The sequence below is a fragment of the Culex quinquefasciatus genome, chromosome 3 (assembly GCF_015732765.1).
Source record: "Culex quinquefasciatus strain JHB chromosome 3, VPISU_Cqui_1.0_pri_paternal, whole genome shotgun sequence".
NCBI classification, from domain to species: domain Eukaryota; kingdom Metazoa; phylum Arthropoda; class Insecta; order Diptera; family Culicidae; genus Culex; species Culex quinquefasciatus.
Genome location: NC_051863.1, coordinates 127,937,731 through 128,009,513, shown reverse-complemented (window position 1 = coordinate 128,009,513; position 71,783 = coordinate 127,937,731). Strand labels below are relative to the sequence as shown.

The following is a 71,783-nucleotide window of genomic DNA, read 5'->3' as shown; positions in this document are numbered from 1 at the left end:
ATCAATTTTCTTATACTATTTGATCTGTACAGGAAAAGGCCGCAGGTTTTTTGACCTCAAACATAGTTTTCTATACGTAAAAAAGCCTGATGAATCGAATGGTGATGACCCCATCCACCGGAGACCACGGGAACAGGTCCATTTTGCCCCTTTTCCCTAAAAATCAATTTTCTTATACTATTTGATCTGTACAGAAAAAGGCCGCAGGTTTTGACCTCAAAATAGTGTTCTATACGTAAAAAAGCCTGATGAATCGAATGGTGATGACCCCATCAACCGGAGACCACGGGAACAGGTCCATTTTGCCCCTTTTCCCCTAAAAATCAATTTTCTTATACTATTTGATCTGTACAGGAAAAGGCCGCAGGTTTTTTGACCTCAAACATAGTTTTCTATACGTAAAAAAGCCTGATGAATCGAATGGTGATGACCCCATCCACCGGAGACCACGGGAACAGGTCCATTTTGCCCCTTTTCCCCTAAAATCAATTTTCTTATACTATTTGATCTGCAGGTTTTTGACCTCAAAATAGTGTTCTATACGTAAAAAGCCTGATGAATCGAATGGTGATGACCCCATCCACCGGAGACCACGGTAACAGGTCCATTTTGCCCCTTTTCCCCTAAAATCAATTTTCTTATACTATTTGATCTGTACAGAAAAAGCCGCAGGTTTTGACCTCAAAATAGTGTTCTATACGTAAAGCCTGATGAATCGAATGGTGATGACCCCATCAACCGGAGACCAGGGAACAGGTTTTTCCTTAAAATCAATTTTCTTATACTATTTGATCTGTACAGAAAAGGCCGCAGGTTTTGACCTCAAACATGTTTTCTATACGTAAAAGCCTGATGAATCGAATGATGACCCCATCCACCGGAGACCACGGGAACAGGTCCATTTTGCCCCTTTTCCCTAAAATCAATTTTCTTATACTATTTGATCTGTACAGGCCGCGTTTTTGACCTCAAAAAAATACGTAGCCTGATGAATCGAATGGTGATGACCCCATCCACCGGAGACCACGGTAACAGGTCATTTTGCCCCTTTTCCCTAAAAATCAATTTTCTTATACTATTTGATCTGTACAGAAAAAGGCCGCAGGTTTTGACCTCAAAAATAGTGTTCTATACGTAAAAAGCCTGATAAATCGAATGGTGATGACCCCATCCACCGGAGAACGGGAACAGGTCCATTTTGCCCCTTTTCCCTAAAATCAATTTTCTTATACTATTTGATCTGTACAGGCCGCAGGTTTTGACCTCAAACATAGTTTTCTATACGTAAAAAGCCTGATGAATCGAATGGTGATGACCCCATCCACCGGAGACCACGGGAACAGGTCCATTTTGCCCCTTTTCCCCTCAATTTTCTTATACTATTTGATCTGTACAGAAAAAGGCCGCAGGTTTTGACCTCAAAATAGTGTTCATATAAAAGCCTGATGAATCGAATGGTGATGACCCCATCCACCGGAGACCACGGTAACAGGTCCATTTTGCCCCTTTTCCCCTAAAAATCAATTTTCTTATACTATTTGATCTGTACAGAAAAAGGCCGCAGGTTTTTGACCTCAAAAATAGTGTTCTATACGTAAAAAAGCCTGATAAATCGAATGGTGATGACCCCATCCACCGGAGACCACGGGAACAGGTTTTTGCCCCTTTTCCCTAAAATCAATTTTCTTATACTATTTGATCTGTACAGGAAAAATTGGTTTTTGACCTCAAAATAGTGTTCTATACGTAAAAGCCTGATGAATCGAATGGCGATGACCCCATCCACCGGAGACCACGGGAACAGGTCCTTTGCCCCTTTTCCCCTAAAATCAATTTTCTTATACTATTTGATCTGTACAGGAAAAGGCCGCAGGTTTTTGACCTCAAACATAGTGTTCTATACGTAAAGCCTGATGAATCGAATGGTGATGACCCATCCACCGGAGACCACGGGAACAGGTCCATTTTACCCCTTTTCCCCTAAAAATCAATTTTCTTATACTATTTGATCTGTACAGAAAACTTAAATTCTTAAATTCTTAAATTCTTAAATTCTTAAATTCTTAAATTCTTAAATTCTTAAATTCTTAAATTCTTAAATTCTTAAATTCTTAAATTCTAAATTCTTAAATTCTTAAATTCTTAAATTCTTAAATTCTTAAATTCTTAAATTCTTAAATTCTTAAATTCTTAAATTTAAATTCTTAAATTCTTAAATTCTTAAATTTAAATTCTTAAATTCTTAAATTCTTAAATTTTAAATTCTTAAATCTTAAATTCTTAAATTCTTAAATTCTTAATTCTTAAATTCTTAAATCTTAAATTTTAAATTCTTAAATTCTTAAATTCTTAAATTCTTAAATTTAAATTCTTAAATTCTTAAATTCTTAAATTCTTAAATTCTTAAATTCTTAAATTCTTAAATTCTTAAATTCTTAAATTCTTAAATTCTTAAATTCTTAAATCTTAAATTTAAATTCTTAAATTCTTAAATTCTTAAATTCTTAAATTCTTAAATTCTCAAATTCTTAAATTCTTAAATCTTAAATTCTTAAATTCTTAAATTTATTTTAGGCTGGTACAAATATTATTCGATTTATAAGGCTTTTTAACGTATAGAACACTATTTTGAGGTCAAAAACCTGCGGCCTTTTTCTGTACAGATCAAATAGTATAAGAAAATTGATTTTTAGGGAAAAGGGCAAAATGGACCTGTTCCCGTGGTCTCTGGTGGATGGGGTCATCACCATTCGATTCATCAGGCTTTTTACGTATAGAAAACTATTTTTGAGGTCAAAAACCTGCGGCCTTTTCTGTACAGATCAAATAGTATAAGAAAATTGATTTTTAGGAAAAGGGGCAAAATGAACCTGTTCACGTGGTCTCCGGTGGATGGGGTCATCACCATTCGATTCATCAGGCTTTTTTACGTATAGAAAACTATTTTTGAGGTCAAAAACCTGCGGCCTTTTTCTGTACAGATCAAATAGTATAAGAAAATTGATTTTTAGGGAAAAGGGGCAAAATGAACCTGTTCACGTGGTCTCCGGTGGATGGGGTCATCACCATTCGATTTATCAGGCTTTTTACGTATAGAACACTATTTTTGAGGTCAAAACCTGCGGCCTTTTCTGTACAGATCAAATAGTATAAGAAAATTGATTTTTAGGGGAAAAGGGGCAAAATGGACCTGTTCCCGTGGTCTCCGGTGGATGGGGTCATCGCCATTCGATTCATCAGGCTTTTTTACGTATAGAACACTATTTTTGAGGTCAAAAAACCTGCGGCCTTTTTATGTACAGATCAAATAGTATAAGAAAATTGATTTTTAGGGGAAAAGGGGCAAAATGGACCTGTTCCCGTGGTCTCCAGTGGATGGGGTCATCGCCATTCGATTCATCAGGCTTTTTACGTATAGAACACTATTTTTGAGGTCAAAACCTGCGGCCTTTTCTGTACAGATCAAATAGTATAAGAAAATTGATTTTTAGGGAAATTCAGACGGGGCAAAATGGACCTGTTCCCGTGGTCTCCGGTGGATGGGGTCATCGCCATTCGATTCATCAGGCTTTTTTACGTATAGAACACTATTTTTGAGGTCAAAAAACCTGCGGCCTTTTTATGTACAGATCAAATAGTATAAGAAAATTGATTTTTAGGGGAAAAGGGGCAAAATGGACCTGTTCCCGTGGTCTCCGGTGGATGGGGTCATCGCCATTCGATTCATCAGGCTTTTTTACGTATAGAACACTATTTTTGAGGTCAAAAAACCTGCGGCCTTTTTATGTACAGATCAAATAGTATAAGAAAATTGATTTTTAGGGGAAAAGGGGCAAAATGGACCTGTTCCCGTGGTCTCCGGTGGATGGGGTCATCACCATTCGATTCATCAGGCTTTTTACGTATAGAACACTATTTTGAGGTCAAAAAACCTGCGGCCTTTTCTGTACAGATCAAATAGTATAAGAAAATTGATTTTTAGGGGAAAAGGGGCAAAATGGACCTGTTCCCGTGGTCTCCGGTGGATGGGGTCATCGCCATTCGATTCATCAGGCTTTTTTACGTATAGAACACTATTTTTGGGATCTAAAAACCTGCGGCCTTTTTCTGTACAGATCAAATAGTATAAGAAAATTGATTTTTAGGGGAAAAGGGGCAAAATGGACCTGTTCCCGTGGTCTCCGGTGGATGGGGTCATCGCCATTCGATTCATCAGGCTTTTTACGTATAGAACACTATTTTGAGGTCAAAACCTGCGGCCTTTTTATGTACAGATCAAATAGTATAAGAAAATTGATTTTAGGGAAAAGGGGCAAAATGGACCTGTTCCCGTGGTCTCAGTGGATGGGGTCATCACCATTCGATTCATCAGGCTTTTACGTATAGAACACTATTTTTGAGGTCAAAAACCTGCGGCCTTTTCTGTACAGATCAAATAGTATAAGAAAATTGATTTTTAGGGGAAAAGGGGCAAAATGGACCTGTTCCCGTGGTCTCCGGTGGATGGGGTCATCGCCATTCGATTCATCAGGCTTTTTTACGTATAGAACACTATTTTTGGGATCTAAAAACCTGCGGCCTTTCTCGTAATCAATTTCATGGGATTAGCAGCGGGTTTGGCCCCACTGTGCACTGTTTAGAGCAAGCATTTTCCGAACTGGTTGCGGCCGCGACCAGCGTGTAATCGTGAGAGAAAGAGGTCCACTTCGTGAGGCTCGAAGCACGGCGACTAACAACAGTTTCACGATACATTACCAACGGCATCAGCGCAGCAGAAACACACACAAACACACGTACACACACACACACAGATACACCCAAAACATGTGAAACGACAGGTCAAACAGTGGAGAGAGAAAGTGAAAGAATGCAGTGATCCTATTTGATCTTATTTTTTATACACATACACCTACAAAGAAGCAAAGAGGATGAAGAAGGGAAGAAGCGGAGAAACACAAAGTGGGAGAGAAAAAATCACGTTGCATAGCGATACAAAGTGAGGAAGGAGAAATGGGGGAAGGAAAAGTGAATCATTGTGAAAAGTCGATATTTACACGTAATATATTATATAAAAAGAGAGAAAACAAAAACAAAAAAACATTGCAAAATAGTGCAAGTGTGGAGGAAGACGATGAAAACAAAACAGAAACATCAGCAAAGATGAGCGGCTATGGAACTCTACGAACGAAATGTGAATTGTACAGGTGCGTAAAAGTGAGAACAAATTGTGAATGGATCTATCTCTGTGTTTTTTTTCTGTTCTGTTATTTATAAAAAAAAAAAAACAATGTGGTTAGGTTGAGTGCGATCGTGGAAAAATAAAAAAAATGAGATAAAAATAAACGGGTGAGAGCCAAACTCGTTGGACATTAAAAAAAGTATTCGAAAACAGACAAAAACACACCGAAAAACAAAACTTAAAAAAGAAGCATGTGATTGTTAGAAATTGAAAAAACGCAACAAATAAGTATGTTTAGTTAAGCAGACAGCTACATTGGCATAATCCGTTTATTAAATTTATGGTCACAATTAATTTTTTCCTCAAAACTAAATTCTTTTATCAGTTTACGAGAAAATAATTTTAATTTAAAGAAAGAACTTGCAGTTTTGGTTAACTTTGTTGAATAACATAATTGGATGATTTATTTTTTCTATATCTAGGTTGGTTGCTAGGTCTATTGATTACTTTTAAATATTTAATTGTTGTGAATTTTTATCTTTTAACCTGCGAGAAGTCAAACATTCTTACAAACGGTGCACTAAATCCGTAAGCTGAAATTCCGAATAGTTAAAGAAGATGTTTATGAATTATGTTTATGAATTACAAAACCAACCCCATGCTTTACAAAGTACATTATTCAACATTCCTAGAAAGCTTGTTTGGATTCGTTTAAACTCATTTTTCCAATTCCATCGTGAAACTTCTGACTTTTCCTGTCATTTTTGAACGACGAAACGGCCTACTTTTCTCTACCAAAAATAACAGCATCGAAAGGTAATAATTTTCAATTCAAGGGCTGAAAAGTTTTACTTTTCAGCACTTAAATGGGTGCTGAAAAGACGAACTTTCGAAAACAACAAAGTTGTAAAGAAGATATTTTTAGCATGAGTTGTGCTGAAAAATTCAAGTTTTGCAACGAGATAAATACAAAAAAAAATTGTTTTTTGGCTGTCTTCTAAGAGAGTGTCCATAAAATGTCATTTCATTTTTAGATCCTTTCTACAATTATCTGAAAGTGTCCCCAAGCGACCACCAATAACCGGGTTTGGAGTGGACTGGACCTGGGTGCAGAATAGTTGTCCGCAAAGCGGCCTCAATTTAGAACTGTCAAAGCGGAACCAATTTACTGTTTGAAAAATGATGCCAAGAATTGGCAAGTATTGTAATCGATCTATAATTTATTTTGTCAGGAATAAAAAAGTCGAGGGCGTCGAGCTTTTTTATCAGCATTAAGAAAAGGGTTGAAATCGAGATTGTCTTAATTCGTTGCTAACATTTCCATAAGCGCTAAGTCTCACTCAAAACCTATTTTTTACTAATTGTTTAAGACGAATTATCAGTAACTGTGAATGACACCTGCCAAATAACATTGAATAATCTTACTCCTGTATTATCACTGCACTTTAAAGATACATATTCTCGTAATTTCCATCCCGTTGCTTTTCTGATTTACAAAATTCCCCCACTTCTGACGTAATATTTCATCACGTTGAAAACAAAGAAGGACTCTTTTAACCGCCCATCGTTTAGTTTACGAACAAAAAAAAACTCGAAGAATCATCATTTAATTTAATATCATCAGATCCAAAATGTTTCAAAACGAGTCACTTCAGCAGCAAAAAATATGTCACGCTTGAGCTTGAACAAAGCCTTCTACTTTGTTTATGTTTACAGCTGTAGTGCAGTTGTATTAGTGAGGAGCATTGGGGATCATTCTGAAATCACGTTACGCATTCTGTCTTTTCAGCACCCAGGACTGGACGAGTCAGAAATCAATGGCTTTACAGTAAATTGTCATTTCTCACAATTTCATGAAGTTTGATAACAGTCAAGTTGATCGTTATGTCAGTTATGGTCAAGGTTTGTTGCATTTTAATGGTATTAAACTCGAGCATACATTATTCTAATTCTAGATTAAATTTTTAGAAGGTCCTATCTGCATAGAAACCCATGACTCATTGGTTGTTTTGAAAATTTAGGTACTCTAGAATTTATTACACAAAATATCTAAAGGGGTTGAATCAATACATTTCAGTACACTCAAACGCCAACTGTCGTCAAAGGAACGGGGTCACTTTTAGTTTGACACCCCTTTTACACGGAGTTCACACACACTACCAAACGTTTGTTTTGATAGTGTAGTGTGCGTGAGCGCCATGTAAAAAGTGACAGTTCGTCACTTTTTAGTTTGACTTTGACCAACCAACGGGGTACAAACTAAAAAAGTGTCAAACGAAAAAGTGCCACCGGGGGTTGAGTGTAAACAGATTGATGTTGACATCAATAAATCTATCAACTTACAACAAAAGCTGAAAAAAGGAAATAAAAGGCTAATAATTAGAAAATCCGGCATACCGTGAGTTTTTAGAGCATTGAAACGCTGTGGCAGTTTTGACAGATCGAGCTGGTGTGAAAACAACGACAGATCTCGGCCCACACCGGTTATACCAGGAACTGGCCAACAAGACTCCAAAGTGGTTCTGTCAATCGTGGATTTCTGGATTAACGTCGACTAGGAAAATATACCCCTTCTCGGTCTATTTCTATGATCGGCTTATCAGAATTTTGATTATGCTATCATAAAGCGATTTTGACTAAATCTGTCAACTTACAACTTGTAAGGTGACCGAGGTTTGACAGTATTAGACTACGACAAACGAACAAAAAAACTCGCAAACAATCTTTTTGACAGTTTTCCCGTCATCTTTGTTTGCCTGCATTTCTTTGCAGAAACGTCAGCCGGCATACATTTGGCTTTGTTTGCAAGCTGTCAAACACGAAAACGTGCGAGTTTGCTTGTTTGTTTGTTTTAGTCTAATACGACTGCAAAAGTGACGAAAATAGGTCGAATAGCTCAGAGTGGATGGATAATTTTCCCCAATCATAAGCGAAATTTTGTCTTTGGTGAAATGGACTATTCGTGAACAACAGTAAAAGATCAGCTGTTCTGACGTTTCAGAACCGTTAGGTCACAAGACCCTGTCATTTAAATTTATATGGAACGACCTGATCGGTTGAAATGTAAAGGTCGTCAAATTTGGGGTCTAAAAATTACTATTGTTTTTATTTTAGCAGGTGAAGGAAAGAAAATATCCTTAGCATGTGATTGCAACCATAAGGTCAAGATATGGACAGTTGTGCTAGACGTAAATGTCAAATTAACTAAGAAAATATAAGTTCGTACTGACTGAAATCCTAAGCAACACCATAACTGCAAGTATTATTTTTAATAAATTTATTTTGATAATCGAAAATATAATCTTTCCAAAAACACAAATTCTGGCTGCTGCTTCGAAGAAGAAATCACCCATACCTTTCGCTGATTTGGTTTCAAAAACACATTCACACTGATTTACACATCAACATACAACATACACAGAGCGAGGTCGAGCGAGATTTAAATAAAAATCATGCTATCGCGACGTAGAGATGAACCGAAACCCCTACAATTAAGAGGTACGAAACACACGTAAAAGTTAAAAAAAAAAAAACACAATACTATTATTTCGCTTTAAGAAAGGTAAAATGTAAACTGAGAAAATTGTTTGTGATGTTATTTTTTATTGCCTATACATTTTTTTTTAATTATTTAGAGCGAAAAAGGTCCATTTTGAGCGCGTCTTTATTCCTGATTATTATATTCTGTAATAATACTATTTTGCGCCTAGCTTAGTGGGTAAGAGACTGCGAGAAAAGGTGTTACTTGGCTTAAGTGTCGAAAGATAAAGAACGATTACTTACCTCTTGTTTCTCAGAACAGCAAAGTCGATGATCGAGTTTTTCCGATCATTTTTTTTTCTGGTTTTCATTTTCGATTTACAACTCAGCAAAATTCCGGCCACAAATTACACGTACTAAAAACCATTTTGCGAACTTTCTCCATGCATTTCGGTTCCAATTTTGTTACTTTTACTCTATTTAGAAGAAGAATACAATGGAAGTATGAGCTTCTTTTTAATCGGTAACAAATGTGTAGTTGCTATCAAGCATATAACATGTTAGTGGAAAATTTTAAAAAAGGAAGGAAAAAGTAGTGTTAAACAATCTCGCTAACTAGTGAAGAAGAAGAAAGTGTGGTGGGAGAAAGTAGTGGAAGGACACACACACGTGGAACAGAACGCAACATAGATGTATATGAAACTTTATTGTATTACACACAGACAGGGAAGCAAAGGAGGGATTACATATTTCTACAAGAGATAGAGAGAAGAACACTCAAACGAAAGAGAAAAGGGCAATGTTTTGAGAACCGAGCGCAACAGAAATACAACAAAAACAAATTCATATTCTTCCTGGAGCAAAAAGAAAGCGAAAGAGAGCAAAATGAGTTGAAGAAAGAAAGAAGGAAAAAAAAGAGAAATGGCGAAAGACTTTTTACTGTGACAAATAATATTTAAAAACAGAGAGGAAGGGAGCAGAGGTAAAACAAAGGAAAATACTAAATGAAAAAAATACACTTATAGGAAAGAGATATATTTGTAATAAAATGGAAAAACAAAAAGCACAAAAAAATTACGTAAAACACACACACTCAAACAAATTTACCAGGGATTCGATTTGTTGATTTGAGCAGTTCTCTTTTTTGTTACAACTGGCAACTCTATTGCATATCTTACACAAGAGCAACTAAAAACGTGATCCTATTTCTCATTCGATGGTAAATCTGGCATGCTGGTAGTGAAATTCTCAACACCCTTTCAGCTCAACTCGGATTAGTTGGTACTGATGATTTTGTTTTTTACTGTTTCTTCAGAATACTTTAACACAGATGTACTATTTTTTTTAACAAATCGTTTATTTTTACAGCTTATTCCATAGATTTTGTGCAAATGCTAATAGTTTAAACCAAAAGTTTGAAGAGAATTTTCGCCGAAACTAAAATTAACAGATCCGACTCCAAAAATCTCATTTTTGTAACTCTTTAAATCAATCTTCCTCGCGAAGGTGAAATTGATCTCACTTGCAATCAACCATCAAAAAAAAGCATTGGCAAATCATCATCAACGTTTTCGCGCTAAAATTCTCTTCCAGCCGAACCTCTGCCACCATCAAAACAAAATCGCATGATTATTTTGTAATGCAACCATCAACCAAACTCACAACTGCAAGAAAAAAGAAGAAAAACTGCGGAAAAGGAAACCATCAACAAATCAACTGATTAAGAGAAGTAAGGTGAGAAGGACAGAGAGTGTGGACTCTATACGGATGAAATTATTGTATAGGAAAAAATGTGCTGAAAAGTGCACGAGAAAATTGCAAGAAAAAAGTTATAAAATTTAAAATGTCAAATGCCTCGAGCAGCTTGCGAAGGAATTTGAGGAACAAAAAAACTAATAAAAGAGAGAAAAAATATGTTTCATAAAAAACTGGTTGTGTTTGATGATTGATCCGAAATTCAAAACTATCTATACTGCCCACAATGTTTAATATATATTTTCATCTTGTTAATATTTATTACCCTGCTCGACATTTTTTGAGTTGATGTCTTCATTTTCGTCAAGTCGCTCCAATCGATATAACTTTAAGTGGAACCCCTGCCTATAAATGTTTTTTTAAATTTCGTTTAAGGAATAAGGCAACCATGCGCACCCTTGTTTATCTATGGAGGTAGCAAAAAATAAGTGGATGCGCATGATTTCTTAACGTGATTCCTGTAACTTTTGACCCTTAAGTCCAAATTGACTTGTCAAAAAAATTTAAAAAAATGTGTGTTTTCTAGAGCTCTAAAAGCCTCCCCGAACATCACTATTCTTTAAAACTTTACCCTGAATTGCTACGTTCGAAAACCGATTTTTGAAGGTTTACTCAGATGCTTTCTCTAAATTTGGTCATAGAAGGCGTAGATTACGAGATACAATTTTGGTGTTTTCGACAAAGTTGCGTGGATTGGCAAGTCCAACAACTTTCTACATGACAAAAAATCATGAAAAGTTACATTTTCAAAATAATTCTGATCGTAAACCACCCTAATTTTCAACCAAACCAAAAGTTGCCCCTTTCCATTTGCAACAACGCTTCGGAAGACACCAATGCTCCAAAACTTCACAATTTTTCGGAAAATCAATTTTCCACTTAATTTTGCGATCTCGACCATTGTGTATTGAAAGGGTGGATTTTGTTATTTTGAATAAAGTGACTACCGTCAGTGGGGGTGACTGTGGGTCAAAAAATGATATACATTTCGCAAATTTCTAAATAATAAAAATCAATCAAATGATACCGATACACTTTTAGCGTAAGATTGTTCTTAGATAGCTTATCAATATTTTCTCAAAATAGGACCAAATTGATGAAGTCTACTTTAAATGCCAATCGTTTGAAAATTGAACCAATCTCACCCTTTAAAGGGGGTAACATTGGATCAAATGAAACTAAAATGATAGTCAAACACACAGATAGGGTAAACACAAGTCATCCAACAGTGTTATTTGTTCTGGGTAATCGTATTGACACGCTACAATGTTGTTATCAGAAATTTTTGAACTTGTAGGTAAATACTTTTCGAGCAAGTTAACATATATTTCAGGAAGGTTGATTTTTTGTGAGGTCAATTTTGACCAAAATTGTACCTCATCTTTAGCCATCTGTTAAAATGTTAGGCTTTGTTCTAGAAACGAGTTTTTTTTAGCAAAGTTTACTTAAGAAAATCCTTAAAAAATCAGTTTGACTCATTCTCACTCCGCAAACTCTATGATACTCTCACTGGTTGTATCCAGATTTTCAAGCGAAGATGGCGTTACGAATGCTGCAGCCCTGAAATATCAAAATAGGGCAGTGGTACTGTTGCCGCGGAAATTGCCGATGTGCTTACGAACTCGAAGATCTTAGCGAAGGGTTAGGCGATGGTGTGCGGTCTATATCTAGGTGAGCGATAGCGAATAAGAAGAGTTAACGCACAAGATTAGTAGGCGAGTAATTTGATATTCGGTTTAATCTCAGTTAAAGCAGACTTATTCTGAGATGTCCAATCAGGATAGTGCGTTTGAATTGTAGAAAAGTCAGTGAAAAGAATTCATGAGTAAGTTGGTGGGTGTAAACCGAAGGAGGAAAAATTAAAAATTACTTGTTACAGTTTCCGCAACGCAACAAATTGCTGCTCTAAGTTGTGAATGAAGTTGGGTTAGGAAACCTATTTCGTGAGTAAAATTATATCTAGTTTAGCCAAATTACTAATGTTTAAAAATTAATTAATTAAATTAAGATCACTAAAATGAGCAATGTTTCTTGTTCGCTAAAAAAACGGCAAATCCAACCCTCCCCCAACGTCAACAGGTACCAACATCATAAAAATGTGCCATGGCATGACAGTCACACTTTTATCTAATGATCAGTTCTCTACGAAACCGGTCATTTTTAAATTTTAATTTTTGTATTTTTTAATCCGACTGAAACATTTCTGATGTCTTCGGTATTCCCAAAGAAGCCATTTTCCATCATTAGTCTGTCAATATAATTTTCCGTTTAAATTTGGCAGCTGTCCATAAAAAAAGATACCGTAAAACGGGGTGACTTTGATAGGTTTGCAATTTTTCCGCAAAATAAAGAGTACAATTAAAATACGTACGGAATGCTTTAGAATCATACTGACCGTTGCAGAGAAGTGTTCAAAGTACATCAAAAAGAACTTTTCATAAAATTTTTAAAAGTTTAAAAAGTTAGTTTACCATAGTTAAGAAAATGTTGATGAAAGTCATTATTTTAAGCTTCTCAAAGTGTCATAATTTTCTCAATGAACATGATTTTGAATCGGAAAGCGGAATGGATTCTCGGATTCTTTGAAAAATTTTCCACTAGAAGAAAGTTAAATAAGTTTGTAAATAACAAATAATATGTGTTTTTGAAAAATTATTTAAAAAAAATCTCCAGATTTATAGGCATTTTCAGTAGAACAAATTTTATACAAAATGAGAAAACATGTGATTCGTGCTTCGAATTCAGTATAAAATGCAATATAAATCGATAATTTTATAAACAAAACTAGTTTTAACAAATTATAGACAAAATTCCGACTTTTTAACAATTTTACCTAAAATTTATGTATATTTTGTTACAAAGCTTATAAACTTAGTTAACTAATCATAAACATTGATTTTTTTCTTAAAAATATATCAGCTACTTTAGTGATGGTACATCTAACGTACAAATAAAGTTTGAACATCTTAAATATGATTTCAACAAGAAAAACTATGACTATCAAAGTCACCCCGGAATTTAAACTAAGAATTTTTAACGTAACTGGGTAATTCTCCGCCAACTCACACAGCAGTTGCCCCGACCCCTCTTCGATTTTCGTGAAACTTTGTCCTAAGGGGTAACTTTTGTCCCTGATCACGAATCCGAGGTCCGTTTTTGATATCTCGTGACGGAGGGCGGTACGACCTTCCATTTTGAACATGTGAAAAAAGATGTTTTTCAATAATTTGCAGCCTGAAACGGTGATGAGATAGAAATTTGATGTCAAAGGGACTTTTGTGTAAAATTAGACGCCCGATTTGATGGCGTACTCAGAATTCCGAATAAACGTATTTTTCATCGAAAAAAACACTAAAAAAGTTTTAAAAATTCTCCCATTTTCCGTTACTCGACTGTAAAAAATTTTGGAACATGTCATTTTATGGGAAATTTAATGTACTTTTCGAATCTACATTGTCCCAGAAGGGTCATTTTTTCATTTAGAACAAAATGTTTCATTTTAAAATTTCGTGTTTTTTCTAACTTTGCAAGGTTATTTTTTAGAGTGTAACAATGTTCTACAAAGTTGTAGAGCAGACAATTACAAAAATTTTAATATACAGACATAAGGGGTTTGCTTATAAACATCACGAGTTATCGCGATTTTACGAAAAAAAGTTTTGAAAAAGTTGGTCGTCATCGATCATGGCCATTCATGGTCAACCCGCGACAGACACGGACGACGAAACAAAGAGAAACGCAAAAAGTAACTTTTTCAAAACTTTTTTTTCGTAAAATCGCGATAACTCGTGATGTTTATAAGCAAACCCCTTATGTCTATATATCAAAATTTTTGTAATTGTCTGCTCTACAACTTGTTTACACTCTAATTGTTACACTCTAAAAAATAACCTTGCAAAGTTAGAAAAAAACACGAAACTTTAAAATGAAAAATTTTGTTCTAAATGAAAAAAAGACCCTTCTGGGACAATGTAGATTCGAAAAGTACATTAAATTTCCCATAAAATGACATGTTCCAATTTTTTTTTTTTACAGTCGAGTAACGGAAAATGGGAGAATTTTTAAAACTTTTTTAGTGTTTTTTTTTCGATAAAAAATACGTTTATTCAGAATTCTGAGTACGCCATCAAATCGGGCGTCTAATTTTACATAAAAGTCCCTTTGACTCCAAATTTCTATCTCATCACCGTTTCAGGCTGCAAATTGTTGAAAAACACCTCTTTTATCGCATGTTCAAAAATGGAAGGGGTCGTACCGCCCCTCCGTCACGAGATATCAAAAAACGGACCTCGGTTTCGTGATCAAGGACAAAAGTTACCCCTTAGGACAAAGTTTCACGAAAATCGAAGAGGGGTCGGGGCAACTTTTCCCGATTGCGTGTGAGTTGGTAGAGAATTACCCAACTCTTTTTCTAAACACTATTGAAACAACTTTTTTTCCAAAATAGTGCATGGACTTTGTGTGGCCTACCCCAGTACATGTTTTAAAAATAATAATCTTGAGAAAAACCTTACCTGTTGGAAAATATTCCAAAAACAAATTGAAATCCTATCAATGTCACCCCGGTTTACGGTATATGAACATTAAAAAAAATTTTTTTTGAAGGAATTTTTTGATCGATTTGGTGTCGTCGGCAAAGTTGTAGGTATGGATAAGGACTACACTGAAAAACGTTACTTAATCCACCCTAAGGGAGTTGGTGCCTTCCTCACATTTAGATCCGGACAACGTTCTCATCAAAATATGTGAGATCCGGCCTCTAAAAAGTTCATAAATAACACTTAAGTGCTTATAACTTTTGATAGGGTTGTCAGATTTGCAATCTATTGAACTCGTTGGATTGGTCTTTTGATTACCTATCCAACGACAAGTCGCATGATAGATCCGGACAACGTTTTCATCGAAATTTATTAGATCCGGCCTCTAAAAAGTTCATAAATAACTATTAAGTGCTTATAACTTTTGATAGGGTCATCAGATCTTCAATCTTTTGAACTTGTAAGAAAGGTCTTATGAATACCTTTCTACAAATGTGTAACATGACGAGGTTTCTTACAAAAACCACCCTCTTTACAATCTTCCGGACTTTCGTTAAAATCGTTTTTAGCATAACTTTTGAAGTACTGAACTAAACGTTATAACTTTCAATAGCGACTTATGGGACCCCAAGACGGATCAAATGAGACTAAAATGGTCCAAATCGGTTCAGCCAGTGCAGAAATAATCCAGTGCAAATTTTTTGATCAACATCCCACCACCCACACAGACATTTGCTCAGAATTTGATTCTGAGTCGATATGTATATTGTATACATGAATGTGGGTCTAGGAGGTCAAATTAAGAATTTCGTATTTCGAGTGATTTTATAGCCTTTCCTCAGTAAGGAGAGGAAGGCAGAAATGATACACGGTAAAACAAAATTTGGTGATTTTTAATTCCACTTTTTGTCACTATAACTTGATTTGCAAAAAATCGCTATTTTTATTTTTTTATTTTCTGATATGTTTTAGGGTACATCAAATTCCAACTTTTCAGAAATTTCCAGAACGGGCAAAAAATCATTGACCGAGTTTTGATTTTTTGAAAAAATCTGTTTTTTTATTTCAAAAAATCGAAACAATGGTCGCTGCACAAAATGGCGTTTTTAACTCAATTTGGCCCAAAATGCACGTACGACAAGTTAGCACGATGGCGACGAAATGTTTGATGCCATTTTAACTTACCTTTCCCGTTTATGTCATTGTTTATGTCATCGTTTATGTCATTCATCATAGTTGAAACAACACAGCACACCTGACACCATTTAAATTGATTTTTATTGCATGTCATCGCTAGGGTCAGTTCAATTGACGCCTTGTTTTTTATGACTTCCGGGCCACAATTGGGCTGTTGGGCTGGGACCAATTCAAACGTCGTTTCGAAGCGCAAACAAATCATTAAAACGAAACGCACTCATTAAGGTTATTGCATTTTATTTATCATTCCGACGGTTTGTGTGTACATTGCATTTAAATTTTTATTCGCTTATAACTTATGCAGGTTGATGTGATTTTCATTCGGTCAAAAATTAACGAATTCCTCTGCTTTATAGTAGTGAGTGTGTGTGTAATCTATATATTGTTTTTTAAAAATAATTAAAATTTGCGCACCTCCCATTAGTAAGAGGGCGCCGCTGTGCTATCTGCTTTATTTTTCACGAATTCAAAAGTTAACGAGGAGGATTCGGTAATTAAAAATATGATAGGGAAGAGGTGGCAAATTGCCAACTATGAATTACAACACTGATTTTTATTGACGATTGTTGGAATGACTTTTATTGCTAGGACGGAATCTTTTACGACTATAATTCGATCTTAACTCTAGTAAAATAAATGTTCGCTTTTGAGAGAAAGATTTTACCTAACAGTGCATTTCTTTTACGCGTACTCGAAAAGCAAGTACTGAACATTGGATGGAATCAGTTTCGATTAAAAGATCTCTTAAATTTAGTATTAGATTGAGGTTTTTTTTTTGGGAAGGGAAAAGGAAGCTGTTTGCCCAGCCGGAAATGAAGTAACAAACTTTTTCCTACTCTTTGCTTCCTAATTTCGATTTAGTCTCTGGCAAAAGCAGAAGGTTGAGGAGGTTACTTTTTTGTGGCTCTCTTAAAAATCTGTGGACAAGACGAGGGTAAAACGAAAAAAAGGACTGAAATTGATGAGAGAAGAGAAACTGATTGAGACTCTTTGATTGCGGAGGATGGCGGGAAACATCCGGTTTGGGCGAACCCTTCGAGATTATCGCGATGAGTTTTTTTTGTGTGCTTTTGAGGCTGTCTGCAGTTCATTTCTTAGTACGAAGAGCTTGTCGAGGGACTGTGTTTGGAATGTGTTAAAAGTTGAGTTGGAAAAGATACGAATCTGCTACAAACTAAGTGAGAAGAAGTTACTAAATTTTAAGACATTTGGCTTTGAATCCGTCGTCCTCTTCTTGTAAAAATATTTATATAAAAAAAAATCTTGTACAAAAACAAACCATAAAAATCTCCCCTTCAAGCATAGCTAACCTTCTGGTCGTAGGTTTGGTCCCGCATGTCCTGATCGTCCGGCAGGGCATGGTGGCGCAAACCGACCCGGCCGCCACACCTCAGAATCAAGATGATGACCAGCACGATCAACATGGCGAGCATGGCCACGGCCGGATACAGCACAATGAAGGCCATTTTTTGGAAAACTCCGGTTTAGCTTCTAGATGTCACTTTCGCGCTTGTGAAGCTCGACGTACTCCTCCGGATAACCTCCGCTGCGGCCACCACTAGATCCGTACGGTGGCTGGGGGTAGTACTGTTGTTGAGGACGGTGGTGCGAGACGGTGTACTCTACCGGACGCTCGATGTCGGGCTGGAAGGAAAAAATGGAACGTTGTATAAGGGTATTGTTAGTTGAGCAAAAATCTATTTTATTAAATAATTAAGATTGGAAGTACATGAATTATGAGAAAATTGAATTCATGAGCAATTCTCTACCAAAACCAGAAATGGATTTTATTTGATTTTTTTATTTGGCTCAAACTTCGTGGGGGCCTTCTCTATGACCAAATAAGCTATTTTGTGTCATTGGTTCACACATACAAGTCTCCAAACAATTTTGGCTGCTGTCCATACGAAAATGGTACGTAAATATTTAAACAGCTGTAACTTTTGAGTGATTTTTTGATCAATTTGGTGTCTTCGGCAAAGTTGTAGGAATTGTTGAGGACTATTGAGAAAAAATAGGTACACGGAAAAAAAATTGCAGATTTTTCAATCATTTTTTTTTTTTTTCACTGGATTTCAATTGCCCAAAATACGTATTTTTTTTTATTTTCGAGATTTTTTTACATGGTTTAGGGGGTAAAAATCCTCCTGAGCCATAGAGAAACATGATCAAAAAATCTGTCGCTGAGTTATGAATTTTTGAAAAAATAGTGATTTTTGGAAAAAAAAATCAAAATATCATGCAAAAACAAATTTAACGTATTTTTTAAATGTAAAATGGAATTTTCAATCGAAAAATACTCAACGGATTTTTTGATAAATGGCTCTGTTTTCAAGAAAAGTTTGATTTTAGCGAAATATTTGCAGTTTTTCGATTTTTAAAAATAGTGACCATGAGTGACCATTTCTAAAAATATTTTGTTTTAAGTTCAGAAAAATTTGCTATAAAATTGTCTACGAGACATTGAAGATTGGACCTCGGCTTGCTGAGATAGAACCGCTTTAAGAAAAAGAAACAGGAAAATTGAAGTTTTCTAAGTCTCACCCAAACAACCCACCATTTTCTAATGTCGATATCTCAGCAACTAAAGGTCCGATTTTCAATGTTAAAACATAAAACATTCGTGAAATTTTCCGGAAAAAAAATGAAATTTTTTAAATTAAGACTAACATTTTAAAAGGGCCAAACATTGAATATTACGCCTATTTCAAATGCTAGTCTTCCCAATGACCAAAAAAGCCATTTTGTGTCATTGGTTCACCCATACAACTGTAAATTTGGCAGCTGTCCATTAAAGTGCCCAGAATATGGGACTTTTTTTCAAAACCTCGCTCCACTTGCTGAATATTGTTCCTTGTCCTATTTTAGGACTCTGGGCCAAATATGAGCAAAATCGGTCATCATTTACCAATTGATACTCGGAGGGGAAGTTTGTATGGGAAAAATCGAAAAAAAAGTATGGAGATCCCAAGTTTCTTACGGTTTGGTCTACACTGTGCGTTTCTTCCATACAAATATTCCCAAAAGTGAGATTCTTTTTGAAAATTTAATGCTCTACAACTTTGTAGAACATACCAAAACTGTAAAACCCGATCCTGAAAAGTTATTAGCGATTGAAAAAAGTCATTTTTGTACGAAAACATTTTTTTTTCACCAACTTTAGGCTCGGGTATCAATGGGTTAATCTCATCCAATGTCGCTCAAAATTTACACAGATGCTTAAAATAACCCAAAAAACCGTTTTCCGCTTGTGGAGCAGGGGGTAATTTTTTCTGGGCACCCTACAGTACACCCATACAATTCAGCCAAGTTTGAGCCGGCCTACTACGCATATTCAGATGTTTTTTTTTCACCTTGTTTATATTGTACGATCAGTTCCTAGCTGGACTCGGTCGCTGGAAACGACCGGCGACTCAACGACCGACGAAATAGGCGGCGGGCCAGATGCGGGCATAAAAATGTCAAAATCGCTTCTCCCATTACTTCGTCTCACCATCCAGCTGCAGCTTTGTTGACAAACAAACGGAGCACGCGGTCGCATGATGGCGGCATCGAGCCAGAATTAGGGGTGATCATGTGATTAAAAATGAAAGTTTTTTCAAGAAAAATAATATTTTTCCGACCCAATAAAAAAATTGCGAGCATGTTCAAACAATTATTCCTGATGTCGGAGAAGTGATAAAAAAGCAGAATTTTAATCCATAATTTTTTCTACAAATTGAATTTTTTCACTCCAACTGGGAACCCCTAGGTCTATCCACGACCGTTTCCAATGACCGTGAGAAGATGCCAGAAAATCCAGCTACGAGCTTAATCCACAATAGCAAAGTTCAAAACATATTAAAGTCCTCTGAATTCATTGAAACAAAGTGTTCAAATCTGGATTTTTTTAAAAGGTCCAATAAACCAAAGGAGAATGGGCGAATTTGGTCCAAGGATGTACACGAACGGGACCAACTTTTTTCGAAAGATCTCGCCGAGACATGAAAAAAAGTCTTCTGGACCAACTCTCTAAACCCCGGGGTTCAAAAGTTACATGCTGTTAAAGTTTGTGCATTTTGAGTAAAAATATACAAAAAATCGGATTTTTGCTATTTCTAAAATCATTTATAAAATCTCTGTTTCATTATGGATTTCGATTTTCTTGGCTTCATTCGACGCGTATCAGCAAAAACTATGAATTCTGATATATCTTAGCATGATTGAAACATGATTTCACTTGTTTTTATCCGTTTGAACCGTTTGTGCAAGAGTTGTTACAGTGACCCAAATATCTTAACTCCAGGGAGTCCTAGGATGACCAAAGACATCTCAACACATTAAGAAACCAGTCTACCATACTGACTGAAGCTATGCGGGTATGTTCCGGGGTCAAAAACCGTCGACCTCTTGGTTGTTACGGCTGTAGCTCCACAGATCATAACTCCAGGAGTCCTTGGATAACCCAGGACATCCTAACATATTAGCAAAGCAGTCTACCACACTCACTGAAGCTATGCGGGTATGTTCCGTTGTCAAAACCGGTCGACATTTTGCTCGTTACGGTAGTATACCCACAGATCTTAACTCCAGGGAGTCCTAGGAGAACCCAGGACACTCCAACACATCAGCATAGTAGTCTACCATACTCACTGAAGCCATGAGGGTATGATCAGTGGTCAAAACCGCCGACATCTTGCTTGTTACGGCGATAGACTCGCCGGTCTTAACTCCAAGAAGTTCTCGGATGACTCAGACCATCCCAATAAGTTGTTACAACATTGCACTGAAGCCTTCCATACTCACTGAAGCAGTCTGGGTAGGATCCGGTTTCAATACCTTGAAGTTTCGACTTTTTTCTATGGGATGCCTCTTGTACAAAAGGTTCAAACGTATAAAAACAAGAGAAATCATGTTTCAATCATGCTAAGACATATTAGAACTCATAGTTTTTGCTGATACGCGTCGAATGAAGTCAAGATGAGCAAAATCCATAATAAAATGGAGATTTTATAAATGATTTTAGAATTAGCAAAAATAAGATTTTTTGTACATTTTTACCCAAAATGCTCAAACTTCAACAACATGTAACTTTTGAACCCCGGGGTTTAGAGAGTTGGTCCGGAAGACTTTTTTCATGTCTCGGCGAGATCTTTCGAAAAAAGTTGGTCCCGTTCGTGTACATCCTTGGACCAGCTCTCATACAAATTTGCCCATTCTCCTTTCCAGTTTTTGCGTTTTGGGTGTTTTTGAAACCGCCTTGAGCCAGGGGTATTAAAAAACACCCAAAAAGCATAAACTGAAAATTTGGTTTATTGGACCTTTAAAAAAAAAACTCCAGAAATTCTCCCACATTGATTCCAAAACCCAGACAACCCACGCAGTTTCGCTCTTCCTCCGCCCAAAATGATACATTTTTAATGGCTGATGGACAGATCAATTTTGTTGACCTCGCGGCTGCTACCGCCGCCGCCATCACCATCACGAAAGGCCACCACCAGCCGGGGGTGGAATTTTGTCAAAACACATCCTGTTTTGGTCGGATCCTCAGTCAAACGCACGCAAATTGCGGTCGCATCCCGACAGAGGATAGAAATTATCGCTTGGCAATCAATTTTGGCACTCTTCCGGGAAGGGCTCGCGGGTTTTCGTGGGAATTTTTAGGATATTGTTTTGATGTACCAGTGAGTTTACGTTATTTATTAAATGTTTATTATTATGATTTTCTCATACAGTTCCAACTCGATTATCCAAAGGCCTCAAAAAATCTAATTGGGCTATCGAATCAAGGTTTGTTTGTGTTGTTGTCTTATTTAGGTTGTTGAGGTCAAATATGATCCCAATAATGCTCTAAAGAGATTTAGAAATTCTTAAATCAAGATGGCGGCCAAAATGGCAGTGAAGACAAATTGTGAAAATGGTCTTTTCAATAAAAAGACAATCAACCACTCAAATTTGACTAAAATGGAATCAAACAGTTCGAATTTTAAGTTAAAGTGAGAAAAAAAATATCATGATTCGATTACCCGAAGTCCCTAAGTAACCTTCGGATAATCGAACTTCATACCAACCAAAATTAAACTAGAACTCAACCATCCTTTTAAATTAATCATTCGTCGAAATTAGAGATGGGCTTTTTTGAGCGAACCGTTCTTATGAACCGGCTCAAGCTAAAGAACGAATGAGCGACCGCTCAGAAAAAATGAGCGGCGGTTCATTTTGTGAACCGGTTCTTTTCAAAGAACCGTCAAATCAAAGAGCGAGTCGAAGAACGAACCGAACGAGAGCGAATGAGCGAGAGCGAATGAACGGAAAGAACGAACGGACTCCGTTCAACGGAGCGCTTGATTAGCGTCGCTCGCGCCGTCGTCGACGTCGTCGAACGGCCTCGTTTTCGCTCACTCTTTCGTTATTTCGCTCTCGCTCATTCGCTCTCGTTCGGTTCGTTCTTCCACGCGCTGGTGGTGACGGTGCTGTGGAGAAAGAGGGAAACTAGGTTCTCACCGGTCGCCTCATGTTCCAACTTCCAACATCATGGCGCACTTTATGCTTGTTGCTAGCCTGTCGGGGCGCCTGTGATTTTGAATCAGCTGATTGTCGCCAGATGTTGCATGATCTCATTATGAAAATATCGATAGATTTCTCAAAGTTGTTACACGCATTCGAACATGCTAGTTTGCGGGTTTAATCCATGTATTGAACCGTTTATGATTTTAAATGTAATTTACCACAGCACATCACACAAACTTGGTACTCTTTTGTGGTAATTGATCAATAGTTTTCTTAAGGCATTTTTTCAGATCTTCTTTTTGACGAATGTTTTGATCATTCATTTGCTGTCATGAATAAAAGTTGTTCTTATTAAACAAAAACTGCATTTCGAGACTATTTTATCAAGTGCAGCAAAACGCTACCTCAAATATGCCTGTTACTGAACAACAAATTAAATCTTTTGTTTCACAAAATATGGGAAAATAATTATCAAAACGATAATTCAGCTTACTTTCGTTACTTTTAACAATTGAAAGCAATAATTTGGTTGAAAATATTCACTTCTGAAGAAAACTCAAGTTTGTTTACCTCTCTATGAAAAAAGTTTTCAATATTTGTTGATTTCAGAGATCAATGTTTATATTTGAAATGTTTTCCAAAAAAAGGATAAAGCAAATCGACGATTTTCTATGTTTTATGGACGATCTCCAATCTGTTTTGAATAAGTGCGATGAAAACATATATTTTTGAAATATCAATCAACAAAAATCATACGAAGTGTGACACTCATGGACACTCCATTGGTCGTTTGAAAAAAAAATCTAAATATCTTGAGCAGATGCTTCAGTTCATTCCAGTCTATTTTCTGACTTTGAGCGAAATGAGCGGATGAGCCGTTCAAAAGAGCCGCTCATTTAAATGAGCGAACGAAAATGAGCGGCTCACAGAAATGAGCGGTTTTGCCCACCACTAGTCGAAATCATATTTAATCAGGGTTAATCCCTCTGAATTCAATTCATGATCCAGGGGGACCAATATTCCAAGAACCACAACCCTCACCCCGACGAAAACCAATAATTGCACTTCTGTGTCTGCATGGGATTTACGCAGGTTGCGTTCCGACGGAACCGGAAAGCACACACGGAGAACGGACAATATTTGCATTCTGTCCCCGGCGTTCGAAATTGTGGGCGAATATGTGGAGGACCACGTGGGAGCCAGGGTGAAGCTTGAACCATCATCATGAAATATTCGTAATAAGTTCGCTTTCATCCGTCCGCATCGCTTGATTGTTGGAATGGAGAGCACTTGGTCAGAATGCTCTGCAATCAGTATCAGCAGTCATTGCTTTATTTGCAGTGGCCTGAGTAGGAGTATGAACGGAGATTACAAACACATGAAATTTGACGCAATATTTTCTAACAAAAAAAAATATTGTTTCAACATTCAACTGAAAGTTAAACATTTACTGACGGGCATCCATCATATTCGGAAAAGAAACTTTATTATCATCTTATTTAAATCCTTCTTAGAACTTTTATATATTTATTCTTACGATAAAAAAAGAAGCTACAATTGCAAACAAAATAAATGACCCAAATGTCTAAACATGTCATAGAAAGGAGGAAATTCGTACATTTATGAATCAAAGCATACCATGACTGAGCATATGTTTATCACAGACAAACAGACGTAAATCTCTTTTTAATTCCATCAATCAGGAATATAACGGCTGATATGAATTTAAACTTAGTTCTCGGATTATCCACCAGAATAGGATGGCGCTGCAATCAAGGCACACTTTCAAATGACGTTTAAGCTAGCGCGCCAAAAGTTTCAGGTAGCGCGCCAAAAGTTTTGTTTTTTTTTCTGCTGCTACTTGAGTGTGAGGATGGACCAGTTTGGAGAAGATTGATCGGTGGAATTTTTGGATACGGACCCGCCTCCGGGTGTGGATTCCGCTGAATGGTCTGTTGAGCATTTAGATAATCCTCAATCCTTCCCGGCCGAACCGTTAGAAGAAGAGACGCCGGATTGGTTTGAAAGTTTTATCACAAAACACGAGCTACAGGATGAAGATATGCCGGATGCGAACTGCGGAAGTCTACTGCTAGACCGACACGAGCCACTGGACGAAGAAATGCCGGAAGCTACGAGTAACGATTCCGGTGTTCCGAACATCGGAAGATTCTTAGGCAATTCCAACAACGAGACGCCGTCCCATTCAGCTGATTTTGTTATTTCATCCGTCGGCGTTGGTAAATTTCAACTAGATCTTGAATGAATGCAATTAGAAACTGAATTTGGTCTGCATTATTGATGGTGTACCCCAACTTGACCAGGTGAATGGGTTAGGCAATGCAGTGTCCACCGGAATCGCCTCGCCAACCTCGAGCACGCAAGAGACCGCGAGAATCTTGACTCCGTCGTGGTTCTCAAATCCGGCCTTCGTGAATGACGCGGTGTCCAGCGATGGCAGTTGCGCGACCCGGCCGACTTCGAGGACGCAAGAGACCGCGAGAATCTTTACTCCGTCGTGGTCCTCAAATCCGGCCTTCGTGAATGACGCGGTATCCAGCGATGGCAATTGCGCGGCCCGGCCGACTTCGAGCACGCAAGAGACCGTGATAATCTTAACTCCGTCGTGGTCCTCAAATCCGGCCGTCATGAATGATGCTGTGTCCAGCGATGGCGATTGCGCTTACCACAATTTCAGCAACTCGGTATTGACAACCCGGCCGACCTCGAGAATGTTGACTCCGTCGTGGCCCTCAAATCCGTCCCTCATGGATGAACCGGTGTCCAGCGATGGCAATTGCGCGACCCGGCCGACTTCGAGCACGAGTCTACTAAACAGCGTTTGCCCTCCTAAATTGCTTGCCGAGAAGGTAGCTTAACCTCACGCCAAGAAATTTATTATTTAAACTCATGGCCGATTTGTGGGCATTGTTCACAAACAGCGCAGTAATACCCAAACCACCCTCAAACTGGTGCATCTTTCCCAAGGCTGTATATCATAGGTACTCGCGATCTTGCTTTGCATTAGTGTGAGTGCATGACTCCGTGCCACTAAAACCAAAACAATAACAAACGAACAATGGACCGTGCCCGGAAAACCAAAACATAAACAAAGTCAGTGTCAGTGGAGTGAGAGAGTCAGAGATATCGATTTTGACAACCGCACTACTACACACTCAATCGCGAGTACCTTAGGTAGAAAGCCATGCATCTTTCCATCAACCTCTGCAGCCTACACGAATGTTTCCTCGGCAAGATTTACCTAGTGCATGGCCGCAATCGGACGCGGACGTGGACCGTCTGCGTGAGTTAAGAATTTGAACTTCTTGCATTCTTCTCACATGTTGGTAAACAAATGTAAATGTTAGTAAACAAATCTCCCTCCTCTCACTACAACAAGAGTGGCCGCGTTCACTCACACACTAACCAATTCTCATATACAGTGATGCTTAATGCTAGTATTGGCCACCAGATCGAGCTACTAGCTAACCTTTTTCCATTTTTTTTGTGATTGATGGATTTTCGTTAAATTTGTTCAATGATTTACGTCTGTTTGTCTGTGTGTTTATGATGAAAACGAACCAAACACCCCCAGTCAAGCTGGTCCACTGCGGCATTATCGCGAAATCTTTGGTGTGAGGGGGTTGAATGTTTTCCAATGACTAACTCTCGTACACACACACACCGTGCGTGGTTTATGATTTAAAACAGCTTTGAATAACGTCCAATGGACGGGCGAATCAAATAATTTCACCGGGACAACGGGCCCGAAAGCAATCTCGAGAGAAATCAAATTTATGCCCCCAAAACATACAAAATACACCCACATTCGTTCCATCTCGTGGGATGATGGAGTACATTTCGGTGGAAATTTTATGGATATTTTTGCTGACAGAGAGCAACCCCGTGAAAATCGTAATGTTTAGCAATGATGCTGACCAACATAAATTTTGCAGTAATGTGGCGTTAGAATTAGAAGTGGGGGTATAAGCGTCTAGATAAGCGTGGAAATTTAACGCTGCTTCACGATTGGATTTACTGTAATTCAGTGCAGTTGGAATATTTTACTTACATTTACTGGCTGGAAGGATCGAACGTCCTTCAGTTCGGTGAGGTCCAACGGTGGATTTTTGTGCGGTGTCACGGACCAGATTGATACTAGCCAACGGTTTCCTGAAAAGTGAAAATTGGAAATTATTTAGGTATAAGGTGTTTAATTGTTTTTTTTTTTAAGAACTGACTTAATTTTATCAAAAGCGTGTCTATTCAATTTAATCGTCCAAACAAAAAACTAAACAAATTGACTTCCAGGGCTAAGTTTGCATTTAATGCAACCCATTGTGCCAATTGAAATCGTATGTTACCAACACTTTACGAGCGAGTCCACGAACAGGACATATCCCTCTATATGGGACATCGTTTGGACCTTAACAATCTGCCTGTCATTTTCAGGAGTTGTTTGCACATATAAAACTAGCATCTGACCAAAATATGAGCACTCTAAGTCAACGGGAAGTGGGACAAATCAGGACACAAAGTTTTATGGTTAAAATTTGTCAAAAATCTTAAAAATGTTGTTACTTAGGGACCATCCATAAACCACGTGGACACTTTAGGGGGTATGGCGATTGTCCTCGATCCATACAAAAAGTGTTTTTTTTTTGTATGAACAATTGTCCACGAAGGGGGGGGGGGGGGTAACAGATGCACAAAAAAGTGTCCACGTGGTTTATGGATAATCCCTTAGGCAAAATTCAATTTGGACTACCATCTGAGGCTGAGAACGCTTTGGGTAAGGCAGTTTAACATATTAAATAGACACTTTCTCTTTTCAACAATTCCATTTGAAAAGAGCCTAAACCGAAAAAAAAGTTCTCCGATCGGGCTCAAATTTTTTTTTGGGGGTTCCTTGGCCAAAGTAATTAGACCAGTATTTTTTTGTTTGGCCATTAGGGTGATGTACGTCGTGCTAGAGTGGTTCGAAAAATAGCAATTTTCGTCATTTTTCGCAAAATCACTTTTTTCGAAAAATCATATCTCCGCGCCATTTCATCCGATTTTAGCTGTCTTAGACGCAAAAGAAAAGTGATGAGTTTGGCTATTTGAGAAAAATAGTAAGAAGTTCCAAAAATCTAGCTTAACTATTGAAAAAGTCGCATGAAAACTTAAAATGGCGTTTTGTCCGTGTCTGGACCAAAGAGCCTATGTCTGAAAATATTTTTATCGGATTCCTTAGGAAAATTCACATAACATATAAAAAATGTCGAACCGTACGTTTCCGAGATATGATTTTTTGAAAATAAAAACTACGTTTTTTGACGCGCCGCGCGCAAAAACAGGAAAATTTTCGTAATTGAATGACGCAACTTTTGGTACCCAGATATGTATAGGTCATCGCTGAAATTTTTAAGTTACCGCAGTTTTAGTGAAAAAAGTTGATTTTTTGCCGATTTCGTCATTTTCCTATTTTTGCGCGTAGCGCGTCGAAAAACTCAGTTTTTATTTTCAAAAAATCATATCTTGGAAACGTACGGTTCGACATCGCCAAGTTTTTGATATGTCATGTAAAATTTTCCGAGGAATCCGATAAAAATATTTTTAGACATAGGCTCTTTGGTCCAGACACGGTCAAAACGCCATTTTAAGTTTTCATACGACTTTTTCAATAGTTAAGCTAGATTTTTGGAACTTCTTACTATTTTTCTTAAATAACCAAACTCATCACTTTTCTTTTGCGTCTAAGACAGCTAAAATCGGATGAAATGACGCGGAGATATGATTTTTCGAAAAAAGTGATTTTTGCGAAAAATGACGAAAATTGCCATTTTTCGAACCACCCTAACAAGATGTAGGTCACCCTAATGGCCAAACAAAAAAATACGGGTCTAATTTTTTTGGCCAAGGAACCCCCAAAAAAAATTTGAGCCCGATTGGAGAACTTTTTTTTCGGTTTAGGCTCTTTTCAAATGGAATTGCTGTTTAGTATTTTTTTTTTTTTTTTTTTGTTGTGAATTCTTGCTCGGGGGATCATTAAGATCAAATTTTCCGATGATAATTTTATCATATTCATATTTCTGAGACAATTTAATAACACAAATATGCAAACAAATTTTTATTTAAAGCCTTTAAAATAATAAAGTTAAAAAAAATGAGAAGTTATCTTTTCCTGGTGACATCTAGTATCCTTGGAAACGATCTTGATTTTCAATGAATCTCGCAATAGTTTTCGAAAAACTGTAAGAGCCATTGGTAAACAAAGTCCTTTTTGCATCGGTATTCGACCTACTTACGAAAAACCAATATCAAAAATGCTTGAGATTGTTTATCTACACGTCCTTCAAGTATCTCAAACTAAATATAAATGTTTTTAGGTTAGGTTTGGCTTTCGGTCTGTTTGGGGAATCAAAACACTTGTATGTTCTCTTCATCCGACGTTTCGACCCGTTTTGGGCCTTTTTCAAGGAATCTAGGGGTAGATTTATTGGGTAAGGCACAAAAACCTAACCTAAAAATTTATTGAAACGGTCGAATAAACAAGAAAAAGAAAACTCAACCGAGAAATGAGATTCGAAGATTTTTTTTTAATTTATTTTTTTAAGGATTAATATGGATGAAAATAAAATTTTGTATGCATGTTTCTATTGTGAATTTGTCTCAGGAGCACGAATATGATAAAATTATCGACAAAAATTTACAACCAAAAAAAAAATACTAAAAGAGAAAGTGTCTATTCAATATGTTAAACGCGTTCTCAGCCTCATATGGTAGTCTTAGATGTCCCCTTTAAGCTGCAGGTCGAATTGAGTTGATATTTGGATGAAACACTTTTTTATTGGAGTTTGAAAATTGTGCTATATTTTCACTAAAATGCAAATAACTCCATTTAGATCTTACCAATTGGAATGCTTCACCCCGCATTTTGTTGCATTTTTCAAGGCCTTTCAAATGCATTTTGAATTTTGTAATCAAATTGAATGTTTCCAAAATACAGCCTTTTTAAGATTTTTGACAAATTTTAACCATAAAACTTTGTGCCTAGATTTGCTCTATTTTCCGTTGATCTATTAATCATAAAAAAAATCATATGTTCACACTAAAAAAATATGATTATTACAGATAACGTAATTCAAAATCTAATGTAAAATTAATGGACGTAATCGAAAACCAGATGTAAAATTCTGTTTGATTTGCTACAAAGCTGCAAATCTTCAACCAAAACATGAAAATGAAAATTAAATCAGGTTTCGTTTAAATTTCATCGATGCTTGACTTGATTTTACGTCTAGTTTGATGCACATAACTGGAGCGTGTTGTAAGACCTAATTTTACATCTAACCAAACCCAATTTTAAGTTGATTTTACTACACTCTCTTGACGGTGCAACTGATGTGTCAGTTGTCGGCCATCTTGTTGTTTTGCAAAGCAGAAAAAAATCCTAAGACAGATTCCTCTGAAAATACGAGGATTTCTCAACAAAAACAACTAAGGTGAGTGAAAGAAAGCCTCAAAAGTAAAATTTAACTACCGCAGTTTAATAATAAAGATTGTTTATTTTTCCAGCTACGTATTTTGCAACAAAGTTTCCCCGAAGGAGAAATCAAAACTGATGGTTGCTCGTGCTACGGAACTGGTCCAGGAATCCTTTTCACCCGCATCAGCAATCAAACTGACCAACGCCCGCAACGGAATGATGGAATCTATGCCGCCAGAAGGCCACACAGCAGGAAGAAAAAGCAAACGACGTCTGCGGTGACCTATGCGCTGACAAATTGTGGCTATTTTAGATTGTGTTCCCGCTGCCACTGCTTAGATTGAACTGCAGCTGCAGGATAACCCCGGCGGAAACAGCCGCAAGTGACATCTAGAACTCAGATGATGTCAGCGGATGTCCAACCTCCAAGCTAACCGGCTCCGGCGACGGAAACGGAACGGAATATAAGACCATCAAACACACAAAGAAGAAAACCCCAACCATACGAAGTTCCGTGAGTGTTTCGGATTTTCCGGGTCTCAAACCGATAGCAAAAGTGCACGTTTTGTCAAGTGTTACAACATAATTATGCTAAATAAAGTGAAAGTGAAAGACAAAAAAGAATAAAAACGAACAAAGCTGTATTAATTTCTAACCTAAAAATCACAATTTCCCCCAGCCAAAATTACATCAATTTGAAAATTACATCAACGTATATTCGAATCTTGTAAAATTCAATGTCCAAAAATTGCCCAGATAGGTTCATGTAATTTTCAAATCTGATGTAATATTGCATCAGAAATGACGCTCCAGTTATGTGCATCAATTTAACAGAATATTACACGATTATTTTTTGGTGTGATTGGCCTTCAATATAAAATAGGAAAAAATCATTTTTAAGACCTGGTCAAAAGTTAAGTTTACAAGCGTTCAGAGGCAACTTTTATGGGAAATTTTACGAGCCTTCCGGCAAAAATATTCCATCAAAAAAATCAAACCACCCACTTTAACAACCCAGGTCTTTTGTGGTCTCTATTGCAAGTTTCTGCCCGAACCTGGGAGTCCGAAGGCTTGAATGGGGAGAGCACCCAAATCTGGTAAAAATAAAAACGTAAAAATATTAACCAGACCAGAAAAAATGATGTCTGTCATATAGAAATGGTCAAACCCCACAAAAATATGACCCAACCCTAACACAGTCCAATCTCGATTATCTGAAGCCTCGATTATCCGAAGTTTTGATTATCCAAAGTTCGATTATCCGAAGGTTTGTATGGGACATTTTTTTTGTTTTAAACGTCAAATTCGAGTTCTGCGATCCCATTTTAGTCAAATTTGAATAGTTGACTGCCTATTAAATAATGAAATGCATTTTTTCAATATTTCGTCACCGCCATATTGGCCGCCATCTTGGATTGAAAAAAATTCTAAATCACTTCACCGTAGTTTGGGGGTCATACCATTGTCCGTTTCTCTCAAAGGTACACGCCACGCGGCATTTCAGAATGTGCCGCAGACACTGTTGCCAGCAATTTTCTGCATTTTTGGTTAAATACAAAACATACCCGGCAACAATGCCATACAATTCAAAGAAGAAGATCAACAAAACCAAAACGCGCAGATTTGCCGCGCAGGATTTGACAGCGCGCATTTGCCAAAAGTGCGGCGCGTCGTTTCGAGACTGGTATGCCGCGTGTCTTTTTCGGGAATACGCGCAATAATAATGCTCACCAATCAAAAATTAGACAGCAAAAAAAAAAATAATTACTTGATTCATGAAGTGAAAGTTTTCCGAGGCCTTCGGATAATCGATTCTGGACTGTACTTCTTTTTTTTTGGGAATCGAATTCCGAGATCTGTTTTAGAAAATTTTGATGGTTTTTTGAGAAAAAAAAATCAGTTTTATTAAATGATTATTGTTTTTTAGAAAAGTTGCTCTATCCTGCATTTTCCATGAGCTTTTTTGTAACATCTTCGACTATTTCCATAAACAATTTAAACAAAACGAAAACGTGCGCTCACTTGAAATTTGACTTTTAAACTAAAAAAAAAATATGATAGAAGTGGCGTTTATTTTTCTCAGTGAATTTTCAGAAAGCCCGTCAAATTGCCTACAAGTTTGTCTTAGATCACTTTTTAATACGCTGCAACGGCAATATTTAAATAACGAAATACAAAGCTATTTTGAAAGCATGCACCCGTCTAAAATATCATTCCCGAGTGAAACTGGCTCCATATACGCTAGAATGGCTTATATGAGCTTAGGACAACATGCCTACAAAGTTTCATTGAAATCTAGAGGGTCGAGTAAAAAGTAAAAAGAAATTGCTGTTCTACAAACAACACGAGGAAAAACCATTTTCTGAAGCAATAGATTTAATGTTTTTCAAAAACAAAAATTGTTCCAAAATAGGGGAAATATACCCATTTTAATCACACTAAGCCGTTCGACTAATTCTATGGGAGCGGCCGTGGCTGACTGGTCACGGTGTTCGCTTTGTAAGCAAATGGTCCTGGGTTCGATTCCCATCTGCTCCCAACGAGAAAGTAGAGGAAATATAAATCTTGAAACTCTGAACATGAACGAAAAATCAAAGTCGCTCGAGTCGGGGTTCGAACCCCCGTCCTTTGGATTGGTAAGCAAAAATGCTAACCACTAGGCCATCGCGACTTGGTGAGCTATGATTGGAATTAGGAATACTGTTACTATCAACTATATACGCGCTGGGTCCTTGTCCATTTGACAAGGGTTCGGAAGTTCTAAATAACGTTTGGATCCAATTGGTCCAAACGTTCTTCAGGGCGGGGCTTGTCGAGAAAGCTGAAGTACCTCGCGCTTGGCTAGCCAGCGTAGAAATGGGTCACCGAAGCTCGGCAGAGCTAACACCTTCCAAATGCCTATGCGAGTTATTTGCATGTATAGAATGTAGATCTAAAAATACATGGAAACAACTCAATTTGTAAGAAGCGACCGCGTGGTCCCGTTTGGTTGGTTGCACAGACACAGACACAGAGACTAAGCCGTTCGACTAATTCTCATCACTTTTGCCGTTTTCCGCTATTAAATCAACATTTTCAGATGTGTCAACAGTGGAGAGTTGCTTGTTCACTTTTATTTAAGCTATTTATTACTTTGGAACATTCAAAAACACTTTATGAAAGCTGTAATTCATGATCAAAGTGCTGATAGGCTGACAATAGAAATAGGCTGAAAAGGGAATACTTTTCAGAGCCTTAAGGGTGGTCTAAGATTATTGTTCGAGTGACCTTATTGGCGTTTCTTGGTAAAGTGAAAGGGCACACACTTTTAATTCAAATAAGATTTTTTACACTTTTCACGATCTTAAAAATAAATCTATTTACCTGAAACGGCAACATTTCTTGTAAGAACAGTTTTCATAAATTCTACAACATTCTTTCCAACTAGACTACCAGTAATTAGCACCCATTCAACAGATTACTCAATTCACTTTAACCCAGCCACCAAATCTCTCTTACCCGTGTGTCGGTCCTTCCAGTAGCCGCGGTGCCGCGAGCAGCAGCAGCAGATGACGTTCAGCAGAAAGATGAACACGCCGAGCGCGGTGCAGACGGCGATGGTCGCGTAGAACGGGTTAAAGTTCCCGTAGATGTGCCCTTTGAAGTACGGATTGTCGAGATAGGCCGTGCGCTCATCTATCGTTGACATGGTACACCATTGGCGGCCTCGATGGGGAGGGGGCTCCTAATCCGGGCAGGGAGGGGAGGGGGGCTCTATTTGCGGTCAGGCTCGGAAATTGGCCAATTTGTTGTCACACAGTGCTGCTGCGACATCCGGCGGTTGTGAATCTCTTCGATGCACCTCCAGGACCTGTCCGATTAAATCTGCAATTGTGTACTTTGTGGCCAGAATCAATTAATTATTCACGCGGATAAGCGTCACTGGATTGGTGCGATGAGACAGATGTTGCGAAATTTAATTAAAATCAGAAGTTTTTTTTTTGGGTTTCGTTGAATTCCGTGTAATTTTAGGAAAATCGTTGGTAAAACGGTGCCCGGCTAGCTCAGTCGGTAGAGCATGAGACTCTTAATCTCAGGGTCGTGGGTTCGAGCCCCACGTTGGGCGGCGATCTTTTTGTGGTAGGGATCTACCATCGATATTCTTCACTGTAACATCAGATAGATATGATATAGATTGTCTGAATTGGACTGAGCTCATGAAGGGGATGTAGCTCAGATGGTAGAGCGCTCGCTTAGCATGTGAGAGGTACGGGGATCGGTGCCCCGCATCTCCAAAACTAAATTTTGACTTCTTTTTGTGGAATTACTTTTTCACGACTTTTCAGCTAGGGCAGCAATAAAACTTCTTACAAAAAAGATTATGGAGATGCGGGGCATCGATCCCCGTACCTCTCACATGCTAAGCGAGCGCTCTACCATCTGAGCTACATCCCCTTCTTGAATATAAATTTATATTGGCCAAAGTGTATATCACATCTATTTGATATTACAGTAAAGATTACCGATGGTAGATCCCTACCACAAAAAGATTGCCGCCCAACGTGGGGCTCGAACCCACGACCCTGAGATTAAGAGTCTCATGCTCTACCGACTGAGCTAGCCGGGCACTTAAGACAAAGTTGCTAAAATCCCACCAGACAGCGATAATTTAACGAAATTGCTACCAAATCCAAAGCAAACAACATAGCACGTGCCCGAAATTTTCGCTCCTAAATCAACATCTAATAGAAATGAACGATCGAATCATCGCCCGGGTAAACTCGTGAATGTCTACGGGGCTTCAGCTACGAGTGCAAAATTTTAAGGGAAATTCAGCAAAACAAACTCCCTCCCTATTCTAAATGTCGTGTCAATTCGACAGAAAATTTCCACATCCCTCTCAGTCTCTGGGGGAAAATGGTTTGTTTACGCCTCGTCGTTCAACTGCTCATGCATGCAAAATAATCTCCCCCCTTCTCTCATTCTCGTCCCAGATTGACATCCTCCTCAACCATGATGGGACGATTTTCACTCAAAACCGCAGCATTTAATTCCAGGCACGTTTATCGCATCCATCCACTCCGGTTTGGGTTCCAGAGTTGGTTATTTCGATTTAATATTCTAATCCGTTGAAGAAAGTTCCTTCTTTGGAATGCATGGCAGCGGCAATGAATCAACATAAGCGGAAAATCGTGAATAACAATAAAAAGTATTTGGGCTCAACCGGGATTTGAACCCGGGACCTCTCGCACCCAAAGCGAGAATCATACCCCTAGACCATTGAGCCACCTGCAAATTTGGGGTGAAAGTTATACTTTTCATCGTTGCATTTCGTTCCAAATGTCAACACCACATCACTGGAATGCAAGTGACAGCTCTCGCAGACTATTGATATGTCAGTATTGGTGCGCTCCAAGTTTATCCAATCTGATTCTGTTACGCACACACTAAAGGTAAGAACAAGATTGTCCGTCAGACCTGGACGCAAACGCAAAATTTTGCGCCTGTCATCATAGCCTGCCAGTCATCGACCATTGAACAAAGCAACCCCCTTAGATTGTTCGACTGACAGCTGATGGAAAAATCGAACTGGCACAGCGTTCTGCGTTCACCACTGCGTCGAACGGACAATCTTGTTCTTAGCTTAAGCCGCATACCAAAACTCGTGGGAATCGCTCGTCAAAATACAAGCTCAAGTGACTAAGATCACGTACATTGTAACATGAAAGAAATAAGGGAGTGACTCCTGTTAATTGAGTCAAGTGGATAAGCGTGGTTGGCCTATTTTTGGAATTTTATCAAATTTGGCTTCTTTTATCAACAATCTCAGCAGGCTTTGAATACTTAAACTGTCAAATAAAACCGGTTCAACACGTCACTTTGGACTACATTCCACAGACCGTCTGCCTTCTTGAACCGAATTGCAGCAGCGTTGGGTGTGGTACCCTCTCCATTTGCCGACGATTCTTTGAACATCCAACATCTCAAATCACATAAAACTCACAAAAACCGCAACACTCTATCACTTCCGTCACTTTTCACCACAAAACCACCCAAAAACACTCACCCTTCAAACAAAAAAAAAATCACGAATAACTCATCCAAGCAAGCCGCGCGACTGGAAAATGACGCTCCGCGAAGTTCGTTAACTAAACTGACTTCATTCACCACTCTGGGTCGCCGTCGTCGGGACCGATCAAAGTAGCCAGCACCACCACCACCAACGCGCGCGGTACAACAACAGTGCGTGCGTGTGTAGTGTAAACAACGCGAAGGTGTGTTATAGAGTCTGACAGACTGACTCGAACGAACAGGTCACCACCACCGTTGGCGAAGGTGTTCAAAGATGTTCAAAGAGGACGCACACACACATGCGAGGTGGTCAGTGTTTTTGTTTCAACGGAGTGCATGACGAGAGACGCTCTGAGTGGTGTGAGTTTGTTTGGACGGTCAAACACGAAGGAACGAGTGGGAAGAAACCGCGGCACAGTAAACAAAATTTGTGTCAGTTGAGTGTGGTGCCGCGTTGAGAAAGTGAGCAGTTTTGGGTGAAAAGTGATGGTGATTGAAGAAGTTTCGTTCTACACTGTTCAATTCTGTCAACATCTGTCAAATTCTGTCCATATCTGTCAAATTCTGTCAATACCTGTCAAATTCTGTCAATATATCGATGCATGCGTGCTCTTTTGTACAATCATAACAGCATTCCTGCAGGCATAAGGTACAAAAGGGCACAGAAACATAGATCTATCAGTTTCAGTCAAATTCTGCCAAGCTTGTCAACATGCACTGCTCCAGTGTAGTCGTGAACCAATAGAGTTATCTAAGCCCGCTCTCACGCACACTAGCACACCATTTGATTTGCTGGTCGGTACAAAATTTAACCTCACTTTTTTTCGTGTACGTACACGCAATACATGCGCACGTAGATAACTCTATTGTCATCAATTACGTGCCCCTTATACAGTCAGGTTGAACTGGACAGATTATGGCTCACATTAGAATCTGATTGGGTTCTGTCTCTTAACTTTCTCACTTCTTTGCAAAAATTCCCGTTCGGAATTCCATCATTACCCCTCATCAGCCCTGGGGCGACCAAGTCCATTAGCTAATTATGGGCATTTCTTCTTCCAATTCTAACAAGAGAAACATACTTCGTCTAGCTCAAAATGGTATAGCAGAAACTAGGCGATTCAATTTGCACCCCGGTATAAGCGGCACTGTTGCTGATTCAGCCCATCCGTACACTGTGTAGCACTATGGAAGCCATAATTACTGCTAACGAGCTAAGGCGCTTTGTTGTTTGATAATTTTGGTACATTTTTGATTTGATGTGTCTTTTTAGGGAAACTTCTTCGGTTCGTTTATTTCATTGGAAGTCTAACAAGAATTTGAGGTCCATGTATGAACCGATTTCTTTCAGTGTTCATTTCAACGTTACCGAATTGTTTGCCTAGCTAAAGGCGTTTCTCATCAACTTTCTAAACTAATTCTTGAAGTTGCAAAGATGCTTTCTGTCGAATTGATTATGACTATAGTTAAGTGCAAGATAAGTTGTCAACTGTCAACCTTATCTTCAGGGGTTTTTTTCAGGGGTTCGAATCCAGCATAAGCCAATTGGATTATTCGTTAGGTAGATCTGCTGTCGGTAAAAAAGATCCTTGAAACATTACCTAGAACATTGGCTTTAATGAAGGGGATGTAGCTCAGATGGTAGAGCGCTCGCTTAGCATGTGAGAGGTACGGGGATCGATGCCCCGCATCTCCAACGATATTTTGGTTGTAATCAGCCATGCCAGATATACAGAAAAATCTGTATTTTACAGATTTTTCGATCCCAAAAATCCTAAAATTTCTGTATATACAGATATATTTTTTTTTAAATTGTTATATTTGAAAGTTTCAACAATTTAGTAATTAAATAATGCTTTAATATGATTAAAAAGCTTAAATATGCTGTTGAAAATTTTAAAATGTCTTCTATGGCTTCGAATTCGACATGAACAGATAAAATACAGATTTATTTTCAAGAAAATACAGATCTCCCCAAAAAAATCTGGCAACGTTGGTTGTAATGATTGGCAACTCATGATAATCTTCAATCATGAATCTTTGAAATGTCCAATATTCCCAAAACAGCATGTCAAGAAAAATGTGAGGCAAATTTGTTTCATCGTTTATCAGTTTTTTTCTCTAGAGAAAAGTACTGACTTTCGCAGGTTTTTTGATTTTTGCCTTCCTCACCTCACTGAGGCAAGGCTATAAAATCACTCGAAAAATGAACTTCTTAAATACACCTCCTAGATATACCTTCACGTATACCTATCGACTCAGAATCAAATTCTGAACAAATGTCTGTGGGGATGTGTGTAGACACGATTTTTTTCCACACGATTATCTCAGAACTGACTGAACCGATTTTGGCCGGATTCGCCTTATTCTGTTCGTTTTGGGGTCCCCTAAGACCCTATTAAATTTTATTTTGTTTAGTAAAGTATTTAAAAAGTTATGCAAAGAAAAAGATTTTTGTAGATACAAAAAAGGGTGATTTTTTGCATAACCTCAAAATGCCGGGTCCTTTTGTTTACGTGCGAGAGTCGCGCCAGATGCGAAATGCCCGGTTGCCACATTGCTTCAAATGAGAGTGTCCACGCACTGGACACAAGTTTCGGCCGTCCCGGATCACCGACGGCCTGTGTCCCCAAACTTCATTTCCTCCAGAACCTTCTTCTTGCATGAACTTCCTCACTCCTTTTCCTTTATTCCGCTCCTTGCATGCCTTCTTCCTTCACACTAACTCCTCTGCATGTTCTCTCCCACTAATCACACCCGCGACTTAGTATTTCGGACTTGGTTCAAGTAAAATTGCCGCTTTTCTGTGACGCGAACTGAACTCCGCGACGGTTCGTTTTAGACTTACTTTTATTACTTATTGTTTACATCGATTATGCTGCGCCGAGATGACAGATCTCGCGTAGCAGTGGTGCTGGTTTTGGGGTTTGTGTATGTCTGTTCAATTTGTGTTGTTTTGTCTGTAGGTATTTACATGTTTGGTGTAGGGCTTACAAGTTGGTATGTTGTGTGTTTGCATGTAATTTGTGTGTGTTTTACAGGTGGGTTAGGTAACTAGGGTAAGTACACTTATTATTGTCTATGGTTAGTTGTCAGGGTTGCAAAATATCAAATTTCATTACAAAACTAGACACATAGTATTTAACATTCCGGCCGCCAATGAAATTAGGGTTTTCACGGGCGCAACCGCGAATGGACACATATGGACGAGACATGTGGTGGTCAAGTAGATGACGATCACTTGTGGTAGTCAGGTTGAAGCATCTTCTTCGTTGTTTTCCCGCTACAGCTTCCAGTGGCCGACGTCGAGCCGGCGGTAGATGTCCAAGTGGTGGCAAGCTGTAACGAGAAGAGGTGAGCGCAGGGGCTGCTTGTACGGTAAGCGAGTACTTAACTTGGGTTAAGTCTCAGTCACGGGGTCCAGTTTGTCTCCCAGACCCACGTGACGAGGCTTTTTGCTGGCTACAGATGCTCCTCGTACAACTGCTGGGTTGGATCGACGGTTCTGGCGCTCTGGTGGATTGTCGGGCGGCATTCTTCAGCTGGTGTGGTTGTTGCTGGAAAGAATGGGCGACTGAGGGTCTGGTAAGAGAGGAACACAATGGGTACTTGCCTGTAATCAAGTCCCAGCCGCGGGGTTCCACGAACCCACACGGCGAGGCCTTGTTCCTCTTTACAGATGCTCCAGGAACGCGCTCGATTCCCCCGAGCTTGGGCCAGGAGTCCACTCGACTGGCGACTCTTCTAAAGAGTGAAGACCGGATCTCGCGCCGGCGGCTCCTTCCCCGTGCGAGGCCAGGAGTCCACTCGACTGACGTGCGGATGCGTGAGGCTCCACCGTGACCGGTAGAGTGCGAGGACAGCTCGCTGGGTCGTTTCGGTTCTCGTGATGACCGCTGTAACCCGAACAACGCTGCTTGTGTTTGGACGACGATGTGACGTCTCCGGAGTTGCAGGATGTCGTTGTGCCAGCGCGACGTATACCGTGGCGAGAGTTGCTGGAATCCGCTCCAGCGGGTTGGTGTTCGTGGTGAGTGTAGCCGGCCGCCATCGCAACTAGTGCCGTACAGCAACGGCGGTTGGTGATAATGTCGCTTCGTCCGGTGGCGAAAGCGTCGTGCGATGTGCTGGCTACCTTGCAGCTTGGCGCGCTGCTTCTTGTTTTGTTGGGTGTGTTGGCCGGCCGCCATGGAAGAACCATGCTTGCGGCGCCGGTACGCTTGGCGTGGATGGCTCTCGCTGAGCCGAGGTGGTCCGATCCCGCCCAGGTGGCGGAAACGACGATTCCGGATGATCTGAGATTCCGGAACTGGTGGGCACTGCAGAAATCGCGCGTGAGTTTCTGGCAGTCGCGTGTTGTCCCGTTTGGCACGGGTTGTGCTTTGTCGATCAGAATCGTCCAAATCGACGGCTTGAGCAGCTCGTAGCCGGCCATGTGCAGACCGACCGCTGCGACGGTTGGGTTTGGGGTCAGATCTTGGAGTAGGCTGGTCTCTCGTAGCTCCATCGTGCGCCGACGGACTTGAAATCCTGCTGAAGCGGGTTCGCAGGGCACATTGAGAGGGCTATCCTTATCTGCCACGATGCGACGATCCTCGGTGGACTCACGTCGTGGAACTGTTCAACGTGCAGTGGTCCAGATCACTTTCCCTTTCCTCTTGCCTTTTCCTTCTCCAACTTTTCCTTGTTCCTTGCACCTTTTCCACCTGCATGCACTGTTTTCCTTCCCTTTTCCACCTCCCTTGCATGGATATTGTGTTCGTCAACGTGTTGGAACTTTGTCGTTTTATAAACTAGCTCGGAAATTTCGGATTTCGCGTTAAAAACTGTAACTATTTGTTTTCTGTTTTCTGTCGATCCAAACGCGGCGACTTTTGCTTGCTAACTATTTATTACGTTTTGTGTCTTTGTACAAAGTCGGGTGTGTGTTGTGTTTCGTGTGTGTTTTGTGTTTGTCAAACTGTGTATAACAGTTTGCGCGGTGTGTTTAGTGGGTAAATGTTTATGTTTTTCTTTACAGATTTTTTGTGTTTAGGTGTAAAGTTAGTTTTGTTTTGTTGTTTGTGTTCTTATTGACTAAGCTATGTTTTTTGGTAAATTTAAGGACATTTCATTAATAACTTAACAATAAAAACACATGTTGTATTAAACATTCCGGCCGCCAATGAAATGTTTGTTTCTGCTACAGGTTGCAACGAGCAGCTGGGGTTGATCAGCAGTCTTGGTTGGTGTGTTTGGTGCGTGTCATCCTTCAGGTTGTTGGTGTGACGCTAGAAAAGGATGAACGGCTGAATTTCTGTCAAAGGAGGAACAAAGGGTACTTGCCTTGGGCCAAGTCCTAGCCGTGGGGTTCAAGAACCCACACGGCGAGGCCTTGTTCCTCTTTACAGTTGAACCAGGAACTGCTCGATTCCCCCGAGCGTGGGCCAGGAGGCCCCCCTCGACTGGCGACTCCAGGTAGAGTAAGCACCGGCGTTCGAACCGGCTGCTCTGTTCCAGCGTGATTGATTTTGCTCGAGCGCAGGCACGTGCACGATGCAGCGCACCAGGTTCCGGCCGCCAAGAGGCCAGAATCGCTGTCGGAGGGTTGACAGCATCAGCCCAGGACCAGCGTGGAGTTTTCGTAGGTGTTCTTCTTCCACGTTCGCGTTGGGAACGTAGATCTGTGGCCACAAGTGCTGGTCGTTTCGTAGCCACTGCGGTGCATGCCACCACAGTGCGCTTTCCACCAGCTCGCCGGTTTGCGGCCACGAGTGTTGGTTGTTTCCGAGCCATTGGGGTGCGTGCCACCACAATGCACTCTCCAAATCCGCAGGGTAGTCTCCAGATGGAACGTGATTCCAGGCTGCGAGTGCGGTTGTTTCTTGGGACAGGAAGTCAGTGTTGGTCTCCCATCCAGGCGTAGTCACCGACGTCTCTTGGTCCAGATTCAGGATTACGCTTTTCTTGTGGAGTTCCGAAAGGATCGCAGCGAGCACAGCTTGGCTGTTCGAGGACCACTGTCGGAAAGGAAGATTTGCAGAAGCAAGCATCTCGGCGAACATCATCACCATCTTTATCAGCACATCGGCCATGTTCACGTGATTTTTGCTCCTTCTCACAAGTGCATACGGTAAACGAACCACAAATGAGACGGCAAAAACTTGCGAAGGGCTGATGGCACAAATACACTCACGCACAGAATGCACTTTTTGGAGGTAGAAGTGTCCGTGCACTTTAGGGTCGGAGACAGGGCACTTTTAGTACAAAATGGTCACGTTGACCATTTGCTTTCCTCGACACTTGATCTGGAACCCGTTTCTCCACGCAGGCACCGGATTCGTCGATATCCGGTTCGAAGGACCAAATTATGTCCACGCACTGGACACAAGTTTCGGCCGTCCCGGATCACCGACGGCCTGTGTCCCCAAACTTCATTTCCTCCAGAACCTTCTTCTTGCATGAACTTCCTCACTCCTTTTCCTTTATTCCGCTCCTTGCATGCCTTCTTCCTTCACACTAACTCCTCTGCATGTTCTCTCCCACTAATCACACCCGCGACTTAGTATTTCGGACTTGGTTCAAGTAAAATTGCCGCTTTTCTGTGACGCGAACTGAACTCCGCGACGGTTCGTTTTAGACTTACTTTTTATTACTTATTGTTTACATCGATTATGCTGCGCCGAGATGACAGATCTCGCGTAGCAGTGGTGCTGGTTTTGGGGTTTGTGTATGTCTGTTCAATTTGTGTTGTTTTGTCTGTAGGTATTTACATGTTTGGTGTAGGGCTTACAAGTTGGTATGTTGTGTGTTTGCATGTAATTTGTGTGTGTTTTACAGGTGGGTTAGGTAACTAGGGTAAGTACACTTATTATTGTCTATGGTTAGTTGTCAGGGTTGCAAAATATCAAATTTCATTACAAAACTAGACACATAGTATTTAACATTCCGGCCGCCAATGAAATTAGGGTTTTCACGGGCGCAACCGCGAATGGACACATATGGACGAGACATGTGGTGGTCAAGTAGATGACGATCACTTGTGGTAGTCAGGTTGAAGCATCTTCTTCGTTGTTTTCCCGCTACAGCTTCCAGTGGCCGACGTCGAGCCGGCGGTAGATGTCAAGTGGTGGCAAGCTGTAACGAGAAGAGGTGAGCGCAGGGGCTGCTTGTACGGTAAGCGAGTACTTAACTTGGGTTAAGTCTCAGTCACGGGGTCCAGTTTGTCTCCCAGACCCACGTGACGAGGCTTTTTGCTGGCTACAGATGCTCCTCGTACAACTGCTGGGTTGGATCGACGGTTCTGGCGCTCTGGTGGATTGTCGGGCGGCATTCTTCAGCTGGTGTGGTTGTTGCTGGAAAGAATGGGCGACTGAGGGTCTGGTAAGAGAGGAACACAATGGGTACTTGCCTGTAATCAAGTCCCAGCCGCGGGGTTCCACGAACCCACACGGCGAGGCCTTGTTCCTCTTTACAGATGCTCCAGGAACGCGCTCGATTCCCCCGAGCTTGGGCCAGGAGTCCACTCGACTGGCGACTCTTCTAAAGAGTGAAGACCGGATCTCGCGCCGGCGGCTCCTTCCCCATGGCATGGCGGGCGCCGTTGGTGGCCAATGACTGTTACCTATTCGCAACTGATCTTGTTTTGGCAATCATGCTGTTTTATCTTTTCAGCGCATTCATACATGCTGTTGATAAGGGAAACACCACTTGATAGTCGAAGCCTATGATCAGTAGTGCCGAAAGGATATTACGGTTCTGTTCAGCAACGGAGGGGCAACCATGGGTGATCTCTCATGCTCATGCTCATGCTTTTGTCTGTAGGTATTTACATGTTTGGTGTAGGGCTTACAAGTTGGTATGTTGTGTGTTTGCATGTAATTTGTGTGTGTTTTACAGGTGGGTTAGGTAACTAGGGTAAGTACACTTATTATTGTCTATGGTTAGTTGAAAGGGTTGCAAAATATCAAATTTCATTACAAAACTAGACACATAGTATTTAACAGAGAGTCTGCATGTTTTCTGGAAAAGTCTGTATCAGGTATATATTTTTTTCATAAACTTATTTTCATTATTACTTTGCAAATGTTAGGAAGGCACCACCCACCTAATGGTGGATTAAGAAACGTTTTGATAACATCAATTTGTATTAATTCATGGGTCAAACGATAACATTGACCTGCAAAAAATGTCAAAAATGACAATATGACTTCAATTTATTTTTGGAATATTTTCCAACAGGTAAGGTTTTTCTCAAGATTAATAGTTTTAAAACATGTAGGTACTGGGCTAGGGCAAACAAGGAATATGCGCCATCCTAGAAAAAAAAATATTTTTTAAAGAGAAGTTAAAAAAATAGTTACGTTGAAAATTCTTAGTTTGGATTCCGTGACTATCAACGTTTTTCTTGTTAAAATCGTATTTGAGTTGTAAAAACTTTATTTTTACGTCAAATGTACCATCACTAAGGTTGCTAAAATAGTTTTCAAGGAAAAAATTAATTTTTATATTTAAAAATATTTAAAAAAAATATTTAAATTTCCATTTTTAAATTTCCAAGAAAATTCAAAATTTCCATGAAAATAGAAGTCTAATCAACTGAAAACGATCTAGAATGCATTTTTCTCCTTGATAATCATATTTAGCATGTTTGGGCTTGTTAAAAAATGTTTTGAATTTTTATGAAATTCCAATGTACAGCACCGCAAATATTTTATTTTTCGCAAAAAAAAAATAAAATTTTCGTCAATACTTAGATACCAAAGAGTATTGAAAACAAAAAAAAAACTTGAAAACGATGCACTTTATCAAAATTTTACTTTAGTTCCTTTTGATTGCAAATTTGATTTTACATCGAAAAATGAAGTTGAAAAATTTTTGCGACCAATATTTCGATTTTTTGAAAAAAACAGTATTGATTAAAAAATTCATAACTAGCTCAAAGATTTTTTGCACAACCTGGAAATTTTTGAAAAGTCTGCATTTTATGTCCTCTAAAACATGTAAAAAAATAAAAAAATAAAAATATTGTTTTTTTGCAAATCAAGTTTTAGTGATAAAAAGTTAAATAAAAAGTCACCAAATTTTTTTTACCGTGTATCATTTTTTTTCCAGTGTAGTCCGTATCCATACCTACAACTTTGCCGAAGACACCAAATCGATCAAAAAATTCCTTCAAAAGATACAGATTTTTGAATTTTCATACATCATTTTTATATGGACAGCTGCCAAATTTGTATGGAAAAATATATGGACAAACTAATGATGCAAAACGGCTTCTTTGGGCATACCGAAGGCATCAAAAAAGTTTCAGTCGGATTAAAAAATACAAAAAAAAAATCGAATGACCGAAATCCTTTCCAAAGTTTCATTCAGTTCTCCGATTTTAAACCACGACCGTTGAGAAAATCATGACGCTTTGAAATGATTAAAATAATACTATTTATCAACATTTTCTTTATTACAGTTAACTATCTCTTTCGACTTTTCAAACTTTTAAGAAAAGTTCTTGTGGTACTTTGAACACTTTTCTACCACGTTCAGTATGATTATATACCATTCCGTACGTCTAAAAAAATCATCATTTTTAACCTAATCCATAAACTACTGTCACATCGGTAGAACTTGAGATTCAAAAAGAGGGATTTATACAGTGCTGCCTCTAGCGGTGGAGAGCTCCAACTTTTATAACAGATTTTATAATAGATTTAACCGAGGGGTTGATCAACAGCACGATTTTTTCTCCAGCCTGAGCAAATAACTCGAAACACGACTTTAGAACCCCTTGACTGATAGAAACTGGCATCAACTGTTATACACATAAAAGCAAACAACATCGTAGCTGGCCATGCAAAAAAGCAATTTTCTAATGGTTACAAATTTCCGTCCACCTTCAGGAACCATTTTCGTTCATATTCCATTGCGTCCTAGAAGAAACGGATATCCATAAAAAAAATCTGATGAAAAATGTTTAGTGTGAACATCGCTTGATCGAGAACCAGAGAAGTGCCATCTGAATGGATTATTTTCCAGTGGTTGGGGATAGTTGGATTTGTTACGAGCATTATTTTTATGAATCTTGTACAAAGAAGACATAAGTTGAACTGAAATAAACATTACGCTTGAAAGGTACGGTAGTTATTTGAAAACAAGTAATTCAATGAAGCAATTTTAAATGTGCCTCCAAGTGATCACTTCTGTTGTCTTAGTTGATGTCACCAGGCCAAGTTTTTTTAACTTTCAATCTGTACTCTTGTTAAGATGGTTGTTTATGGAAAACGCAAAACGCAAAACGCTTAACATTGCGTGTGATGGCCAGTTTAACGGAAACACATTTTCACTCAATTTTTAGTTGATAAAAAGGTGCAAATCGTGATGAGCTTGTTGGTTTTGATTCGTTGCCACGAATGTCAGTCTAACTGGTATACATTTTCTTTTATGAGATCGTAGTGTGCTGAGAAATCATCCATGATCATGAAATCAAATCATGAACTGATTTCTCGTCACACTTTTTGAGCAGAAATTTGTTCAGAGTTCCACGGATGTGCTACTGTTCATTCAAATTTCATTTCAGTCTTCTATCGGATAGTTGAAGAAAAAAAAATCCAGCAAAAATTAATGACAAAATTAAAAATAAATCCCCTACCTGTGTACAGCACCTGTACAGAGTGCTCAAAGCTTAAACTTCATAAAATACAGAGCATTTTAAAATGATGATTCTTTTTCCTCAAAAATGATCAACTCTCTAATTTGGTGTTTGGATAATTCTCCGCCAACTCACACAGCAGTTGCCCCGATGCCTCTTCGATTTGCGTGATACTTTGTCCTAAGGGGTAACTTTTGTCCCTGATCAAGAATTCGAGGTCTCGTGACGGAGGGCCGGTATGACCCCTTCCATTTTTGAACATGCGAAATAAGAGGTGTTTTTCAATAATTTTCAGCCTGAAACGGTGATGAGATAGAAATTTGGTGTCAAAGGGACTTTTATGTAAAATTGTACGCCCAATTTGATGGCATACTCAGAATTTTGAAAAAGCATATCCTTCATAGAAAAAAAAACACAAAAATAGTTTTAAAAACTCTGTAATTTTTCGTTATTTGACTGTAAAATTTTTGGAACAAGTCATTATAAGGGAAATTTTATGTACTTTTTGAACCTATGTTGACCAGAAGGGTAATTTTTTCATTTAGAACAAATTATTACATTTTAAAATTTCGTGTTTTTTTAACATTGCAGGGTTATTTTTAAGAGTGTAACAATGTTCTACAAAGTTGTAGAGAAGACAATTGCAAAAATTTTGATATAAAAACATAAGGGGTCTTGTAAACATCACGAGTTATCACTATTTACGAAAAAAAAGTTTCGAAAAAGTTGGTCGTCGTAGATCATGGCCGTTCGCGGTCACCCGCGACAGACACGGATTACGAAACAAAGAGAACTGCAAAAAGTAACTTTTTCAAAACTTATTTTCCTAAAATCATGATAACTTGTGATGTTTCCAAGCAAACCCCTTCAAAATTTTTGTTATTATCTGCTCTAAAATTTTGTAGAACATTGTTACACACTAAAAAATATCCCTGCAAAGTTGAAAAACACGAAATTTTAAAATGAATTTTTTTGTTCTATATGAAAAAATGACCCTTCTGGTCAATATAGACTCGAAAAGTAAAGGGCATTTCAGTGAGAAGCTCTGGGAGTAACTCGGAGTAACTCTGAGTTTCTCAGCTTCCTCCCGAGTTTTTCAATTCCCACCCGATTGTCGATACCTTGGTAAATGCAACCATGACTACGTCAAACTTGCGTCACATTGTTGACTGTTTACATCTCGGTTTACATATTTCCCCCGCTGAATTGATTAAGGAGTTTTAGTTTTCGCGTCTCCCGAAAAAAAATTGAAAGACCACTTCCGCCGCCTAAGGCCGTACCTCTCTGCTAGGTGCAGTGTCCTCGACTCCGGTGGTGTACTCTGGGAAAACCACGGAAATTAAATCACTACGGCCGGGTCCGGTGGCTGCGGCGGTTGGTCACACCCGTTGGTGGTGTGCGGAGATTGTTTCCAAGTCTGGGCCAAATTTTGTCCAGTTTTTCCGTCTTCCATGCCCGGCAGAAGTTATCCGTCATCATCCGAGACATCAGAGGCAATCTGCTCGTACCTCTGTAGGATCTGAAGCCGGATCTTAGCATGAAGCATTACATGGGGAGTGTGGGCTAATTCTGCAACTTCTGACGGCGAAATCAAACACACGGCGGCTGTCTGCGCATTGTGGTTAACCGGATGTAGACTGCTAAAGTACTATAGTATCTGCCAAGTTGGTACGGAATCGGCGAATTTGGGAATCGGCTACACTCATCGGTTGGTATTTGAAATGTACTCAAATAAGCCGATTTATTTTTGAAATTATCAATTCCAGCTTTCAATTCCGTCTTTTCTCATAAAGATTTTTTTTTCTTATAAGAAATAAAAATAAAACACACATTATTTAAAAAAAATCGACTTTATTTTATTTTTTCACAACACTAAAATTTGCACGCTGGGTACCTCTTCTGGTGGCCAAAGCTGTCGAAACTCCGTCATAGCCAGAGTTACGCTGGAATCTCATGTTGGTGGAAACGGCGAGGAACGAGCCTTTCAGGAGGGTTTGCGTCTCGGGACCGGATGCATTGTGTGCCGGATGTTGTAGCGGTTGCAGGTGGTTTATCGGTTACTTCTCTCGGGACACACCTGCCAGTGGACCATTGCGACGCACTTGGCCACTTTACAAAATGCTTGAAATCCATTGACCGGATAGCCCTTTTCCAGCAATTAATTTTAGGAGTTTTTCCGCGACAGAACGGCCGGATTCTCCAGAAACCTTTTTTCCAAAACAAACAAACCCCTAGCAACGACACACACACTTTTTTTAAACACAAGGTTGATCTATGTAGGTGGGAATGGTGAAAAGCAACCAGAGTAACTCGGAGGAACATTGAGAAACTCTCGTTACTCTGGGCAAAATTGAGGAACTCTTTTGCTCACTGAAATGCCCTTGCGAAAAGTACATCAAATTTCCCTTAAAATGACATGTTCCAAGAAAACACAGTCAAGTAACGGAAAATGACAGAGTTTTTAAAACTTTTTTGTTGTTTTTTTCTATGAAAGATACAGATTTTTTTCGGAATTCTGAGTACGCCATCAACCTCTTATGTTTATTTATCTAATTTTTTGTAATTGTCTGCTCTACAACTTTCTAGAACATTGATACACTCTTAAAAATAACATTGCAAAGTTAGAAAAACACGAAATTTTAAAATGAAAAAATGTGTTCTAAATGAAAAAATGACCCTTCTGGGTCAATGAAGATTCGAAAAGTACATTAAACTTCCCTTAAAATGGCATTTTCCAAAAAGTTTTACAGTCGAGTAAAGGAAAATGGCTTTTTTGCCTTCCTCACCTTACTGAGGAAAGGCTATAAAATCACTCGAAAAATGAACTTCTTAATTCGACCTCGTAGACCCACCTTCACGTATACCTATCGACTCAGAATCATGTTCTGAGCAAATGTCTGTGTGGATGTGTGTAGGTGGGTGGACAAAAATTGTCACTCGATTATCTCCGGACTGGATGAACGGATTTTGACCGTATTAGTCTCATTCGATCCGTCTTGGGGTCCCATAGGTCTCTATTTATAATCAGCAAGTTTAGTTAAGTACTTCAAAAGTTATGCTAAAAAAACGATTTTGGCGTATGTCCGGAAGATCGTAAAAAGGGTGGTTTTTGCAAGAAACCCTATCATGTTATACATTTTCAGAAAGGTATTAAAAAGACCTTTAAAATGAGTCCAAAACATTGAAGATGTGACAACACTATCAAAAGTTATTAGCACTTAAGTGTTATTTATACACTTTTCAAAGGCCGGATCTCAGATATTTCAATGAAAATGATGTCTGGGTCCATCATGCGACCCATCGTTAGTTAGATAATCGAAAGACCTTTCAAATGAGCCTTAAACATCAAGGATCTGACAACCCTATCAAAAGATATTGGTACTTAAGTGTTATTTATACACTTTTTAGAGGCCGGATCTCAGATATTTCAATGAAAATGATGTCCGGGTCCATCATGCGACCCATCGTTAGTTAGATAATCGAAAGACCTTTCAAATGAGCCTAAAACATCAAGGATCTGACAACCCTATCAAAAGTTATTGGCACTTAAGTGTTATTCATATACTTTTCGAAGGCCGGATCTCAGATATTGTGATAGAAATATTGTCTGAATCTTCCATGTGAACTATCGTTGGATAGGTATTTTTTTTATCAGACCTTGCCGATGAACCAGAAAAATTGAAGGTCTGCGAACCCTATCAAATGAAATGAGTAATAAAGTTGATTTGTTAAACATTTTAAGGGAATGTTGCTATTTTTACTGAATGTATTGACTTTATGAATGTGAGGAAGGCACCAACCACCTAAAGGTGGATTAAGTAACGTTTTTTAGTTTGTTTTTGAAATTCTGAGTTTGCCATCAAATCGGGCGTCTAATTTTACATAAAAGTCCCTATGACACCAAATTTCTATCTCATCACCGTTTCAGGCTACAAATTATTGAAAAACACCTCTTTTTTCGCATGTTCAAAAATGGAAGGGGTCGTACCGCCCCTCCGTCACGAGATATCAAAAAACGGACTTCAGATTCGTAATCAGGGACAAAAGTTACCCCTTAGGACAAAGTTTCACGCAAATCGAAGAGGGGTCGGGGCAACTTTTCCTGATTTCGTGTGGGTTGGTAGCAGGGATGCCACATGATTTTTTAAAATGTCTGTGAAAAAGTCTGTGTATGTCTGTGTCTTTGTCTAAAATTCAAATAAATCAATTTACAGTCATAGAAATCTATCAAAAATTGTGTTTTTAAGCATTTTTAGATTAACGAAATAAGTTTCGATTGATATTTTAACAAAATAACAATTTAATGAAGTTTTTACAAAGTCTGTGTACCTCAAAAAATGTCTGACACGAGCTCAAATGTCTGTGAAACACAGACAAATCTGTGTATCTGGCATCCCTGGTTGGTAGAGCATAACCCGTTTACAAAATGAAAATAAGATTTTCTGATAATCGAACTTTTGGGTTATTTGATTAGGTTTGCAACATTACAAGAATTTTTAACTCTCTTCCTCTTAATAGACCAACAAGAAAATATGGAAACTTGACACAACGAAATATTTTCTCGACGGGTTAAGACCCCAATGACAAACACCAAAAGGTTTCGTCTTTTGTTAAAAACTTGTACTTGTAAACTTGTTTTGAACCAAACAGCTTCTCACAGCTGGGGTTCAGAACCTCGGAATTCGTCTATTCCCAAAAGATGTTACCGAAAATCCAAACTAAGGAAAAGCCTCGGAAACTCTCGGAAAAGTGCTTCTCAAAAGACACAGCGGAAAAACACAATGGAAACAGAGAGTAGAAAAACTTTTTCGTTCTCACAAGCTGAGTGGAGAATGACGCGAAGAAACAAGTTCGAAGGAAAAAGCAAACAACACGCAAATACAATTACTCCATCACTCAGGATAGGGAAAAAGAATGTTGGTTGAGATGTGATTAGTGACTTGGCATTTACAAAAAGTAATACATATCGGAATAATAAACTTGTGAGCTTAGATTTACACTGACTTTTTAGTGAAAATTCGAAACATCAAAACGAAACTATTAGCACTACGCCACCCGGGGCATGGCCTTCCTCTAACGTGGGATTTCTGCTCCAGCGCCTCTGACGAGACAGGAGAAACTCGAAACATCAATAAGCTGTAAAAACAAATTAAATAAAAAATATCAGACTTAAATCCCATAACAAAACAAAAAAAACGCACAAAGTGTTCAACTGCAAGAAAGCACTTCATCACGTCGCGATTTCGGAAATGCTGCCAAACTGTGGCGCAACGAGGGAGATGAGCCGGAAAGGGTGGAAACCGCCTTCCTCTTCCGGCACCGTACAACAATGGAAAAACAAGAATTCCTTTGGATTCAGCAGACGAGAACTGGGTCCACTATTCATTCGGTTGAAAGGAAAATAAAAATAGCCCCTGGCCTTGTCTGAAGTGGTTTTGCTCGTTTCTCTGGGCCGGAAAAAGACGTGATCTTTTCCGTTAGGTTTCCAGTCTTGGGGGATTTGGCGGCAAGATGGTCCCATTTGCATTTGGTTTAACTTTTTTTAATGTTTCGTTTGATTCTGAAAATCGTGAAGGTAAATTAATGAACTATAAGTAACATCGCCCTGATGCTACTACGCTCTTTTTGATCTAACCACCTTAAAAATACATATTTGGATTGAATTGCCATTTAGAAATTTCGAAAGATATTGATTAAGCTTATTTAACTCTCTTCAGATAACAATTATAATAAATCTTACATTTTGTCAGTGCGATTGCTTTAAGGTACATCGATTTTCAACGCGCAATATCCTCGAGGTCAAGTTCCATGTACAAACCGTCGCAAATATACCGGCTTCAATGAATCCTTATTACAAACTAATGAATCTGGCAATGCAAATAAATAACTGAACCGAAATAATCCGATTCTTTCATGCTGGTCGCTGTTTCTATTTGAGTCTCGTAATTTATAAACCCTCCCCCTTCCTCTCATCTAAAAAGCTCCAGCCCCTTCAGCCGGTACTTGGTGGTAAAAGCACACACACACAAACCCATACACAACAATCGGAAAAGTACCATCAGGAACGTGAAAGCACACACAGGGTTTACGACCTTTTTATCTCTCTGTCTCGGGGTTCCATTTCTCACAGCATCGTGGTTTGGTGGCACCTCCCCCCGGACTACTTCACCTTAACCATTTTCCACCCACGCGCTCGCCCCAGTGAACGGGGTGCGATGTGGCCGCGCATATATTAAACCATGCTGCTGGGTGCTAGTGCACCACCCACCATCCAACAATCTATGATGCTTGATTATATGGGAAGTTGAGGCTTTCACTATGATTTTTCTGAAAATTTCAAACATCCAATATAATTTGTTTTGGAAAATCCTATAGAGAAATCCACAACATTAAGATCAAAAGATTTTGTATTTTTTTTTCAGAAAAATCAACTGACATAGACAGCTACGAAAAATTACTCAGAATTTCACTTAGACGTTAGAAAAAGTTTCGAAATTAGTGAAAAATATGTTTTATAAATGTACCTGAATGTCAAAAAAATTACAATATTCGTCGATTTTCGCAAAAAACACAAATTAAAAAATCATAACTCCGCACCATTTCAACCGAGTTTAGGTCTCTTGAACGTAAACGAAAGGGTATTAGATAGGCTTTAAGGAAAAATAGTTAAAAGTTTCAAAAAACAAGCCTAACACTTGAAAAGGTGGTATGAAAACATAAAATGCTGTTTTGATACGCAAAAGTTGCGTCTTTCAATTATGAACGTTTCTGTACCCAAAATAGTATTGGTCATTGCTAGGCTAAGGGATTTTCACGCTCAAAAATTGCAAATTTCACGGATACCTTAATGTTAAAACACCAAATTTCACGCAAATTTCGCGGAACGATAAAAATGAAAATGTTAAGTTTAAATCACAAAAACTACTTATATGCTTCATCATATATTTTTCTTCAATAAACTAAAGAAAAAATCTTAATAAATTTGAACGTGACACAAAAAAACTTCTCGTTTTCAAAAACATTCCACCTAGTTTATAGATGAGCTCTATATATATATTTTGATATAAAATTTAGGGCATGCGTATTCTCATTTATTGAACTGCTTTTGTAATATTCTACTACTATTTTATTGCATTTCATATCAAAGCAAGATTTAACAATCTTGTCCAGCAAAAAAATAGTTAAATGATTTGATTTTTATCTCCTTTTACAAAATTAAAATTTTAAATCAAAAGGCAAAAATAATATAATTTGTAACAAAATCGACATTTTTATTCAAAATAAAAACAAAACAAAAAGTAGTGTTTTATCTTTCACGGGAATCGTCCACCCAAATAATCAAATATCGTTAAAATTAAACAACAAAAAATCTGTATTGTTTTTAATAGTTGATTTCAAACCTTTCATTTTATTTTGAATAAAACAAAGCTTGATTTTTTTAATTTCTTTAGAAATTTTGTTATAACAGCGAATGAAAATATTACTAAACATAGTTTCTAAAAACACTGAAAAATCTGAACAATTCTTCAAATGGTTCATATCAAGATTTTCAATTGAAAACTATTAAAATTTACTTGAATAGTCTGTATGGATGAAAAAAGATTTGAAAAAAAGATAAATTTCACGCCGTCCACGAAATCGTCAAAAATTACTAACACTGTGTAAGTCATTAAACAAGGGTATTCATTCGCTTAATTCTACAGTAATTCATAAGATTATGTTTATTCCTATTTGAGCTTGATAAATCATTTTGAGAAAAATCGTTACAGTTTCACACAAACATAAAATTTCACGGGATTTCGCGGAAAAAGCCAAATTACACGGAAATCACGCAGTCCGTGAAATCGTGAAATTTCACTGACCCTAGTCATTGCTCAAACTTTAACCCTCTCCCGCCCATGGTTACTCCAGAGCACCAAAACTTTGAACTCAAATATCTCGGAACTGACACAACTTTTCATGGTGCTTTAAGTTGCTGGTGTTCATGTAGAATGTATACTAACATCTCCCCAAATTTCGCCAAATTTGGTTAAGCACAAGCAAAGTTACAGTACGAAATGTAAACAAAAATGGGCCAATTTTAGGGAAATAAATAAGACCTGTTTTCGAAAGCCCGTAAAAATAATTTTTATGAAACAAAAAATGTTTTGCTATCATTTGAACCTTGGACAAGAACCCTTGTGAATAACATTGTGAGTTTGGACCGGTTTTAAGTGTTTTTCAACCTTTTTCATTTGGTGCACCAGAGCAGGCATATGAGCAACTAAATATTCAGGAGCACTTTTTTCTAAATTACAGAAAAAGCTTATTTTTATCAAAACAAAAGTTTAGAAACGTTTTGACTATTCATAAACAAAACAAATTATTGTTATTAGACCGATAATTTTATTATTTTCCTCATTTTCATGAAAATGGTTGTTTGTGGGTTTTGAATGAGCCAATCAAAGAAACCTGAAAATGCAGAGATTTTATAATTTGTAGTTAATACTTCAGAAATATGGTCTTACAGCAAAGAATAAGTAGTTTTTAACACATACCGAAGCGTTTTCAAACAAATGACCCAATAGATTTGAAGAAAACCAGATTTTGTGGTTTAAAAAAAAGTTGCTCATCTTCCTGATGGTGCTCTGGAGCACCACTTCAAATTCTACTTTTTTGCCCCAATTCGATGTTTGTGGGTCAAAGTAAAGTATTTGCTGCATTTTTGTACCAAAATTAAGCCATTTACTATTTTTACGATAAGCAAACAGCTCTGGGCGTTAGAGGGTTAAAGTTTTTCTGATTTTATGAAAAAAATGTGAGCAATTCTCTACTTAACCCTGAAATTGATTTAACTTTTACTATATTTTTGGCGCAAACTGTGTGGGGGCCTTCCCTATGATGAAAGAAGTAATTTTGAGTCATTGGTTCAGCTATAAAAGTCTCCATACAATTTTGGCAGCTGCTCATACATTTTTTTTTGTCAAGCAAAAAAGGTACGAAAATCTGTAACTTTACAAGGATTTTTTGATTGATTTGGTGTCTTCGGCAAAGTTGTAAGTATTGATGAAAAAAAAATGGTACGCGGAAAAAATGTGATTTTTTAATTAACTTTTTTTTTCACAAATATCAATTTCTTTAAATATGTTTTCTTTGAATTTTTAATTTTGTTTATATTTTAGTGGACAAAAACCCGCCCACGTTTTCCACTTTTCGTCCATAGAAACCGACCACTTTATCGACTTCATTTTCCTGAGCGAGATAGGAGGCCGTCTGTTTTTGGACGATGACTCAGCACTTTTCCACTTGTGCACTTTAAAAAACCAGATGGCAGCACGATGTAACGCCAAGTCCCTATTCAGAAGTATTCCGAGCAGACGGAAATAACTTTGGAATAACATATTTTTAATATTTGAAAATACTAAGCAAATAACATTTTATGTTATTTAAAACAAGTTTTGTTTATCGCCGTTATGTTTTATTTTTGTTATTTTATCGTTATTGTAATAACAAACTAATAACATTTTATGTTATTCTTCGAACAAATCTTTGTTATTGATTTTTATTATTTTAACAACTAATCCAACCATCCCTATAACCACAGACAACATGCTATAACATTTTGGACATTCTTGCATAACAAAAAATGTCATTCCCGAGCAGATGGAAATAACTTGGAAAGGTCAGTTTTTGATATTGTGAGATGAACGAAATATGTTACTGGGATGATCGGATTAGTTATTAAAATAACAAAAATCAATAGCAAAGATTTGTTCGAAGCATAACATAAACTGTTATACTGTTGTTATTGCAATAACAAACCAATAACACAGAAGGAATCATGAAGGAATAACAAGATTTGTTATTTTGTGCTGAGCAGCATAGTAACAAAAATTGTCATTGAACTGGTATGTCTCCATAACAAAACAAGTTATTGTTTTGGTTTATTTGCAATTTGCAAATAATCCTGCAGTTACCATAACTCCTCTGTACTAGTTAGCGTTTCAGTTAATTTTATCGGATTAATTTTAGCTTAAGGACCCCATTTTACCCACTTTAACCACTTTTTGAGGCATTTTGGCCACTGAAGCGTTTATTTTCAACATCATTGGCGTGTAGGCCAGATCCAGGCGCATCTTTTGGTATATATAAAATTGAAATTTAGAGCACCCTAGAGCTCGGTACAGACCTTCAAAGTTTGGCATTTTTTCGAAAAATCGGTCCTGGCAAAAAAGATATGCGTCGTGCCTAGCGACGCCCTAGACGCCATTTGATTTGCTGGGGTCAATTTTTCGAAAAAATGCCAAACTTTGAAGGTCTGTACCGAGCTCCAGGGAGCTCCAAATTTCAATGTTATATATACCAAAAGATGCGCAAGGATCTGGCCTACACGCCAATGATGTTGAAAATAAACGCTTCAGTGGCCAAAATGCCTCAAAAAGTGACATTTTTGAAAAAAATCTTTTTTTACGGTTTAAATCCCATTTAAAATTGAAGGGTGGAGCGCCAGCTCCTGTTACGTCCAATCAAGCTCATATTTTGGATTTGGGCTTAGTATGCCCACCGGAACAAACCCTTGAATGCCCGCCAAAAATTCATTTTTATTACATCCTAATATATATGACCCCGATGAAATTGGTCAAAATTATTCCACAGTTCTAGCTAACTTTAGCAAAGTCCCTCAGGGGGTATATCAAATAATTTTAAAAAATCAACTTTCAAAATTTCAACTTTTTAGAATAATGTTAGCTTAAGGACCCCATTTCATGGTCAAATTAATGACCCCGACGAAATTGGTCAAAATTAACCCTAGTTCTAGCCAATTTCAACCAAGTCCCTTAGGGGGCATATCAAATAATTAAAAAAATCAACTCTCAAAATTTCTACTTATTAGAATAATTTTAGTTTAGCCAAAATAATGACCCCGACGAAATTGGTCAAAATTATCCCAAAGATCTAAACATATTTAACAAAAGATAAAATAATAACAGATTGTGTTATGGACTCTTATAAACTTTTCCATTTGTGCGATTTATGGTAATTTTATTTCTAAGTCAGAATACCAAACGAATAACAAACCGTGTTTTTAGGAGAGTTTTTGAAATGTATAACATTTCCTCTTATTAGCGTGTCATTAAACACTTTCAATATAATATCACTTCTATACCAAATCTTGTTATTTTATCAAAAACTGTTTATTGTTTCTTCTTGAAGTTGAACTTCAGGATAAAATAATAACACTTTTTGTTATTTTAACAAGATTTGTTATTGAAATATTATTAATTTTGTTATTACCGTCTGCCCAGGAAGCTCCAACTTCCCCTACGATATTGTTTACCCCAGCAAAGAAAAAAAAAGTCCACCTTGTACTCTACAACAGAAGCGATTTCAAGCTGGATACTGTTAAGACCCTCCCGCACCAAAACAAAGCGAATATTAAGCCGTGTACCTTGTCAGAGCAGCATCTGAAACCGGGAAGAGCCTACAATGCAATGCAGCACAGAGAGGTGGCAGCTATGGTATAGTCATAATTCTACCTTCTACCTTTAGCATATCCCGAGGTGCATAAAGACATATCCAAGCAACGACGCTGCTGCTGGTTACAGAGAAAGCATAACGACATGCTAGAAGCTCGCGGTATCGTACCTTGTTCGGGATAAAATGGTGTAATTAAATGAAAATACGGGTACATATATTCATATCCGCCTACAAAATTCAAACACACATACTCACTGGCTTTCGGTGATAGAAATTTTTGCATATAAATTGTACTATCGCGTGGTACTATGGGGCGTAATTTGAAAGACTCTTTCGCTGAAAGATGAGACACGTGCATAATGAGATTCATGTTTCTTCATTAAATTTATCATTAATTTGAAGCGTCACAAAGCTTTAAAAATGTAGGCTTTTTAAAGTTATATCTAAAAATGATTGTGTTGCATTTCACACTTACAGCGAAGTAACAGTCTTATCTTCTTTGTTAAAATGCATTTAAATTTTTAAATATATTTTTGAATTCATACAAATTTTATGACCATTTCTTTAATTTGTTTTCAATCATAATATTTAAAAATGTATTTTTCAATATTTTTTTTCAATTTGAAATAACGCTACAATACTAACACGAAGGTACAACGCATGCAAAATAATCATTAAAGATGATAAATAAATTTAAAAAAATGCAAAATCAAAGACGAAGTAAACACAATGAACATATTTATCAATGTTTATGTTGCATTGAAATAAACACCAAAAACATGATATTTTAATGATTGTAATTCATTGGACAATCATGATTTCCTGAGTTTTTTTTTTTTTTTTGATAATTTCCTATAAGCTATTGTGTTTCATATGTATATAGGAGCTTTTAAAAAATTCAAGATTTTCTCCTGTTTTCGAATTTAGATTTTTTAGATTTGTAAAATGTCTATGCACATTTTTTTAAATTATTTTAAATTGTGTCTTTCTATTCCGTTTTCGACCTTTCCTAAAAAAACACATGTATGCCGTTTATGTACAAGACTGTTTTTAATTGCACATTTTTGGGTTACTTTTATTATTTATGGATGTTTGAAGTGGTTGGAATTTTCACGCTTACTACTCATTATAAAATATCGATGAAGAACAGGATGAAATTGATTTATTTGCATAATTATAAGAAAATTTCAATATTTACTTTCTAAACTGAATTCGACTAAAAACAATTATAAATATTCTCATCACAGCAAAAGTTGCTCGACAGGTAAGAAAGTAGCATCTCGGCACTCTTTGGTACACCACAAAGCACTTTATTATTCATGTGATTTGTGACTCTGGCACTTCATCGCAAAAACCGTGGCAAAAACTAAATCGACACAAGGTGCAAAGAGCGTCGCTTCAGATTGCACGAGACAACCGCTCCATTATCACAAAACCTTAGATTTAAAGACTCTATTCCTAGTACAGAAACACGCACTCACACCCACAAACACACAATGCAACACTTAACCGTTACCACTTTGCAACGCACACGAGCGCTTTTGTGTATGTAAAACTAAGCTTATTACAAGACCTCTCCATCAAAAGCTTGCCAACTTGAGCCTCCTCTCAGGAGGGGGGGGGGGTCTTCCCTGGGAGGAACCGCCGCTCTCTCCAACAATGTGAAAACACTCCGATGTTTGCGCGGGTGGGAAAATCCACAGGGAAGTTGGAAAGAAGAAGAAAAGAAAAAAAAGGAAAAGAGAAGAAAAATCACTTGAAAACTTTGCATGTTTGCGCACTAAACCATTATTCTCTGATAAGCAGTCTGATAACAATACACTGCTGAAAAGAGAAATAAGCTTCCCCCTTGATGGTATGACCCTTTCTGCTCCACCCCACCCACATTTCTGGCAACAATGTGTTCCGTTCGCACACAAAAGAAAAGTTCTCAGCCAGCAATGTTTCTCTCATACGTGCTTTCTCATGTCGCACACAAGTCCATCATTAGCTTTGCCCCAGTCAGTCAGGTCTCTTTTGAGACCTGCTCACTCCCTTGGCGTGTTGCCCTCTGCCCGTTATTGTTACGGTTAACGATCTTGGAAATCTGCGCACGAAGGCATGCTAATGAAAGCGTAATGACAAGGTAATGCTTTTTATCTTAAACAGTTTAGGATGCTTCTGCGGTGGAAATCAAGAGCCAATCCTGGGAAATTTGACAAAGTGAATCAAGTATTATAAAGTTACAATAATGAAATGTCGCCTTCAAAAATAGAAAATATCGGTTTCTAAAACAAGCATAAAAATACAACTTGACATGAGGCCATGTGGAGGAAAAAAATTCCAGAAATATTTGAACTTCAAATATTTTAATTCAAATATTAAGTAAATTTAAAAATCCTTCTGGGATGGGACTCTGGGTCATTTCCTGGACACGTATTTAGGCAAAACTTGTTGCCCTACATTCCTTGAGCATAAAAATACAACTTGACATGAGGCCATGTGGAGGAAAATAATTCCAGAAATATTTGAACTTCAAATATTTTAATTCAAATATTGAATAAATTTAAAAATCCTTCTAGGATGGGACTCTGGGTCATTTCCTAGACATGTATTTAGGCAAAACTTGTTGCCCTACATTCCTTGAGCATAAAAATACAACTTGGCATGAGGCCATGTGGAGGAAGAAAATTCCAGAAATATTTGAACTTCAAATATTTTAATTCAAATATTGAATAAATTTAAAAATCCTTCTAGGATGGGACTCTGGGTCATTTCCTGGACATGTATTTAGGCATAACTTGTTGCCCTACATTCCTTGAGCATAAAAATACAACTTGGCATGAGGCCATGTGGAGGAAAATAATTCCAGAAATATTTGAACTCCAAATATTTTAATTCAAAAATTTAATAAATTTAAAAATCCTTCTGGGATGGGACTAGAAGTATTTTCAAATTTATTGAATTGTTGAATTAAAATATTTGAAGTTCAAGTATTTTTGAAATTGTTTTCCCCCTTAAAGCCTCATGCCAAGTTGTATTTTTATACTCAATGAATGTAGGGCAACAAGTTTTGCCTAAATACGTGTCCAGGAAATGACCCAGAGTCCCATCCCAGAAGGATTTTTAAATTTATTTAATATTTGAATTAAAATATTTGAAGTTCAAATATTTCTGGAATTATTTTCCTCCACATGGCCTCATGCCAAGTTGTAATTTTATGCTCAAGGAATGTAGGGCAACAAGTTTTGCCTAAATACGTGTCCAGGAAATGACCTAGAGTCCCATCCTAGAAGGATTTTCAAATTTATTGAATATTTGAATTAAAATATTTGAAGTTCAAATATTTCTGGAATTATTTTCCTCCACATGGCCTCATGCCAAGTTGTAATTTTATGCTCAAGGAATGTAGAGCAACAAGTTTTGCCTAAATACGTGTCCAGGAAATGACCTAGAGTCCCATCCTAGAAGGATTTTCAAATTTATTGAATATTTGAATTAAAATATTTGAAGTTCAAATATTTCTGGAATTGTTTTCCTCCACATGGCCTCATGCCAAGTTGTATTTTTATGTTCTAGGAATGTAGGGCAACAAGTTTTGCCTAAATACGTGTCCAGGAAATGACCCAGAGTCCCATCCTAGAAGATTTTCAAATTTATTGAATATTTGAATTAAAATATTTGAAGTTCAAATATTTCTGGAATTTTTTTCCTCCACATGGCCTCATGGAACATGGAAATGAGGATAGGAGAAAGGGAAGGTGGGAAAGGGATAATATGGATATATCATTTGATCAATAGAATATTATATAAAATATGGGAAAAAAAAATCAAATAATGATAGATAAAATGGATAGATCTCACCAAATCAAGATTCAGATTCAACGATCCATAATAAACCTCCTTCACAAGCAAAATTCCGACCCATCGGCTTGGTAGATTTCGTAGGGATCGGAACCCAACATTCCAATTTCCTTGGAACAGCTTCCCGACGTCTTCAACGATATCCATACGAAAAGAAAGTAGAAATCCCTTCTGGACCAACACTCGGAAGACTTCACTCTTTCTGCAGAAATGTCCAGTTCTTCGCTTTGGCAGCTTACACCTCACAAAGTTTTCCGCGGATGATGACATTACAACCAACTGTCAGAAAAGGCAAAATACGGATCTAATATCTGGTTTTCAACACCTCCGTGTACGCACGAGTGCAAGCAGCAGTCAAGTGCTCAGTGCTCCATCGTTTTTTCGAAAATTTTCGCCGTAATTTACCGTGATTAGCCGCGAGTTTGCTCCAACAGCATGCCAAGGGCCAGCTGTGGCCGTGGCAGTTCGAGTGCGGCCTCGAAAAACTCGCGAAGTTTGTCTACCGGCCGTGTGCAAAAAGGTAAACAAACCAACGCCGCGTCGACCGCCATCGCGCCGGGGAGTGTGAGCGCCAAAGGATTCGACCCCAAGTTACTACACGCTAATTACCGCGTCCAGGATCGCAGCCCTATTAGGCTCCGTTCAGCTACTTCCGGCAATCCGTCGACCGATGGCGCTTCAACATCCGCCAACATTCCCACCAGTAACAAGTTCGCGAGGCTGAGTGACGAGGAAAGCAGCTACAACAACACCGACGGTAGCACTACCGACGACGACGACGACGATGGTCGTGCACGGAAAAAGTGCCGACGCCAAAAAAAAGTAATTACTCCAAAGGAACGACGACCACCACCAATTTTTGTTTTGGACACGTTGGCGGACGATGTTGACGAGCAGCTGGAAGGCCTCGTGTACTGCCTCAAAATAGGTAAAGCGTCAGTGCAAGTGTTCACATTTGACCAAAAGAACTTCGACCTGGTTGTGGAGAAATTTAAGCGTAAAAACTTCAAATTCTACACATTTGACCCCGCACAGAAGACCGCTGTAAAGATTGTCTTGCAGGGGTACCAAGACCGCCCGACCTCCGTCCTCAAGGAGCACCTCTCGGGTGCCGGAATAACGCCGCGAGACATAAAAGTCCTCTCGCGGAAGACAACAGTCACAGGTACACACACACTGTACCTGTTGTACTTCGACCGCGGCACCGTCAAGATTCAAGACCTGCGGCGGAATAAGGCGTTGGACGGTTTTTGGGTAAACTGGCGGTTTTACTCCAAAAATCCGACGGACGCAGCGCAATGTCACCGTTGCCAGAATTCGGCCACGGCTCGCGGAACTGCAACCTCCAGCCCGCTGCGTGAAGTGCGGTGAGTCACAACTCTCGGAGGTGTGCGCACTGCCACGAAAGGCGGACTTGGGGGAAAACGCAGAACAAACCAAGCCGCGCGTAAAGTGCGTGAACTGCGGCAGCAGCGTCCATTAATTTAAGCACGGTTTATACTTTGAATATTTTCTAATAAAAATTGGAGAATATTATCGCTTATTTTTAAATTATCATTTGTAAAAATTAGTTTGTCATGACTACCACTCATGTTAAATGGAGACCCAAAAAAAAAAATGACTTTAACGCCGTTTTCTTTTCTTCGCGTCTGAGTAATTCTCAATAATTTTGCATTTTTTTGATTCTTGAGATTTTGATTTAGGTATTTATTTGGATGAAACGTGGGTTTTTGGATAGCATTTCCTATGACAACAGAAGCCATTTAGCATTATTTGTTTTTCCATTTAAGTCACCATTAAAATTTGCAGGCAGGTCTTACAAAATCGGTTTGCGAATGCTCAGAAATCTATATTTTGGTAAAACAAATTCTGATCGATGAAACACCAAACGGCAACGTTGTAGGATATGATAAGAACTGTTTAGGAAAATGGGTACACGAAAAAACTACTTCTCTGACATTTAATTTCACTTTTTATCGCAGGTTGAGGTCCCAAAAATACGGTTTTTTTTATTATCGAGATTGTTTGAAATGTTTCAGGCGACTTGCAACAATGAGTATTAGAAGGTTAAATGTTTAATATGTAATGAAAAAATATAAGATCTATTGTGGAATGCTGTTAATTTATCGTATAATTTAGATCATGTTTTTATTCTACTTAAAAACTTTCAACCTACGTCAATTATAAACCTGAAAACCATTGCACAGTGGTCCAGATCGCAAAATTAAGTGGAAAATGAATTTTCCGAAAAATTGTGAAGTTTTGGAGCTTTGGTGTCTTCAGAAGAGTTGTTGCAAATAAAAAGAGGCAACTTTTGGGTTGAAAATTAGGGTGGTTTATGAATAGGGTGATTTTGAAAATCAAACTTTTCAGGAATATTTTTGGGATTTTTTTGTCTTCTAGAAAATTGTTGAACTTGCCAATTCAAGCAACTTTGTCGAAGACAACTAAATTTTATCTCGCAAACTACGCCTTCTACGACCAAATTTATAGAAAGCATCTGAGCAAACCTGCAAAAATATGTTTTTTGAACATTGCAATTCAGGATTACGTTTTAGAGAAATGTAATGTTCGGGGCACTTTTAGAACTCTATAAATCCGAAATTTTCATGTTTTGACAAGTCAATTTGGACTTGAGGGTCAAAAGTTACATCCATTTTAAGGTAAAAAATATGCAAATTTAAATCTCAAATATCTCGCATTTGAAAGAGGAGATCCAGCATTACAAACGCTAAAAAAATCTCGGGGTGTTTTTCTTTGAACTCGAGATATTTTCATTTGAAAAAGTTTAATTTTCAAGGGAAAACCGTATGGGACCCTCCTAACGAAATTCGAAAATTGTCCAAATATTTGTATTTCCATGTAATTTTGTCCGCTGAATCTGAATATGCTCTCAGAATTAAGCCAAAGTATCAACAAATCGATTTTTGGTAATATTTTGGGATTCCATGTATAATTATCATTTTTCTCTAAAACTTAACCCTAAATTGCCACGTTCAAAAAACTGATTTTTGAAGGTTTTCTCAGATGCTTTCTATAAATTTGATCGTAGAAGGCGCAGATTGCAAGATAAAATTTTGGTGACTTCGACAAATTTGCTTGGATTGGCAAGCTCAACAACTTTCTAGAAGACAAAAAAAATCCCAAACATATTCCTGAAAAGTTAGATTTTCGAAATCACCCTAATTGTGAACCACCATAATTTTCAACCAAACCAAAAGTTGCCCCTTTTTATTTGCAACAACTCTTCTGAAGACACCAAAGGCGTCATCCATAAAGTATGTCACGCTCTAGGGTGGGAGGGGGTCTGACCAAGTGTGACATTGCGTGTTATAAGTATAGGAAAAGCGTGACAAAGGAGGGGAGGGGGGGGGGGGGGTAAATTTTGGCTGATTTTCACGTGACCTACTTTATGGATGAAGCCAAAGCTCCAAAACTTCGCCATTTTTCGGGAAATCCTTTTTCCACTTAATTTTGCGATCTGGACCACTGTGCATTGTGTTGTTAAAAATGCAATCAAAAAAACCTCAACGTATTTGAAAACATTTAGTCTGGAAGTAAAACAAACAAAGAAGTTAGATTTTTATGGAAAAACTAAAAAGCTTTACTTTGTTGTTCAAGAGCTGAAACCAGTACGTCTTGTTTTATAAAAGTTATTTGACATGAAATACTTGATTTCGGCATGTTTATTTTCATTTCTACTTTATATATTAAACCTTAGATAATTTTTTGATGAATTATACGATTTGAGTCTATAAAATTTCAAAAAAATATATAAACATACTTCAATTTGTATGGTTTCTTACATGCGTTCATGTTTTTAATTGATCTTCTTTCACTTATTTTAACGATTAAGGTCGCTTTCTTATACAATTTTGTTGCAAAATATTGATCAGAGCAAATATCGGAACAATTTTCAATGAATTTTAAATGTCCATACAAAAAGGCCATAAAAGTATTCACAAATCTGCATCTTGAGAAAGGATTTTGTGATCGATAATATTATAATAATATTTGTTTTCAACAAAGTTGAAAAAAAAGCTTTTAGGGCTGCTCAGAAAAACGTTGTTCGACTTATCACGAAAAATCTCATTTATGAATATGATTTAGATAAAAAAAAGTTGCATATTTTGAGCTATGGCACAAGTTTGTCAAAATTCATTTGACAAGATACATTTGCAATCAAAAAATAATGTACATAAACTTTACATAAAGTACACCGTGCACAGGTTTCAAGCAGTCATGCTTTTGAACGGGTTCTCCGTTCGTTCAAGTTTACACAGCAACACGAAAAATAACAGCTCTGAGAACGAACGCTCGTCTCTAAGAAACGTTCGTTCAGTAGGCTTTTTTGAAACGAACGGAGAACCCAGTTCAGAACTTCAACATTTTCCTTTGATAAGACCTCAGTAGACTAGCTAAACTTCATTGACTGTTAATCATCCGTTTACATATCAGTTCTGCTAGCTTAGTGGTAACAATTAGGTTTAGTAATCAGAAGTAGTGAGTTCGAATCTCTTTTTTGCTGAACTAGAAAAGCATTGATTTGTTTAAAATCACGGTGGCAATAAGTTTTCGTTTCCATTTAAGTTGAGTTGTCTATTGATTTTTAACCGTTTCATTTAGTCTCCCTATCCTCCTAGCTGGAGTGTCCCTAGATTTATATAAAATGTAATTTCAGTCGTCGTCAAAAAGTTGGTATACAAAAAACATATTTCAAAAAATTTAGATTCGAACTCACTTCCTTTGAATACTGTTCTTGCATGTTACCACCGAGCTAACTAAGCTCTGTACAAAACATTTTATTGAATGTTTATTTAAGTTTAACAGTTGCCATAGAGAGCCTCTGGCTACAGGCGGTTCACAGAACGCGTTCCAAACTTTGAAGAGAACGGCACGAAAAAGTGACGTTCTGTTTTTGGAACGAGAATCAATGGCTCCTGCGCGGTGGGTTCAGTTCGTTTTGAAGAAAGAGAACGAACGCAGAACGGGTTCCGTTCAAATTGCATGACTGGTTTCAAGTTAAAGTCTGAGTGTATTTTGTTTTTTCAAGAAGTGATTTTTTTTAATTTGTAGAGGTCATGACAGGACAGGGAAAAAAGTATTTATACACCGTCGATTTTTTAAGTCCCGATAACTCAGCAAATATGCGTCACATCTTCATTGTCCAAAAATTTAATTTACATGCTCCGTTATTTCAAAAAACACATTTTCGATTTTTTTTAAATCATTTTTTTTAATTATTTGAAAAAGCTCTGAAACACTTTTTATTCACCATTTAAAATGACAGTGATACCTTATCAGCCCATATTTTTTAATTGGTTCAGTATTTAATGGTCAAATATGAAACTTTTATTATTTTTCAACTCTTTTCAATAGAAATATTTTGAAATTAGGATTACCACGACAAAGCCAAAATAATAGTCTTTTTGCAACAAGTTGCAAAAAGAAGTTTTTTTTTTTTTCAGCACGAGTCGTGCATCTAATGAGTTTCACCGAATTGGATAAATATGACGAGTGTTAAAAAATCAAGTTTTGCAACATGTTCCACGCATTTTTTTTTGCAATTCCGAAAAACACCCTTCAAATGAAATTTAATTCAATTATCTATGTGTTTAGTCAACTTACCAATAAAATCAAAACATTGTTCAAAAGTAACACTTTTCAGCAACCATTTCAGTGCTGAAAAATAGAACTTTTCAGCACTTGTGCCGTAAGTAAACCTTTTCGAAATTTTATTTTTAGTAGAAAAAAGCAGGTTTCGTCATGTGAGAATGACAGGAAAAGTAATTAGTTTTTTTTTATAATAAAATTTAGTTTTATTAGTAGTAAATAATACAGGTAGATGGATTAATCACGTGATCTTCTACTAATCGTCATAATATTTGTAGGGATTTCGGTTGTTGTTTCTGCGTGATCTTCTCCTGGTATTGTTTTGTTTCGCCGATTTTGCTTCGTTTTCATTTTCTGTTTTGTCGTCGTAGTCGTCGTCCTCTGGAGAGATATCCATAGGTTTGGAATGGCATTGCGGATGATCTGCTGGTTTTATTTGGTGTTTTTCGATCGAGGTCGTTGGCTTGATTATTGTTATTGCTGCTGTTTCTTCTGGTGCGGTTGCTGTTTCTATTGCTGTTGCTATGGTATTGGTGATGGTAGTGTTGGTGCAGGTGGTTGTTGTGCTGGTGATGGTGGTGTTGTTGTTGGTGTAATCGTTGTATTTTTTATTTCGGCACACTTCTTCCCGTGATGAAGTGGTTTTGCACAATGGCGGCAGGTTTTCACTTGCTGGTTGTACATTACGTAGCCCCATTCCTCCTCTACCTGAATAAAGGAAGGAATGGGCTTCTCCAAAACCATCCGGACAATTCTAACTCCATTCGGAATTCCGGGGAAATATTCCCGCCAGACTTCTCTTCGAATGGACCTGACTTCCCCGTAGGCCTCGAGATAGGTGGCGATTGAATCGTTTGACATGTGCGGCGGCAAATCGTGGACGTAAACTTGAATCGCGTTGTCCTCTTCAAAAATAGGAATACGGAAGGTTTGCCCCTGCATCCTACCTTGTGCTTAAGGTTGTGTTGGTCAACTAGGTCCGAAGCTTCCTCCGGTGATCCTAGCTCGATGATGACGTGGTTTCGGGTGTTGCTTAGTTGAACGTTTTTTAATCGTTTTATGTCCAGTTTGAGTTCCTTGGTGATGAACTTCGATACGGATTCGATGTCCGGTCTCACCGGCATGACGTTAAAGCAGTGTTTCTCAATCTTTTTCGTTCCATTCCCCCCTTGACTAATTTTCATAAACTTCATTCCCCCCTTAAATTTTGAATAAATTTTAAACAAATTTCATAATTTACCATTTAATGGTTATCATAAGACTGAAGTTTCAATAAAAAAAATCATGCAAAACATAGTTTGTAAATAAACTACCATTGGCAGTCCAAAATTGTTTGAACTTTCTTCCAGAGATATTGTTTCAAATTTAGTTAAATTAATTTGGCTGTCAAAAAAATGTTATAAAAGTTAAAAAAATGATTTGAGAAAACTAGAATAACTTATAAGCGATATTTTCAAAATTGTATTTTTTATAAACTAACTGTTCCTGATTGAATTAATGCAAATGTTTCCATGAAAAAATAATCTTATAATCTTTTCGTGTAAAATAAAATTGGCGATAATCAAAATACTTGAAAAGAGATGATAAAATTCACAAAAAAAATAAAATCTGCTGCTCAAATTCAATGCAAAAAATTCCAGATTTTTATAAGTTCAATTTAGTTTTTCATAGAACTCTTAAATTTTAGAAGAGTTTATCAATCTCTGAAAAATAGAGCAAAAACTCATAAAAATGTGTTAAAAAAAACATTCCTTTTTTAACGGACTTTTATTTTTATAGTAGAAATATTTCTTCCAATTCGATAATTTCAAAGAAAGTTTCAGACATGGATTATTTTTACAAGCTTGTTTAAAGGGGGTGTACCCCATTTGGCATAATGGACATTTGGCATAACGGGTTTTCAAGATGGACGTTTGGCATAATGGACGTTTGGCATAATTGGTCCAAGACATCAGGGACGTTTGGCATAATGGACATTTGGCATAATGGACGTTTGGCATAATTCGTTCAAAAACCATCAAGGACGTTTGGCATAATGGACGTTTGGCATAATGGACGTTTGGCATAATGGACGTTTGGCATAATGGACATGATTATTACTAGCTTGTTTTTTTGTTAATTATTTGTCATTTTCACGAATGAAAATGTATATTTTTTACCTTTTTTATATTACTTTAAGAGATTAACATTTTTTTCTATAAAAAATTAGGTATCTCTATATTTTTCCCAATAGTAAATTCTTTCCATTTTGAATAATTCACAATAAATCTTTTCAATGAAATTTTGATATTTTTATTAAATAATTTACATATCTCTTGTAAGCTTAAGATTTTTCCCTTTCAATATAATTAGGAGTAATTTTTAAATGAAATTTTCCTTCTTTTATATGAAATTCATGATGAGAAAAACCTCTTCAAATCTTCGACAATTGAGCTTTTATAATGCAATTTTCCCTTCTTTTGATCAAAATTTTACTTGAAGAAGGAAATTTCTAAATAAATTCACATTTTTCCCTTCTTTTTCGAATATAATCTAAAGAAACCCTAGAACTGGGCAGCACTCATCCGACACGAGACTAGCGGAAAGATTCACTGACACAGAGAACACAGTTCTACATGACCGAGAGAATTATGCCCTCGAGTCCATTTTCAAGAAAAAGTTCATCCTTCAAAACAAAAAGTGTTCTCTACGGGAACTGAACCAGAGACTAATAATAGACTAACTCAATGACTAAACTGCCTTGGCCACAGCAGCTTGGTGACACAAGATTAGTCAGATTTCGATGTATGACTCTTGTTGCAGATTTACTGTTTCAATTAATTTATTAAATTAATTGTTTTACAGGTATGAGTTGGTACCATTATTCTATCGAGTTTAGCATTGAGCTCTCTATAAATTTTGATGGAATTATACTCGATCCTGTAATTTGGGTGAATGGATGTCGATGTTGCTTTTCTTTAAATATGTTGCAATTAAGTTTTTAATTCAATTTTCCCATCATTTTTATATTTAACTTGAAGAAGGGAAACTCTCTTATAGATGTTGTCTTTAAACATTTATATAATTTCTGCACATTTTTTCTCTGTTGGTTTAATTTTTGCAATAAAGTTGTTTATGGAATTTTCCCTTCTTTTATTTATTCAATACTAATCTTAAAGAAGGGACAACTGCCTAAAAAATGCTGATTAAATGTTATTTTTAAGAGAGGTAGGTGAAAAACATAAAAATATTGCGATAGTCAAACATTTAAAGAGTGTCAAAATGTGAATCTTTAAATTTACTTTTCCTTCCATAAGTTGAATTTTATATAAATAAATATAAATTTTATAATAAAATTCATAATCGAAGTTTATTGTCAAATATTCGAAAAGTATTGTTTTTAGAGATTTTCCCTTCTAAAAGTTGAATTTAAAATAAAAGAAGGGAAAATTTCAAAACTCATTTGTCAAATATTTAAAGAAAGAAAACATGTACATCCCTTATTAAGGATGAATATTAAAGAAGAAAAATTGCATAAAAACAATGATTGCAAAATTTTGAAAAAAACAAACTGCACATTTTTGAGAGATTTTACCTTATTTGAGCTTTAAAATAAAAGAAGAGCAAATTGCTTTAAAAAATTTAAATGCATTTCGTTAAATAAGAGCAAAATGTACATACATTCTTTAGGTTGAATTTGAAAAAGGAGGGGAAAGGGTAAACAGTATAAATTTTTTATTGCTAAATTTCAAAGACTGGCAAAACTTACATCACTTTGTTAGGTTGAATTTAAAATAAAAGAAAGAATAATTGAATACAAAAAAATAGCTGCAAAATATTTCAAATGAAGACAAATCTCAATATTATATATTTATGAAAAATGCATTTTATATTTATGAAAAATTGCATTTTAAAGATTTATTAAGAAAAAAGGAAAAAAATTACATCTATTGGGAGAAAATGACAAAGATACTAGATTTCTTGAAAACAAAAATCATTTTTAAAGTAAAGTTATCTGCTTAGAAAAAGAAAAAAACCTATAAATTATTATTCTTTACAAAAATAAATACTTATTGAACAAAAAAAGCTAGCAAAAATTATGCCAAA

The 71,783-nt window shown here is 37.6% G+C and overlaps 4 protein-coding genes and 5 non-coding genes across 10 annotated transcripts; 2 read left to right on the top strand and 7 right to left on the bottom strand.

Annotated features, from left to right (window-relative positions):
• Positions 1-16,369: 16,369 nt before the first annotated feature.
• Positions 16,370-17,617, bottom strand: LOC119769771. The gene has a single exon (XM_038263348.1). It carries the CDS (start codon positions 17,613-17,615, stop codon positions 17,445-17,447), a length of 171 nt encoding a protein of 56 aa, XP_038119276.1. The 5' UTR covers positions 17,616-17,617; the 3' UTR covers positions 16,370-17,444.
• Positions 17,618-17,621: 4 nt separating this feature from the next.
• On the bottom strand, positions 17,622-36,373 carry LOC6038829. 2 transcript variants are annotated; one of them, XM_038263345.1, is made up of 5 exons: positions 36,156-36,373; positions 33,856-33,986; positions 33,608-33,825; positions 26,711-26,811; positions 17,622-17,793 (listed from the first exon to the last, which is right to left on the bottom strand). In XM_038263345.1, exons 3-5 carry the CDS (start codon positions 33,795-33,797, stop codon positions 17,641-17,643), a joined length of 444 nt encoding a protein of 147 aa, XP_038119273.1. In that variant the 5' UTR covers positions 33,798-33,825; positions 33,856-33,986; positions 36,156-36,373; the 3' UTR covers positions 17,622-17,640. The 2 variants fall into 2 exon arrangements, with proteins under 2 accessions (XP_038119273.1, XP_038119274.1); XM_038263346.1 differs by having other exon boundaries at positions 33,608-33,833; positions 33,864-33,986; positions 36,156-36,372.
• Positions 24,481-25,464, bottom strand: LOC119769770. Its single transcript, XM_038263347.1, has 2 exons — positions 24,949-25,464; positions 24,481-24,895 (listed from the first exon to the last, which is right to left on the bottom strand). The coding sequence occupies exons 1-2, from the start codon at positions 25,286-25,288 to the stop codon at positions 24,858-24,860; spliced, it is 378 nt and encodes a 125-aa protein (XP_038119275.1). The 5' UTR covers positions 25,289-25,464; the 3' UTR covers positions 24,481-24,857.
• Trnak-cuu lies at positions 34,142-34,214 on the top strand. The gene has a single exon. It is a non-coding gene; the product is annotated as a tRNA-Lys (tRNA).
• Trnaa-agc lies at positions 34,471-34,543 on the bottom strand. Its single transcript has one exon. It is a non-coding gene; the product is annotated as a tRNA-Ala (tRNA).
• On the bottom strand, positions 34,643-34,715 carry Trnak-cuu. The gene has a single exon. It is a non-coding gene; the product is annotated as a tRNA-Lys (tRNA).
• On the bottom strand, positions 35,304-35,375 carry Trnap-ugg. Its single transcript has one exon. It is a non-coding gene; the product is annotated as a tRNA-Pro (tRNA).
• A 1,410-nt stretch (positions 36,374-37,783) lies between the features above and the next one.
• Positions 37,784-37,856, top strand: Trnaa-agc. Its single transcript has one exon. It is a non-coding gene; the product is annotated as a tRNA-Ala (tRNA).
• Positions 37,857-39,113: 1,257 nt separating this feature from the next.
• Positions 39,114-40,667, bottom strand: LOC119769236. Its single transcript, XM_038261170.1, has 3 exons — positions 40,542-40,667; positions 40,147-40,479; positions 39,114-40,107 (listed from the first exon to the last, which is right to left on the bottom strand). The coding sequence occupies exons 1-3, from the start codon at positions 40,665-40,667 to the stop codon at positions 39,568-39,570; spliced, it is 999 nt and encodes a 332-aa protein (XP_038117098.1). The 3' UTR covers positions 39,114-39,567.
• Between the last annotated feature and the right edge of the window lie 31,116 nt (positions 40,668-71,783).

What these genes read in the sequence shown, in the direction of transcription:
- LOC119769236 (XM_038261170.1), bottom strand. Translation starts at nt 40,667, where the DNA reads ATGGAGCTACGAGAGACCAGCCTACTCCAAGATCTGACCCCAAACCCA. An exon ending in GGACGATTCTGATCGACAAA is followed by an intron (nt 40,480 to 40,541) that starts GCACAACCCGTG and finishes CGATTTCTGCAG; the next exon opens with TGCCCACCAGTTCCGGAATC. An exon ending in GATTCCAGCAACTCTCGCCA is followed by an intron (nt 40,108 to 40,146) that starts CGGTATACGTCG and finishes ATCCTGCAACTC; the next exon opens with CGGAGACGTCACATCGTCGT.
- LOC119769771 (XM_038263348.1), bottom strand. Translation starts at nt 17,615, where the DNA reads ATGGCCTTCATTGTGCTGTATCCGGCCGTGGCCATGCTCGCCATGTTG.
- LOC6038829 (XM_038263345.1), bottom strand. Translation starts at nt 33,797, where the DNA reads ATGTCAACGATAGATGAGCGCACGGCCTATCTCGACAATCCGTACTTC. An exon ending in CTGGAAGGACCGACACACGG is followed by an intron (nt 26,812 to 33,607) that starts GTAAGAGAGATT and finishes TTCACTTTTCAG; the next exon opens with GAAACCGTTGGCTAGTATCA. An exon ending in GATCCTTCCAGCCAGTAAAT is followed by an intron (nt 17,794 to 26,710) that starts GTAAGTAAAATA and finishes TTTTCCTTCCAG; the next exon opens with CCCGACATCGAGCGTCCGGT.
- LOC119769770 (XM_038263347.1), bottom strand. Translation starts at nt 25,288, where the DNA reads ATGACGGCCGGATTTGAGGACCACGACGGAGTTAAGATTATCACGGTC. An exon ending in ATTCACCTGGTCAAGTTGGG is followed by an intron (nt 24,896 to 24,948) that starts GTACACCATCAA and finishes CATTCATTCAAG; the next exon opens with ATCTAGTTGAAATTTACCAA.